The sequence below is a fragment of the Ceratotherium simum genome, chromosome 1 (assembly GCF_057802395.1).
Source record: "Ceratotherium simum simum isolate JZ-2026a chromosome 1, ASM5780239v1, whole genome shotgun sequence".
Taxonomy (NCBI): domain Eukaryota; kingdom Metazoa; phylum Chordata; class Mammalia; order Perissodactyla; family Rhinocerotidae; genus Ceratotherium; species Ceratotherium simum.
In genome coordinates this window covers 26,088,984-26,161,072 of record NC_141900.1, presented here as the reverse complement: position 1 = coordinate 26,161,072, position 72,089 = coordinate 26,088,984, and positions in this window count along the sequence as shown.

Below are 72,089 nucleotides of genomic sequence, written 5' to 3'. Positions count from 1 at the left end.
GTGATAGTTTTTAACATGAATGGGTGTCAATGTTTCAAACACCTTTTCTGTATAGGCATACCTTGAAGATATTGCAAGTTTGGTTCCAGACCACCGCCATAAAGCAAATATCACAATAAAGTGAGTCACACACATTTTTTGGATTCCCAGTGCATTTAAAGTTATATTTACACTATACTGTAATGGAAGTGTGCAATAGCATTATGTCTAAAAAAAATGTGCATACCTTAATTAAAAAATAATTTATTGCTAAAAAATGCTAACCATCATCTGATCCTGCAGCAAGTTGTCATCTTTTTGTTGGTGGAGTGTCTTGCCTCAATGTTGATGGCTGCTGACTGATCAGGGTGGTGGCTGCTGAAGGTTGGGATGATTGTGGCAATTTCTATTTGTTTTTTTTTCTTTCTGAGGAAGATTGGCCCTGAGCTAACATCTGTGCCAATATTCCTCTATTTTGTATGTGAGTCGCCACCACAGCATGGCTGATGAGTGGTGTAGGTCTGTGCCTGGGATCCGAACCCACAAATCCAGGCCACCAAAGTAGAGTGGGCCAAACTTAACTACTACACCATGGGGCCAGCCCCAGCAATTTCTTCAAATAAGACAACAATGAAGTTTGCAGCATCAGTTGACTTTTCCTTTCACAAACAATTTCTCTATAATATGTGATGTTGCTTGATAGTATTTTACCCATAGTAGAACTTCTTACAAAATTGGAGTCAATCCTCTCAAACACTGATGCTGCTTTTTTTTTTTTTCCTGAGGAGGATTCACCCTGAGCTACTATCTGTTGGCAATCTTCCTTTTTTTTGTTGTTGTGGAGGAAGATCAGCCCTGAGCTAACAGCCAATGCCAATCCTCCTTTTTGCTGAGGAAGACTGGCCCTGGGCTAACATCCGTGCCTATCTTCCTCTACTTTATTTGGGACACCACCACAGCATGGCTTGACAAGCTGTGCGTAGGGGCACACCAGGGATCCAAACCTGCAAACCCTTGGGCCGCTGAGGCAGAGCATGTTCATTTAACTACTACGCCACTGGGCCGGCCCCAATCCTCCTCTTTATTTGCTTGAGGAAGATTAGACCCGAGCTAACATCTGTGCCAATCTTCCTCTATTTCGTACATGGGACACCACCACAGCATGGCTGGTGAGTGAAGTAGGTCTGCCTCTGGGATCCAAACCTGCAAACCTGGGCCACTCAAGCGGAGCATGTGGAACTTTAACCACTCAGCCACGGGGCCAGGCCCCTAACACTGCTTTTTCAACTAAGTTTATACAATATTCTAAATCCTTTGTTGCCATTTCAATAATCTTCACAGCTTCTTCACCAGGAGTAGATTCCACCTCAAGAAATCAGTTTCTTTGCTCATCCATAAGAAGCAACTCCTTAGCCGTTTAAGTTTTTTCATGAGATTGCAGCAATTCTATTTCAGTTGCTGTTTCCACCACATCTATAGTTACTTCCTCCACATAAGTCTTGAACCCCTCAAAGTCATCCATGAGGATTGGAATTGACTTCTTCCAAACTCCTATTAATGTTGATATTTTGATCTCTTCCCATGAATCATGAACGTTCTCAATGGCATCTAGAATGGTGAATCCTTTCCAAAAGGTTTTCAGTTTACTTTGCCCAGATCCATCAGAGGAATCACTATCTATGGCAGCCTTACAAAATGTATTTCTTAAATAATAAGACTGAAAGTCAAAATTACTCCTTGATCCACGGGCTGCAGAATGGATGTTTTGTTAGCAGCCATGAAAACAGTATTAATCTTGATGTATCTCTCCATCAGAGCTCTTAGGTGATCAGGTGCATTGTCAATGATCAGCAATATTTTGAAAGGAATCTTTTTTTCTGAGCAGTAGGTCTCCACAGTGGGCACAATATATTCAGTAAACCACGTTGTAAACAGATGTGCTGTCATCCAGGCTTTGTTGTTCCATTTATAGAGCATAGGCAGAGTAGATTTAGCATAATTCTTAAGGGCACTAGGATTTTTGGAATGGTAGATGAGCATTGGCTTCAACTTAAAATCACCAGCTGCCTTAGCCCCTCACAAGAGAGTCAGCCTATCTTTTGAAGCTTTGAAGCCAGGCACTGACTTCTCTCTAGCTATGAAAGTCCTAGATGACATCTTCTAACATAAGCCTGTTTTGTCTACATTGAAAATCTCTTGTTTAGTGTAGCCACCTTCATTAATGATCTTAGCTTCTGGAGAACTTGCTGCAGCTTCTACATCAGCACTGGCTGCTTCACCTTGCATTTTTATGTTATGGAGATGGCTTCTTTCCTTAAACCTCATGAACCAACTTCTGCTAGCTTCAAACTTTTCCTCTGCACCTTCCTCACCTCTCTCAGCCTTCACAGAATTGAAGAGAATTAGGGCCTTGCTCTGGATTAGGCTTTGGCTTATGGGAAGGTGGCTGGTTTGATCTTCTATCCAGATCACTAAAACTTTCTCCGTATCAGCAATAAGGCTGTTTCACTTTATTATAATTTGTGTGTTCACAGGAGTAGCACTTTCAGTTTCCTTCAAGAACTTTTCATTTGCATTCACAACTTGGCTAATTGTTTGGTGCAAGAGGCCTAGATTTCCGCCTATCTCAATTTTTGGCATGCCTTTCTCACTAAGCTTAATCATTTCTAGCCTTTGATTTAAAGTGAGAGAGGTGCAACGGTTCCTTTTGCGTGAACATTTAGAGGCCATTGTAGGGTTATTAGTTGGCCTAATTTCAATGTTGTTCTATCTCAGGGAACAGGGAGGTCCAAGGAGAGGGAGACAGACAGGGGACAACAGGTTGATGGACCAGTCAGAACACATACAACATTTATCGATTAAGTATGCCATCTTATATGGGCACATTTCATGGCGCCCCAAAACAATTACAATAGTAAGACCAAAGATCACTGATCACAGATCACCATAATAGATATAATAACAAAAAAGTTTGAAATATTGAGAGAATATGTGAAACAGAGACATGAAGTGAGCAAATGCTGTTGGAAAACGGTGCTGATAGAGTTGATCAATACAGGGTTGCCACAAACTTTCAATTTGTTAAAAAAAAAAAAGCAACATCTGTGAAGTGCAGTAAAGCTAAGTGCAATAAAATGAGATATGACTTATAATTATTAAGATGATCATATCATCTTTTTTTTACATTTTAATGTATTTAATTTTATTTATTAAGTTTTGAATGTTAAACCAACCTGGATTCCTGAGATAAACCTCATTTGGTAATGGTGTACTTCCTTTTATTTTTTTTTAATTGCTGGAATCAATTTTGTAATATTTTAGGGATTTTTGTATTTTGGTGGAGAACATTTTCACAGTTTTCTTGCAATGACTTTTTCTGATTTTGGAATTTGGGGAATTAAAATTATCTGGACTCATAAAAAGAGTTGGAATGTGTTCACCCTTTCTCTAGCTCCTTAAAGCATTTGGTGAAATTGATATTTCTTCCTTAAGTGTGTGATAGACTTCAACAATTGTGTTGTCAAGGAATCTGTCCATTAGTTGTCAAACATATTATCTTAAAGTTGTTCAATAACTCCCTTATTATCCTTTTAATTTCTGTATTATTGGTGGTGATGTCCCCTTTTATTTCCTGATATTGTCAACTTTTAATTTCTCTCTCTGTGATCAGTAGAGCTAATGTTTATTAATTTTATTAATATTTATAATTAAATGACTTTTGATCTCATTTTTTTAATTGCTTTTCTCTTTTCTAATTAATTGATTTCTGCTCTTGTCTTTACTACTGACTTTCTTCTGCTTTCTTAGATCTAATTTGGAATAATTTTTTCTAGCATTTAGAGCTATTTATGCTCATTATGCATTAATTTAGATGCATCCTACACATTTGGATATGCTGTGTTTTCACTTTTATCCAGTTTAAAATATTTTTTAATTTTTCCTGCCTCATTTTCTTTGATCCTTGGATTATTTGAAATTCTGTTGCCTGATTTCCAAATATTTGGAGATATTCCAGATATCCTTTTTATTAATAATTTCCAAGTTAATTCTACTGTGTTCAGAGATTGTACTCTGGATGATCTGAAGCCATATAGTTTGTTTCTGAGATTTTTGTTATGGCCCAGCACACGGTCTATCTTAGTGAAGAGTCAATACACACTTGCAAAGAATGTATATTTTTCTGTTTTGGGGTACAGTGTTCCATAAATGTATATTAGTGTTTTTCAGGTCTTCTATACCCTTACTAATTTATGGTGATTGTGTATGTTTTAATTTTCCTCTTTAGTTCTGTCAGTTTTCTCTTCACGTATTTTGAAGCTATTATCACAGGAGATGTATATATAGGAGTGTTATTATTACTGGTAAACTTATTCTTTTATTACTATAAAATGTCTACTTCTGGAAGTGCTCCTTGAACAGAGTCTACTTGATATTCCTATAGCTATTCCAACTTTATTATTATTCATATCTGCATGACATTTATTTTTCCATCTTTTTCTTTTTAAAATGCATTTCTTTCAAATGTCATATAATTGTGTCTTGTTTATTTTTTATTCAGACTAATAACTGGAGGCTTTAATCAATTTATGTGTAATCATTGATATGCTTGGGTTTATTGATATACTTAAACCCAAGCACATCTATTTTTTGCTTTTTTTTTTTGCCTTATTTGGATTAACAGAGTATTTAGAATATTTTCTTGTCTTCAATTTCCTCTCCGTTATACAGCTATCTCTTTTTATTTTAGTAGTTGCTTTACTTTTTACATTAAGCTTGTTATTCATCTTTAAATAATATTCTATTACTTCATGCATAATCTAAAAACCTTACAACGGTGTGTTTCCATTTCTCTCACTCTTGTCCTTTGTGTCACAGGTTTTATACATATGTTATAATTCTACAATACATTGTATCAATTTTATAAAAAATTTAAAAGACTTAAGAAAACAAGAAGTAATTTTTTAAAAATTAAGAAATGAGAAAAGACAAAGTATTTACACTTATCCACTCTTCATTTGCTTCTGTAGATCTGAGTTTCTATCTGGTATAATTTTCCTTCACCCTCAAAAACTTTATCATTTTTTATACTGTATGTCATTGGACAATAAATTCATTTGTCTAAATATGTCTTTATTTGTCTTATAATTTGGAGGATATTTATTATTTCTTTTCATTGCTTTAATGATGTGGTTACATTTCTTCTGGTTTGTATTATTTCTCTTGAGAAATCAGGGGACACATCTTTGATTTGATAATGTGTGTATTTTTTTCTCTCTAGCTGCTTTAAGATTTTTACTTTCTCTTTGGCTTCCTCAATTTGATTACAATATGCATTGCTGTGGTTTTGTTTTTGTTTATTTTCCTTTAATTTGCTGAGTTTATTTAACTTTTGGGTTATTTTTCATCATATTTAGAAAACATTCAATCAATAGTTCTCCAAATATTTTTTCTTTCCCAGTCTATTCTAGTACATCAACTATACGTATATTCATTTACTTGGTGTTTTCCTACCAATCTCTCTTTTTTGTTTTTTTCTCCCCTCTCAGGTGTTTTTCTCTGTACTTCACTTTGATTGGTTTATATTCCGTTTTCTTCAAGCTCACTGATATTTTCTATTGAACTGTTTAATCTGCTGTTGAGCTCATCCCATGAATGCTTCATTTAGATGTGGTATATTTTAGTTCTGGAAATTTTATTTTTGTAAGTATATAGTTTCCATTCCTCTACTGATATTTTCCTGTTTGTTTACTTGTTAGTTCTTGCTTGGTTCAAATCCTTCAACATATTTATAAAACTTATATTTATAAGTATATATTTACCTACGTAAAAAATTAGCAATTTTTGATTATATATGATTAGATATAGTTATGTATGCTACTTTGTTAAGTATTTGGGTTTTGTTGTCTTTCTCAATAGAATGCTGAGTTTTTTTTCTGAGAAGCAGTTAATTTACTTGTGAATCAGCTTGATAACTTTGAGGTTTGTTTGTTAGTTTGGTTATTGCGGGTCTTCATAGCTTTTATTTTAGGACAAATTAGCCCTTCTTCTCATGCATGAATTTCCTGAGATCACTACTTAATGATCTGGGTTTTTAATGAGGTCTCTCTACTCTGGAAGGCCAGTCTCCAAGCTTTATGTGCCCTCAGGTAATTTGCTCACCTTACAGTTCCCCATAGTTGTTCTTTTGGTAAGTTTTTCCTGGTATTTGTTCTTTGCCTGGCCTTGTGAAGTCTCTCCCTGTACATATACAGTATATTATTCAGCAAAATATTCAGGGGGGACCTTTATGTAGAATTTTGGAGCTTCATCTATACACAGCTCTCTTCTCTTTGTCAACTTGCCAAACAAATTCTAGCCAGCTTGGTAGCAGTGATCTCCTTGTATCCCTGTCTCCCCAGCTCAGCAAGACACCTGTGCACTGTTTGGCTCCCCTTTCCTTTGCTGTAGTCTGAAAAGTGAGTCCACGCAGAAGGCCGGGAAACAATGCGGCTCTGCTCGTGTGCTTACCTTCTCTCAGGATCTGAAATTCTGCACAATCTGGTTTTTGGGTTTTTTTTCCCTCCCAGCCTTTATTTGATCTGGTATCCAACTTAATTTCATCGACCAATTATGTAGAAATATTAAAATGCCTCTCTAAACAATCCTGTTGCCAGCTTTTGAAACAATTTCAATTTTAGATTAACCAATTTGAACATTTTAAAATAATTTGCCCAATTATCCAAAAGGTGCGATATCAATAAGATGTTATTTTGTAATATTAATTTCTGTGGCAAAATATTAACAAAAACCCAGGGAACAGAAAAGGAAAAGTTTCAAAGTAATGATTTTATTTGAAGGGTTTTCTAAATTGGATGGTGAGCACGTAGCTTTTCGTTGTGTAATAATGGTTTATACTTTTCACATATTTGATAAGGATTGCTTTGATTCTACTCAATAGTTAGTAAAGCAAATTAAAAATGAGAAGATATAAAATTCATAATAAGCCAAATGAATTTACAATCAATTGCTTCAAGTAGGAATTTCAACACATACTAGAAATAGACTAGGAGAAGAGAACTTTTTTTTTTTTGGCCCTGGGCTAACATTCGTGCCCATCTTCCTCTACTTTATATAGGACGCTGCCACAACATGGCTTGACAAGTGGTGCGTCAGTGTGCGCCCGAGATCCAAACCTGTGAACCACGGGCCACCGAAGCGGAGCGCACGCACTTAACCACTATGCCGCCAGGCCTCCTCCCCTTTCTTTTTTCAAATAGATTTTCTAAGCTCTGTGGTCCTACTCTCACATATGGTGTAATAGAAAGAGTCTAAATTATGAGGCAGGAAAACTAGTATCTAACCTTAATACTTAATCCTAACTGTACGTATTTAGGTGAGTCTTAACAGTATTTCTCGGTGTTCCTGATTTGTAAATAAGAGAGATTGGATTACCCAAGACAACCACTTAGTTTGTCAAGACAATTGCCTTGTGAACTGAGGCAGTTGAGGACCAACTTTTTCTCCATCCTAGTTGATTGGGGATCCTTTATGAGTTGGTAAAATTGATGCCCCCTAAGTAGGATAAAATTTCAACATGGGCAGCTATTTTATAACTCATGGCATAAATGTTGGTCATAGTAATTATTAGCAGCTTCCTGGCTAATTACTAAAGTCCTATTTTCTCAGAGTCATGTTCTTTTGTAAACTGTATCCTGGAATTTCATAATGTTAATTATATCTCCTGTAAGTATCCTCCAGAAGAATCTGCTCACCAGAGTGTCCTCTATCTCAGGGCTTTCCTGATCCCTCAGTCATTTTACCCTTGGGCTTAACATTATAACATCTGTTCTCTCAAGCCTTCCTCACTTGGAATGTTTCCTGTTATACTTTACCTCAAAAATGTCTCACAAATTAAAAATATGTGCATTTTTTTCCTATTTGAATACAAGTCACAATATTGAGATGAACAGCATATATCTTGTGATCAAATATCAACAGACCAATGACACGCAGATTGGTATCTGATTTAACAATATCTTAAAATCACAAGTATGTATATGATAAAATAACAACAGAAAAAATGAACTTATTTGACACACTGCATGATAGAAGTAGAACACTAGTATGTTATTTTTTATTTAGCACTTTATATGTGATAACCTCTATACTCACTGTCTTGATATTTCACCTTCATACCCAAATGTTCAAAATAGGCACATTTAACATAGCCTATAGATACAGTCTTCACACATCTGAGTGTCCCACTAGCATATAGATGCACCTTTATCCAGTCATCCGTGCAATATGTGCTTCAGTCACTGAAGTAGGTCTTTTCTTTAAATAAAGAATATTTTAGGTTTTTGTTTTCAAAATCAGTTTACAGCCTGTTCTGTATGCCAGGGGGCACTGTGGTTCAATGTTAGTCTTTCTATTCATTCCATATCTTGTTAGAATTTAGTTGCTCATGGATTTTTGTAGTGCTTTACTTTTTTTTTTTTTTTCTTTAATGGTGAGAACATCCCTGGGTGAATTTACAGCAATAAAGCACAAATCTTGTTGATGGCCTGCTTATGACTCACCAGTTTAGTGCTGCTAGCCAATAAGAAGTACTTTGGTATTGAGAGTGTATTCCTGTTAAACAATATGAAAGAATTCTGTATAACCCACTGTAAATTACTTCTAGTGAGCTACTGAAACATATTTTACTCTGAAACTTAAACAGGCTCTCTGATTAATAGAAATGCTTGGGAGCATATTGAAGAGTTTAAAGTCAGATTACTTTTTAACATTCATATGCTAAAAGCGTTTTGTTCTATTGTCAAATAAATTAAATTGAGAGTCTTGAATTATATAGGCTCCTGATTATAGACTTAATAGAGTATGAACTCTTAGGTTTTCCCTATGTTGTGACATCAATATCCCACTGGTATAAAAGCAAGGGAAAGGTTAAATTAGTACATTGAAAACTACATTTTCAGACCTTTACCTTAATACTATTGCTATTCATCTGGTCTCACAAGTATACTTTATTCTAATGCAACATTTCAGGCCTCCCATATTTTTCTTCCACAAAAAAAGTACTATACTCCTGAGTTATATCATCATTGCTTGGGTGACTGGGTGTTCCTTGGTGTTGACTTGGCACTAGGAGGGTGCTTCTGGAATGCAAACTGTTTAGTTTCCAACTTCCGAGTCTTCACAGATGACAACAATGACCATTATGTTTAACTAATAGTACACATCTTAGTTCAGGAGCTAGTCTCAGCCAATAGAGATTAAATACTACCAGGATGAAAACTGCAGATTGATGTAATCGGTCTCCATACTACCCTCCTTTAGAGTGCCTGCCTGTTCTAGAGATGCTGCCAAACTGAAAATTTCATCTCCCATAATCTCTTACAGTCAGAATTCTGGAGACCTAGATTAAAATTAGATGTGTTCTCACAAGATTTGGAAGTGAGGGGAAAATTTCTATTGGGCTCTTTTGATAAATTTTGATGTTTAGCAGTTATCAGATTGGATAATGACCTGTGGAAATTACCTGGTACTCGGCCATGATTTTAGCAACATAGCCTTGCAATTAGATTAGGAATACACTTTTCCAAAATCATAACAATCTTTTTTTTTAAGATGAGAATTTATTTTATTTATTTTTTATTGTGGTAACCTTGGTTTATAACATTATATAAATTTCAGATGGACATCATTATATTTTGATTTCTGTGTAGATTACATCATGCTTGCCACCAAAAGACTAATTACAATCCATCACCATACACATGTGTCTAATCACTCCTTTTACCCTCCTCACTCCCTCCTTCCCCTCTGGTAACCACCAATCCAATCTCTGTCTCTATGTCTTTGTTTGTTGTTTTTTTTAATCTTTTATTTATGAGTGAGATCATACAGTATTTGACTTTCTCCCTCTGACTTATTTTGCTTAGCATAATACCCTCAAAGTCTGTCCATGTTGTCACAAATGGCTGGATTTCATTGTTTTCCATTGTGCGTATATACCACATCTTCTTTATCCATTCGTGCCTTGATGGGCACCTAGGTTGCTTCCAAGTCTTGGCTATTGTGAATAATGCTGCAATGAACTTAGGGGTGCATCTATCTTTATGCATTCATGGTTTCACATTCTCTGGATAAGTACCCAGCAGTGGAATACCTGGATCGTATGGTAGTTCTATCCGTAATTTTTTGAGGAATCTCCATACTGTTTTCCATAGTGGCTGCACCAGTCTGCACTCCCACCAGCAGTGTAGGAGAGATCCCTTTTCTCCACATCCTCTTCAACACTTATTATTTCCTGTCTTGTTAATTATAGCCATTCTGACGGGCGTGAGGTGATATCTCATTGTAGTTTTGATTTGCATTTCCCTGACAATTAGTGGTGTTAAACATCTTTTCATGTGCCTGTTGGCCATCTGTATATCTTCTTTGGAAAAATGTCTGTTCAGATCTTTTGCCCATTTTTCAATTGGGTTGTTAGTTGTTTTGTTGTTGAGATGTATGAGTTCTTTGTATATTTTGGAGATTAACCCTTTATCAGATATATGGTTTGCAAATATCTTCTGCCAATTGTTAGGTTGTCTTTTCATTTTGTTGATGGTTTCCTTTGCTGTGCAGAAGGTTTTTAGTTTGATGTAGTCCCATTTGTTTATTTTTTCTATTGTTTCCCATGCCCAGTCAGACATGGTACTTGAAAATACACCGCTAAGACTGATGTCAAAGAGCATCCTGCCTACGTTTTCTTCTAGAGGTTTCATAGTTTTAGGTCTTACATTCAAGTCTTTAATCCATTTTGAGTTAATTTTTGGGTATGGTGTAAGATAATGTTCTACTTTCATTTTTTTTCATGTGGCTGTCCAGTTTTCCCAACACCATTTATTGAAGAGACCTTCCTTTCTCCACTGTATATTCTTGGCTCCCTTGTCAAAAATTAGCTGCCCATAGATGTGTTGGTTTATTTTTGGGCTCTTGATTCTGTTCCATTGATCTGTGTGTCTGTTTTTGTGCTGGTATCATGCTGTTTTGGTTACTATAGCTTTGTAGTATGTTTTGAAATCAGGGAGGGTGATACCTCTAGCTTTGTTCTTTTTTCTCAGGATTCCTTTGGTTGTTTAAGGTCTTTTGTTGTTCCATATAAATTTTAGGATTCTTTGTTCCATTTCCGTGAAAAATGCTGCTGGAACTTTGATACGGATTGCATTGACTCTATAGATTGCTTTAGGAAATATGGACACTTTAACTATGTTAATTCTTCCAATCCAAGAGCACGGAAAATCTTTCCACTTCTTTGTGTCTTCTTCAATTTCTTTCAACAATGTTTTATAGTTTTCAGTGTACAGATCTTTCTTTCACCTCTTTGGTTAAGTTTATTCCTACGTATTTTATCCTTTTTGTTGCAACTGTAAATGGGATTCTATTCTTAATTTCTCTTTCTGCTACTTCGTTGTTAGTGTATAGAAATGCAACTGATTTTTGTATGTTGATTTTGTATCCTGCAATTTTACCATATTCATTTATTGTTTCTAAAAGTTTTTTTTGGTGGATTCTTTAGGGTTTCCTATATATAAAATCATGTCATCTGCAAATAGTGACAGTTTCACTTCTTCCTTTCCAATTTGGATCCTTTTTATTTTTTTCTTGCCTGATTTCTGTGGCTGGGACTACCTATACTATGTTAAATAAGAGTGGTGACAGTGGGCATCCTTGTCTGGTTCCTGTTCTTAGAGCGATAGCTTTCAGTTTTTCACCATTGAGGATGAACTGTGGGTTTCTCATATATGGCTTCTATTATGTTGAGGTACTTTCCTTCTATACCAATTTTATTCATAGTTTTTATCATAAATGGATGTTGTTTCTTGTCAAATGCTTTCTCCACATCTATTGAGATGATCATGTGATTTTTATTCTTCATTTTTTAATGTAGTGTATCACATTGATTGATTTGCAGGTGTTGAACCATTCCTGCATCCCTGGATCCCACTTGATCTTGGTGCATAATCTTTTTAACGTATTGTTGTATTCAATTTGCTAGTATTTTGTTGTGGATTTTTGCATCGATGTTCATCAGTGATATTGGCCTGTAACTTTTTTTGTGTTGTCCTTGTCTGTTTGTGGTATCAGGGTAATGTTGGCTTTGTAGAATGAGTTAGGAAGCTTCCTATCCTCTTCAATTTTTTTGGAAGAGTTTGAGAAGGGTTTACCAGGGAAGCCATCTGGTCCTGGACTTTTATTTTTTGGGAGGTTTTTGATTACTGTTTTGATCTGCTTACTGGTGATTGGTCTATTCAAATTCTCTATTTCTTCCTGATTCAATTTTGAAAGGTTGTATGATTCTAAGAATTTATCCATTTCTTATAGCTTATCCAATTTCCTGGTGTATAGCTTTTCATAGTATTCTCTTATAATCTTTTCTATTTCTGAGACATCCATTGTAATTTCTCCTCTTTCATTTATGATTTTATTTATTTGAATCCTTCTCTCTTTCTTTCTTCATGAGTCTAGCTAAAGGTTTGTCAATTTTGTTTATCTTTTCAAAGAACTAGCCCTTGGTTTCTTTGATTTTTTCTTTTGTTTCTTAATTCTCTATTTCATTTATTTCTTCTTTGATTTTTATTATTTCCTTCTACTGATTTTGTCCTTCGTTTTCCAGTTCCTTTAGGTGCATTGTTAGATTGTTTATTTGAGATTTTTCTCATTGTTGAGGTAGGCCTGTATTGCTATAAACTTCCCTCTTAGAACCACTTTTGCTGTATCCCATAAATTTTGGCATGCCATATTTTCATTTTCATTTGTCACCAGGTGTTTTTTTATTTCTCCTTTGATTTCTTCATTGAGCCAATTGTTGTTCAGTAGCATTTTGTTTAATCTCCACATATCTGTGGCTGTTCTGATTTGCTTCCCGTAGTTGATTTCTAGTTTCATACCATTGCGGTCAGAAAAGATGCTTGATATTATTTCAATCTTCTTAAATTTATTGAGGCTTGTTTTGTGGCCTAATATGTGATCTATCCTGGAGAATGTTCCATGAGCATTTGAAAAGAATGTGTATTCTACAGTTTTTGGAGGGAATTTTCTGTATATATCCATCTGGTCTAATGTATCTTTTAAGACCAATGTTTTTTATTGATTTTCTGTTTGGATGATCTATCCATTGGTGTAGGTGGAATGTTAAAGTCCCCTACTATTATTGTGTTGCAGTCTATTTCTCCTTTTATGTTTGTTAATAATTGTTTTATGTATTTAGGTGCTCTCATGTTTTGTGCATAGATATTTACAAGTGTTATATCCTCTTGTTGGATTGTTTCATCATTGTGTAATGCCCTTCTTTGTCTCTTATTACAGTTTTTTCTAAAGTCTATTTTGTCTTATAAGTATTGTTACTCCAGCTTTCTTTTCATTGCCATTTGCATGGAGTATCTTTTTCCATCCCTTCACTTTCAGTTTGTGAGTGTCTTTAGGTTTGAAGTGTGTCTCATGTATGCAGCATATATATGGGTCTTGTTTTTTTATCCAGTTGGTCACCCTATACCTTTTGATTGGAGCATTTAGTCCATTGACATTTAAAGTAGCTATTGATAAAAATGTACTTATTGCCATTTTGTTACTTTTTTTCTGGATGTTTTAGTAATTCTTCTCTGTTCCTTTCTTCTTCTCTTGCTCTCTTCCCTTGGGTTTGATGGCTTTCTTTAGTATTATGTTTGGGTTCCTTTCTCTCAATTTTTTGTGTATTTATTATAAGTTTCTGGTTTGTGATTACCATTAGGTTCATATATTATAACCTACATACATAGCAATCAATATTAAGTTGATGGTCTCTTTAGAGACCTCTTTAGATGGTCTCTTTAGAAGTTTGACCTCTTGCTAAAAGCTCTACTCTTTTATTTCCCTCCTCCCACATTTTATGTTTCAAAATAATAATATTCTTACCTTCTTTTTACTTCACATCAAAAAGTAACTTTAATGATTTCCTTGTGAGTGTGCAGGTAGTACTATTCTGTGGATCGTGTTCTTTCTAAGTATTAAGACACAAATTCATTAAGCCATGGTTTTCAATTTTAACTGAGGTTACGGAGTCTGTGTCATATAAGAAAGACCCTGAGTGAAGCTGGGTGAGAATGTCACAATCACGCTCATAGTATTTAACCTTCATCCTCCAAGGGTGATCTCTTCAGGATTATAAGGCATCGAGTTTGGGACAGTACCTGCTAAGGAGTCATCAGAGTCACCATGTAATATGCCAATATTCCGTCCTCCTCAATTTGTTTGCTACAGCTAGAATAATAAAGCTAAAGCTTTGAAAAGGGGAATTGCCTTACTAATATCTATTAGCTAATGGTATGGAGATTTGATGTACTGGGATGGTGGTTGGGGCAAGGCTGGGAGAGGGGAACTGCAGTGTCCCACTAGTCTCTATATCCTTTAAACTCCCTATAGATATATGTATGTATTATTTTTAGGATACTTTTAGCCCCTCCTCCGCTTTAAATTTATAGTGATAAACTATATTTTCAAGGGCCGATTCTTTTATTTCTTCTTTACTTCTACCAGCAAATATAACCTGATCAAAGCCATAATAGCACTAGGTTGATTTAGTAGATTATTTGCCCACTAAAAACCAGGATTTTTTGCTATTTATGGAAATTTAAATTAACATATTTGGAACATTTATGGAAACATAAAAAAGACACACAGGATTAAACTTCTGTAGAAAAGAGCCTCAGTGGCCAAAGACAAAATAATATCACTATAAGAAGGCACTTGCTTAGAGAAACCAGGTCTCAAGGGAAGGGAATTCCCCCAGGCACCTAGGCCTATGTATGGAGTTAAACCAAATTAGAATCAGAAGATTGGTTCGCGATGGGCAGTACATTTAATAAATGAATAATTCTGTGGGTGATACCACCCTTTGACTGAATAGACTTGAGAGCAGGTGTCTTTGAATCCTGTCTGTTGTCAGGTAAAATGCTGTTGAAAATACCTACATGCCTATGTTTAGCCAAGGCTGAACACACAGCCAAGGAAGCTTGCAGTGGGTGAAGTTCTTAAAGACAGATAATCCTATAAGATTCTGAAGTCAGTGGGAGAGGTTTCTGCTGGAGACATCTTCAGCTGTAATGCAACTCATTCTAGACCATGTTTCAGAGCAATATCATTGACATTTTTTGCTGAGGCAACTTCCCAATTTCCTGAAGTATTTAAGGAGGACCGGTTACCCAAACATCTTTAGCAGATTCTTTGGTTAGGGTTTTAAGATGAAGATAACAATACCCAGTCTAAATATTTTAAGCAGAAAGAGATTTTTTAGAGGATACTTTGTGGCTCCTTAGAGGAGTTAGAGGTGGGAGTGTGGCTAGATTCAGCCCAGAACAAAGGCAGCCAAGGGAAACACTGAACAGCAAGCCTGTTCTGGTGGAAACTGTATGACACTGACTCATGCCACTTGGCACCTATGACAACAGGAACCAGATGCTAGAATCTCTTCTTGAGCTGCCACAGAACAAAGTGCTTTCTCTTATGTCTTTACAGGATGCACCTCTCTCCCCCTGTAGCTAAAGTCGTGCCCTCTCTCCTGATTCTCTACTAGATATTCTGCCTAGAAGATTCTAAAACAGTGCTGCAAAGGAGTCTCTTAAATTTACTTTTTAGTTTTTCAGACCTTGCCCCACATTTGGAAAAGCAGGCAGAAGGAGACTGAATGGATATTGAATGATCCAATCCACAACATCTTCTAGAGAAATTTAGTCCCATGTCAGCTACTCTGCTTACAGAGAGTAGTCTAAGGAGGAAGAATGTAATCAAAATGGTCCAATATCTAAAATTGTAAATATTTTCCAGTGGGAATAAGAACATAGCAATATAAACTGATAAATCATCAAAGATCAAATACACTTATTCATGAATATTAAATCTTAATAATTGTTTCTGGAGTGGGGAGTTCTGTTGAATAGATCCAGCTATGTAGAAATGTAGGTACTTTTTAAATTGGCCTATTAAAAATTTCAGGTTAACCATATAAAAATAGCTGAAAACATGAATAAGCCAAATCTTAAAGAAAAACATGAGAAGTATGGATTATGTTGGTTTTCCTTAAAATTATAAACCATTGGAGAGATTATTTAGATCCATTACATTAATATTTCTTTCATGCTCACCTATTGGCATTGTACCGTTCTCCTAATTTTATAGTTTTTAATCTTTTCTCTTTTGGCCTTTTCACTCATAAGTTTTGAAAGCTTTATTAAGTAAAATAACTGAAAAATTAATATCTACAAAATAAAGTGAGGCATTTGATAAATGATGAAGGAATGCAGAAAAAAATACAAGGAATGCAACTCCACCCTAGATAATTACCTAATACTGTGTAGAAATCAGTTTTGATTCATATAAAGAAAATTTCGTGAAGATGAGTAATGTGTTTTTCTCTCTTGGTAGTGACTATTTTTTCCCTTGCTGGATAATTCCAATGTGAATCTACTAAAAAACAATTTATTAGGTGTTTATAATGTGCAATCCACTTTGATAAACGTTGAATTTTAGAAGAATTCACACATTAACAATTTCCTTAGGTGTTGTGTCATAATTAATTCTAGAATATATCTTTATATTTAATATATAGTAATCAAAAGACAACTGGGAGAATAAATAGCTTTAATAAACATTTACAGCCTGTTTTTAACAGATCATATTTTATTTTATTTTTATTTTGGTAAGGAAGATTAGCCCTGAGCTACCATCCGTTGCCAATCCTCCTCTTTTTGCTGACGAAGATTGGCCCTGGGCTAACATCCATGCCCATCTTTCTCTACTTTATATGTGGGATGCCTGCCATGGCATGGCTTGATGAGTGTGCATAAGTCTGTGCCCGGCATTGGAACCCATAAACCCTGGGCCACCGAAGTGGAGCACGTTAACTTAACCACTATGTCACCAGGCCGGCCCCATATCATATTTTACTAATGATGTATAAAAACTTTTTCATGGAAGTTATTATTTTAAGGAAAGTTTTCTCCAAAATGTAATGCCTTTTGTCAAAAGAAATGCATACATTAGTCCGTGCAAAATAAGAATGTCCATCTCTGAAATTAATTCCAAATCAAATCTAGCTTGTGATCATAAAAGACTATATAATCTACCATTTATAATCTAATTTGACCTTTTCTTACCTTTAAAAAATTTTATTTGTTACTATTAGGTAATCAGATGATCTTTTTTTCATTTCCAAATGAATAAAGTTGTCCAAGTCAAATCTTTGGTGTGATCAAAATCACAGGTAAACTGTTATCTAATCAAAATGTACCTAAAACTATCATAAAGTTTCTATGTATACTCCATTTTTAATGATCATAATTAATACTATTCTAGATCAGATCCATGGGTTCAACAGCCTTCAAGTTTTTATTTAACAGAGATATGTTTCTGGAAGGGCTAATTTTCAGGCTAAACCAGTGATGCTCAAACTGGATTCACCCACAGATCTTTGGGCACCCAGAAATTCTGGTTAAATTAATAAAGGAAGCAGTCTGGACATTGGTATTTTCTTTAAAGTTCTTTAAGTGATTCTACTGGCAGCCAGAACTGAAAGATGTTGTGTTGGACATTAATCTCAAATGTTATGAACAAAAAACCTAGAACTTCCTCTGTTTCTATTAATAAACCTATCACTTATCTACGAATGCACCTAAGTGGTTCTTGAAGCTTTAGATTTCCAATCTGCATTTATTTTCAGCATTTGTCCCAGCCAATTAACAAATTTAATATTACTATTTACATTACTTAAGATGATTTTATTTAATGCCATTGTTTTGCAGTCTAGTGGTTGTTGTATTTAATATAAACATATGCTTTCAGGGTTTTATAAAATTCTATGACATCGTGTATGGATCTAGTAAACTGGCACTCGACAAGTATTCTACTTTCCTTCCAGTACCTCTTGCATTTAGATGTTGGAAAACTATAGACTGCACTTCCCAGACTTCTTTTGAACTGGGGTTCCAGATGGAATTTAAATTCAGGCAATAAGATTGGCCTTGCATGATATTTGGAAGGTGAATGTGAGCAGAGACCAAGCTTTTGATGCCACTACCCTTTCTGCTGGCAAGTACAGATATGGAGGTATTTAGTTTTTGAAGCAAAGGAACAGTGGTTTCAGTATCCAGTCTTAAGTTTTGGGTATGTCAAGGGGCAAGGCCTGAGACATCCATTTTACCAATGTGGTTTATAATAAGCAATGTATAGTTGGGTAAATGCCAGCGGTGGCAGCCAAGGCTTCCTGATTATGGAACTTGCCTGACTAGCTTGGGTTTCTGATTCTGGCAGGGAGGGTATAATTCTGGATGTGGTAGCTTCCTGATAGTAGAAGTGGCACTGGCCACCTTGGTGGCCCAACTGAATGGTGTGTTGTTAGTAGTCACTTCTGGAAGGTAAACATAGAGTATATTTGTTCAGTCCTCCCAATGATTCTGTAATTTATTATTCAATTATCTCTAATAAACTTTCTGCTTAAACTAACTAGCATACATATTGTATGCTGAAATTAAGCTCTGAGTGATATCCACCTTCCCACACATGACCTATTTTTCATTCATACACACACACACGCACACACATACGTATGTGTGGCTGTATTTAAATCTGTTATGAAATGTCCTAAACAGGGAAGTAGCATTTTGATTTCCTTAATATAAAACTTCCTTCAGTTCTATCATATTTTTACTGAGGTACTGCAACCAAAAATTAATGCAGTATTCCTGTTTTGGTCATACCACATAACTTTATTAAATTGTAATATAATGCCTCTTGCTCCTGAGCATTAAGTTGGGAGAGGCAGGGCACAGAGGCAAAATTAGACCAAAGTCACCTCTCCAGATAATAGTTTATAGTGATTCATATAACCCAGCCTTGATCATAATCCATCTTTAAGATAAATTCTTCAAACAATCTTTTTATTGATTTGAGAGGTTTACCAGATTCAATTTATCAATTGGAAAGACCATCATGGTTACTTACTACGGCAATCTAAAGTATGTTGACATCAAGCTCAATTTTTATCTCCAGATTCAATAAGTCAGGCCAGGACTGTGACAGAACAGGTGAACAGAGAAGATCCAAGAGAAGCCGCTAGAGATACAGTACGACACTGATGACAACATTCAGGGGTGTTGGCTGGCTCTGGTTGACTGGCTCGGTAAGCGAGCTCCAGGTAATAAGCTGAGGACTAAACTGGCCATCAGGGCCAGGAAGGTGAAAGCAGGGATGCCACATTCTGCAAATAAAAATACAAAACATCCAGTTAAATTTGACCTTCAGATAAACAGCAAATAATCTTCCGTATAAGCAACATTTGGGACATATATATACTAAAAAAATTTCTATTGTTTACCTGAATCCAAATTTGACTGGGTATATTGTATGCTATCTGGCAATTCAGCCTCGCAGCTGAAACAATAACAAAGTCATAAGGACCAGGTTCGGATGCAATGTCCCCATCTCTAAAGAAAAGCAAGCAGGGCTGCAGTTTTACAGAAAATGCAGTACTCATCAGAATTTCAAGTCTGAGGCTAAGTTTCTTGAATCAAGCCTAAAAATAGTTTTGTGTTAACAAGCAAGACAGAGAGAATGTATGTACTCAAAGTTGGCTTTGACTTATCAGAGGAACAAAGGAACCCGGCATGTTGTCACACCACTGGGCTTCTGACTCCTTAAATACCCTTGGCTGGAAGTAATACTAATTTAAAGCCCATGACTGGAATAAAACACATGGAAATGAAAGCGCACTCAGTGGTGAAGCTCGGACATTAATAAAAGCAGGGAACCAGGCTGGTCATTACACTTAAAAGTTGCTGAAGCTTAACAATTTGCCTGGATTTTATCTGTTGCCCTTTACTGGCTCTGGTTTCTCCATATACATTGGGTACCAACTGTTCCCTTGACTGTTTCTTAGTTGTTATTTTTACTCATTGCCTTGCTGAGTCTCACTCTGAATTTTCACTTCTCCTAGTTACCATTACCAACAGCCTGGTGTGACATCTAAGATATATTTAAGAAATATAAGCCCATCATTTTATAAGTATAGAATGGACATTTCCTCGCTAATTGCACTATTTCTGCCATTTTCTAACCAAAACTCAGTCACTGTGTTACTATCACCCCTTCCTCTCATATACAAAGCTTTGAAAAGATCTGGGATAATATATCTTTCTGAACTACGTTTAAGAACATTTAACAGCTTTGAGGTTTCATTTTTCACTCTGTCTTATGCATCATTTATGAGATGCCCTATAAACCTATGACAAATAAGGCTATTGTTAAGCGCAGTCCTTAGGGTGTTCTCTACCTTGAAATTGCTCTGTGCATACCGTTGCCTTGATTTTGGCCATTGTCCTCCATTCCTTTCTGATTCAAAGTTTAAAACAGTTTTGGTATGGAAATTTGTTGAAACTTTTTGAAAGTCTAAATACATTTCTTCTTTCCACATAATTATTTTCCTTTTCAATAAAAATGAAGTCTGTTATTCAAATTAGGTTTGATTAAAAAAAAGTTCTATTTCCATTCAGTCTTTCTCATATTAATCTGAATGAATGAATATATATGGCAAGTGGATGTGACATTAAAAAGTCTAAGCTGTTTTTAGGTCTTAAATTAATCTCTCAATTACTTCCAATTATATATTTCCAGCTTATACTTCTCCCCTGAATTCTAGATTCATATATAAACTATGAGACTTCTTCTTTTGTATTATAATAAAAATTTCAAATTTAATACATTGAAATTGAGTTCTTGATATTTCCTTCACAGCTTGTCTTTTTGAGTTGCCCAAGGTTAAAGGATAAGAAACATATTTCCCCTTCCTCCAAATCCCAACTATAACTAAGCCCTTTTACTGGTTCCTTTTCCAAAGAATTTGTCATATCTGCCTACATGGTTCTGTCTCCACTACTATGAACCCACGTAGTGTTAGTGCCTGGCATTAAGCTCTTGATTGTCAAGGCATTCATTTCAAAAGACATCCATCTTGAATAAACATATTGCCTATTGTGTGACACAGCGACTAGCAAAAACACTAGATAAGGAATTAGGTCTCCCCATTTATGAAGTTCCCTCTTTCAGAAAGCCCTGGGTAACCTAGATAACTGACTGCTTGAGTGAGCCCACTTCTCCCTTCTGGCACCCTAATTCCTGCTCTTATGTTTTAAATTAGCCAACAAAGAGTGAACCCTTGAAACTGTAAGGGAGGAAGACGTATCCTTTACCCATTCTGGGTCCTTCTTAAATTGACATGAGACAGAGCAACAGGAGAAAATCAAAGCTTTAAAACATGTAAACATGGGAGAGACTCAGCAAAACTGAGCAACTCACCAAAATGGTGGAGGGTCTCATCTTAAATACCATCTTCAACTAAAGACAAAGGAGGATGTTGGGGGTGGAGGGAGTCAATTATGGGAGATTACCAGAAAAGCACAGTAAACAAGAGTAAGGTTATTATGCAGATTTAAGTCCTTGCCTTCTGCATTGGTAAGAGTTTCCAGAGATAAGATCATCTCCCCTTCTTCCTGGTACAGAGGGGGAGATAACTTTACAGATGGAGATTTCCCTTACAAATGTAAATGTCTCTTATAAAGGGTAAGTTCTACTTCGACTAGGTTTTCAGAGCTTTTCCCATGTCTGCAGTTTTTAAAGGTAACTAGCCCAAAATAATCCTTATGCTAAAGAGACACATTTTGGGGTGGCCAATTCTGATCCCCCACAAAACCCTGGACACCGCTCCCTCAGATCTTAATAAAGGCAGAGCCCTAGGTCCACAGTGTCTCTCTCTCTCTCTACCCGCTACCTCGCTGTGTGGTCCTCAGGCATGCTGCATACCCTCCAGGACTTGTGACTAACAAATCTAGTTCCTCAAAGTTCCCTGATGGTTTTTGCTGAAGTGCATCCTGCAATCACAACAAGAGCTATAGGGGCCATCCAGCCACAACATTGGTCCCATGGGGGAAATGTCTGTGGGGTCTTGCTAGAAGTAATATGGGCCAGGAGAGTGCCTCAGGCATTCCTAAGAGCATCACTATCAATAGGCCGGGACCCACACCCAGGAGACACCCCAGCGTGGGTCATACTACACCTCCCCAGTTCACTTGTATTCATCATTCACAGGAAGGTTTTAAAATGCAATAAGTTCATGACAACCCTCTTCCTCTCCCCACAAAGCCTTCAGTGACTTGCATTGCACTTAAACTCCTTACCAAACCTGTGCATGAGCTTCCTCTGATCCACCTCTCCATTGTCAGCACACACCATTTTACCTCTATTTGCTCGCACTGCTTCAGCCACACTGCTTCTCTCTAGTCTTTAGAAATGTGGATCCTTTTACCATCTTTCAGCCTTGAAACTTACTGTCCCTTAAGCATAGGATACTATTCTCCCAAGAGCATGACTTGATTCCTTATCTTCCAGGTCTCAACACAAATGTCACCTACTTAAAAAGTTGCTTCTGGTTACATTCTATCTCATCACCCTGTTTATTTCCTTCATCGCCCGTATTGCACCTTGTAATTATCTTGTTTGTTTATCTATTTGGTTGGTTATTATCTCTATTCCCAAAGAGAACATATGCTCTATGTGGACAGGAAATCATATCTGCCGCATTTACTATAGCGTCCTCAGCCTCTAGAATCCTGCCTAGAAGATAATTGAGAATCAATAAATATTTATTCAGGATGGGAGTGAATAAATTCTAAAAAATAAAGTACTTATAGTGTTGAGTACTTAAGTGGTTTATACATTTTCTTGAAAATACTGTCAAATAAAATATTACAACAGTAATAAATTAACAATGAATAGATTACCAACTATTTAATTTAAATACATTATCTCTGTTGTGTCTTTTACTGTGACTATTGTGCAAAAATAATTGTAAAATAAAAAGGAAAAAGTAATTTCAAATAAATTCACTGTGACTTTTAAAATATTAAAGTTGATACTGTGTCTTAAAAAGCACATTTTACTTTCCCAAAAGCTATTAAATCAGAGGCCTTTGGATCTAACTGATAAGGTAACATCACTTTTATCCCCACGCAGGTGAGGCATGGAGAATATTCAGTTCACACTTGGCTTTTTGAGTTATACTAAATAAATGTTCAGCCTGGTTCCTTCTATATGAAGAACAAACTAGGTTTACATACTTGAGTGGGTATATTCATCAAATAGAATATAAAGAGCTTGTTTTTACTCAAAAAGAACTTTTAAAAAATCTCATCTCTGATCACAACTTTCCTTTCATAAATTCCTATCTTGGCATTTGTCTTCCTATCCAAGTGAAATTTTCAGTTCATGATTTCTTAACTACTCTAATATGACAAGTTTACAATACTTTACTTGCAATTCCAAAATCCAAAAAGTTCTGAAAACCTAATTTTTTATGTTTCTCATCGGTAGCAAAAACTGAAGTAGCCTCTCGTTTGTTAAAAGAAAGAAAAAGAAAGAGAGAGAAGAGAAAGGAAGGAAGAGTGGATCTGATTTGGACTGATATGTGGCTATTTACAACCTTTTACTTATACAGCTTAGTGTAAATATTAATATATTTCACTGTTTTAATGTTTGGATCACACGGTGATGCCTACAGCCCCATAAGGGGGTTTCCATAATGTACAGCATATATAACTTTCTAGAATATAAAAAAAAAAAAAATTGAATTTTGAACCACATCTGGCCTCAAGGGTGAAGAACAAGGGTCTTTGGACCAGTAGTTGACATGGATTATAGAAAATCAGAATTAAGTAAATGAGGGACTGGGTAGTAGTACTTAACAGATGAATTAATAGCTGGAGTAGCCTGCCTGCCTGCCTTCTTCTCTCTCTTCTCTACCTAAATATTTACTAAGTAGTAGATCAGTGCTAGCTACTTGACATATAACTATAAACAAGATGGTCACATTTCATGCCTTAGTGGGTCTTACAGTCTAGTAATTAATAAGGCAATTTCAGTGTGTAAGTATTATATCAAAGGACATTCAGAATATTATAAGAACATATAAGAGAGATACACAACCTAGATGTAAGAGTCTGAGGAGTTTAATTACTCTGCATAATAGAGTGAAGAATTGGGAGTTCCTAGGAAGTATCAGAGGGAAAAGAAAGAGAAATGGAGCCATAATAAAGTAATACTTACAAACTATTTACCTATGAAACAAGCACTGTTCACAGCAACACTATGAGATAGTTGCTATTAATATTCCTATTTTAAGGGGACTTCATGGCATGAAAAAACAGGCAAGATACAATTCCTATAATAGTTCACATGCAAATCTGTTCTGGCAGTAGCTCTTTCCTCTTGCCTGTGCTCTTTTGCAAGGTTAAAGGGTCCTCTCCCACATTAAATTTGACCCACCTAAACTGGATTAGGGGTTGAGTTTCTGAAATGCTAACGAAAGATTGTGACTATGATTTCTGTCAAGTTGATGTTATCTTATCTGTTTCAAAAGACAGCCAAAACCATCTGTCTCCAATTGTAATTCTGTATAGAATTATTGGAGCTGATTTAATGGTATGAAAGTTATAACAAATGTACCACCAATTTGAAGGCAATATCACTTCTTTGTTTGTTTCCAGGGATGGTGATTAGTCAAACATAGCATTCATCATATTTTTTAGAAATTGATTCTGAATGCATAACATTATAATTTATTTATTTATGATAAATATAAGTAAAATAAATGTTTGAGATTCTTTGGGGATTTAAAAAAATATATAAAAGGGCTTTGTAAAAAACATTAAAACAAAATTTTTATTAAACATGATTCTAAGCATAAATTTAAACTCAGTTTAAATAACATTTAAACTTATAATGAATACTTTTCATAATTAATTTTTTGCTTAAGAGAACTACATTCAGAATCATATTTGAACTATGATGCCTCTAGTGTGTATCATAAAAAATACCATTGTGTTTTGGTTTTATCCTATATAAAATTCATAACACAAAAATGATACTTCTTACAGCCGTAATAGATGACTGTACTGAGAACTAAATTAAAGACACAGCATACCCAATCTCAGTATTTGATAGTTCTCTTATAGACCTGAGACATAGTTTATCAGATTTTATAGATCCAAGAGTATTAAAAAAGTTATTTACATATGTTTCCACAAAAACTATTTTATAATTAATTTTCAAATACTAACAATCATGCCAACTTTCTAAGTTATTTTAGATTTCAACAGGAGAGAATGTTTATATGTAAAAAATGAAATGGAATCCTTCTTTGGAATAAAAAGTTTCTCTTCTTTTAGTGTTTATTATGAAAAACTTGGCTGCTTTCTCCTTAAATCCTCTTGTATTATATCACAGTTAGGTGTGGTTCTGAGAAATCATTTACTCTGTAGCCAATTTTTTTTTATTTTTATCATAAAATCCCACATGAACCAATATTCTTGTGATGAGAGAAAAGCCATGTGGTTATAATGTATGTTGTCAATATTCTGTTTAGTGAAGCAAGAGAATGCTGATAAAATTTAACCTAGCATTTAAAAAAACCTAAGAAAGGTGTTTCGATGAATGCGTTTTTAATGACTGACAGCAAAATTATAAGGATCAATATTATATGTAGGTAACTATTAAGCTTCACTTTTCCTGGTGGTTTGCCAATGAACTTTAAGACAAATTTAGGAGACATTTCTAAGAAATATGTCTTTTTCACTAGTTGTATTTTCTTAAATGTTTAAATAAAATTATGAGAAATGCATGAAAAAATTAGAAGCATAGTGCATCCATTCCATTTTTTTTTAAACAGTTTTATTTATTTATTTTTTTGTGAGAAGATCAGCCCTGAGCTAACATTCATTATAATCCTCCTCTTTTTGCTGAGGAAGACTGGCTCTGAGCTAACATCTATCACCAATCCTCCTCCTTTTTTTTTCCCCCAAAGCCCCAGTAGATAGTTGTATGTCATAGCTGCACATCCTTCTAGTTGCTGTTTGTGGGATGCAGCCTCAGCATGGCCGGAGAAGCGGTGCATTGGTGTGCGCCCGGGATCCGAACCCTGGCCGCCAGTAGCGGAGTGCGTGCACTTAACCACTAAGCCACAGGGCTGGCACCGCATCCATTCCATTTTGAACTGAACTCTATCCACAGTGAGAGTTGATCAATGGTTTTGTGTAACACTTGGATACCGTCTGTACTTTTTTTGCATTGATAAATCTAAACTGCAATTTAGTAGTCCACTTGCAAATCTCCTCTATTAAACAGCATACTCTTTGATGATGGACAATATACATTTTTCATTATCTCCACATTGTTCCTAGCATACAGAAAACATTCCATAAATGTTTGTTGACCAAAAATTTTTTTTTTTGAGGAAGATTGGCCCTGCAATAACATCTGTTGTCAATCTTCCTCTTTTTCTTTGTTTCTCCCCAAAGCCCCAGTACATAGCTGTGTATCATAGTTGTAGAGTTGTAGCTCTTCTATGTGGGACGCCGCCTTAGCATGGTTTGATGAGCAGTGTGTAGGTCCACACCCAGGATCTGAACTGGCGAACCCCAGGCCGCTAAAGCAGAATGTGGGAACTTAACCACTGTGCCACCAGGCCAGCCCCCTGTTGACCTAAATTTAAATCTTTGTTTAATCACGGAAAATTGGTTGTGCTGATAGCAAAATATAAGTTTTCCCTTTACTTCTTGCAGTAGTAGTTGTTTTCCGTATGGAAATTCACATCAACGGTCTAGAGTGAGTGTCTATAAGTAGGCATAATTATTGGAGTCTTGAAAAATCAATAAAAGATACAAAGTAGAGGCAAATCAATAGCACAGCAAGGAAAATGTGTTAACTGAAAAAAATTTTAAAAAAGAGTGGAAAAGTGTCCTGGCTGGTGATGGATAATATTGAGAAAGATCTGGGAGGTAAATTCATATGAAACATAGTTTTTAATTGAGAGTTAATCCTAATTTCTTTCCTGAGCTCTAGATTTCTAAATTTCTATAGGATATCTCAACCTAAATATTTGATACATTCTTCATCCTCAACCCCAATATTTTTAAAAACTGAATTCACCTTCTGCTTCTCATTTTTGATCCTCTTCCTATATTTCTTGTTTGAGAAATACTACCACTGCCTAGGATCTCCTTTTCCACCAGAACTCCGGGGAGTCGCCTTACACCAATTCAGCTCACTCGACCTCATTAATACCTCTTTAATCTAGCTCTTCTTTCTGCACATTTCTTGAATTTGCCTTAATTCATGTCCTTATCATTCCTTGCTTAGATTACTATAAAATCCTTCTAAACTGTCCTCTTGCTCCAGGTATGATAACTGCCTAATCCATACACATGATCAGCGAAAGAGTAATCTTTCTGAAGTTCAAATGTAACTGTCTGCTTAAAACTTCCCTACCACAACCAGTAAAATCTCAATTTCTATAAAAATATGCTCTATCACATTCAGTAAAATCTCAAATTCTGTGGACACAGCCTTTTGTGACGTGACCTCTGCAGCATCTCCACCCTTATGCTATCTTCAAACATGTATTCTATACTGCAGTTATAACTAAAGGCACATTTTTGCCTTGGAATATTCTGTTCATTTTCTGGGAATACAGCAACCCCGCATTCTTTTCTCCACCCATCCTTTATCTAGACTCAGCAAAAACATCTTTGAAACATCTCCCCAGCTTCCAAAGGCACATTTTTCCCCCTCACATTATGAGGGGGAAACTTTACAAATGCCTATTATTCCATTTATCATTTATTTAAGCATTTGTTTAATTTTTTTGGTCTTCTCACTAGAGTGAGCCTTCCAAGGACAATGAATTAGAAGTAATCCTTACATCCACAGTATATAGCAAAGTATCTGGCAATCCACAGGTTGATGTCAGTAACTTCAAAATTCATGTTGATGACACATTTTCTTTTCTTAACCTATAAATCCTCACTCTTCTTTTTATTTCCTCTACATATTCACCACCACCAAAACCTCTGACATTTTAACTTTTAGCATTGAAAATCTGAAAACACAAATGCTCATATCTATTACCTATAGAATGCAACACTCATTTAGCCTCTAATCAAACATATTACTATATAATTTTTTTTACTTTTTGTGTATATTTTCTTTTTCCAACTAAATGTTTCAAATATGTTCTATACTTTTGCCCTTTGTTGGATCTACATAATTAGAGTGACCATGGGAGGCAGTTTGCCCGGGAAAAAAATCCCAGTTTACTCCTGATGCCCAGAAGTATTTATTATTATCTCTCCCTTCCACTCTCAAAATCATTCAAGTCTAGATAATAAATAATTTGGTAACACAATAGTTAATACCTATTTCACTTATTTATTTATGTTTACTAGTTTCAAATATGAATTTTTGAAAAAAAGTGAAGAATTTACTAAATCTGTTGGCCCCAGCGTGATACAAACTGCAAGTAGCAAGAAGAAAAAAGGTTCAGAGAAGAAATGGGTACTAAATGGGCTGAACCAGGAATATTAACTGTGGATAAGTTATTATTCTCTAAGTGGGAGTAAGTGACTTTGGTGAAACAATTCAGAATGGTAGAGGTGACACGAGAAAAGCCTGTAATCTTGAAGAATCTCAAATTTTGATAATTTATCTAATTTCAAGGACCAAATACATGTTTATAATAATATTCAAACTTTATTTTTCTTTATTAAAATTACCTGCATTTAAATGAGAGATTGTAATACACTAATAGTCCATAAATAATGGTTTTTCATAAAGCAAATTAAACTCAGACTCAGAAGTGATCTTTATATTATATCTGGGCTGTGAGGACATTCACTTACCACTTCTGGGTGTTACATTCTTTTCCACGTTATATAAGTTTTGACATCAAAACTTTGGAATAAAGAATACAAGTCATATAAACTTAACATTGAGCAAAAGCAAATGATCAAATTATGTAATAATATTTTTTATGAACAGTGTAAAGGATATAGCACACGGTTACTGCCTTCACTCTTTGGTTTCCATATTGCTAAGAAAATATTTTGAGACTTTTAAACTGAGTAACTCTATAGATCAGAGCTTTATACAAAGTCAGAACCAGCTGATTCATCAGAAAAATCTGTTAACCACGGATGAATATTTATTTTTAAATAAACTATTTTCCGTGGATCTAAGCCATAAAATGATGCAGAATTGTGGCTCAGAAGGTAACTCCCTTCTAGTATAGTCTGGTATCCCGGATTCAGTAGAAATATTTTCTCTTCTTAGTGGTTTTTTGAAATTTTTCAGTTTTATTCTAATTTAAGGGATTAACAAATGTATGGAAGCATAAATTTTATATATATAATTTTGTCTTGACATAGACATTTTATTTTCTGAGAGAAATATCTGCATTTTCCCCTGTCATTAAACACACACACACTATTTTTAATCATTTCATGGATTATCGATTTTACAATCCTACTACATTCCTCTTCAAGGTATGCTCAATATAAAAGTTAGAGAATATCAAGGTAATATTTCAGGATGAACAATAAACATCTTTAAATCATTGTAAGCTATGCATCAAGGTAATGATTAGTAATTTGTAAAGAATCTAAAGTATTCTACTTAATCATCTTGGCACCAAATGTGTGCGTGTGTGCGTGTGTGTGTTAGATCCAGTAATTAACTAACCCCTGTAAGTCAGAGGAGAGCGTGCAAGGCATACCCTTTCCTCACAGTCGAGACTCTCACATCAAAGCCCACAGGACACTCTGAAGCCTCCTATGGGGTTATTCTAGACTCAAGAGGACATTCACTTCTGATGGTTTTTGGTACCTATAATTGCCTTCCTGAGAGGTAGAGGATTATTCTTAAGATTAGATATTGTTAGTAGACATAAAGTTTTCCAAAAATCTAGGTGGAGATTTAAACTGAAAAGTGTTCAGTTCTTCTCTGTATAGGAGAAAAGTTACACCTTAGTATTCTAGAATGATAAATATTGTTCTCTAATTTCTTAATATAAATTAATAATTTGAAGTTTGAGTTTTTTTATTCACATGTCACTTCTAAATCTCAAGAACACAAGCCAATCCCAAAGAGATAAGTTAACTCTATGGACAAAATGAAGATGTTAGAGCTATAAGGCTGGTCCAATCATTGACTCCAATGAATTAACTAGGGTTGTGCAACTCTTTGAGATCTCATTGAGAGTAGCAGGATTTGTCACCTGATATTCTCCTCACGTCCCTTAATCACTACTACAGTCTCTCTTTGAGGCAAGAAAAGTTTGAATCTCAGGCTTAAAAAAAATCTCTATAGAGAAGTAGGTTTCAGACATATTCTTTAAAATTTAACACATACATAAAAAGTATTCCAGCTTTTTTTAAAAGTAAAACTGGTTTGCATTCCTCATTTTATAAAAATATAACATAAAATTTATCACAAGAATAATTTAACCTGTATCAATCCCATAGAACATGTTTACTAGGGTTCAATTATCTAATCAGCTTCCTGAATACAGGCTGTGAGTACTGGCACTCAGTGACTGAGTGAACCAAACATTCTTGTCAATTCTCTTTGAATCATCTTAACGCCAATCATATGACTCAGTGTTCTCAGTCATGCATTCAATCTGAAGGAGAGCCAAACATAGAGGCCTCTCTTAGATTAGACCAAGTTGTTCTGTCCAGATTTAATTACAGTGGGAATATTCTACAGATGGATTTCAAATAATCCTAGGGTATCTAAAGAATTTGAAGATCTTGGAATACCCTTCTGCAGACAGCTTCTATTCTTCAACAATCTCATCATTTATTTATTTCCCTTTTCTCACTGAAATTTTCTCAGTGTGGGACTTTACTCACAAAACTAGCTTGATTGTCTTTTTACATTGTCTAATTAACAGTTATCACATCAAGCATGAATTTCACTTGTCCTATAAATGAAAAAGAAATACACTTATCCTTCAAATGGGAAAATCTTGTAAAAGCTAACAGATATTATGTCATAGTTTATTCAAATTAATTTAATTTCTTTTAACTTGCGCTGATATGACCCTAGCCTCAAATTGCTTGCCGTGTCTAGATTTCATTCTAATAAGCATCCTAACCAAAAATGTCATTATGATAGCAAAATTATTTCTCAAGAGAGTAGCTGTCATTTATTCATTGACATTTAATTATATGCCATTACTGTACCAACCTTTTATGTACATTGTTTTATTTAACAGCTACAACAATCCTGTCAGTTCTATTAGCAAAGAAAAATTGAGTTTCCAAGAAGTTAAAAATCTTGGTCAAGACCATACAACTATTGTGTGGTTGAGCCAAGATTAGGTTACAGGCCAGTCTAGCTTGAATGGGTAAGATCTTTGTACAGTGACACATATCCCTCTTCCTGAGAAATAAAATTAAAGATTGGTTATTGAATATGGAAAATTTGACTTATTTGATAAACATAAGACTCTACCTTAAATCAAGCATCGTTTACTACAATTAATTTGATTTCAAATGTAGTTTGTTTCTACATGATATACAAATCACAATCCTTTAGAAGTATATGTGTGTGTGTGTATTTATGGTAGACATGAAAACATGAACTGATGTGACTTTTTCTTCTATGATACCCTACGAATTTATAAGTCTGCTAGGTATCTTGTAGACAAACCCATACCCTTTCTCCTCCATAGCTATAGAATGGCCATGATAACTAAGGTATAAATAGAGGTTAATATTTGTGCCAACTTTTTATCTGTCTTCAGAATCCTTGGGGATTTGATATTTAATTGTATGAGATTAGGGAGGGAAGCACACAGCTCATAAAAAGCAAAGACATAACATGCCAGTAACACATTTCACTGCATTTGCAATGAAAACGGCCAAATCTTAAAACATGCACCCATTTAGGTGTGGTTTTTATGAAAATGCATCTCTAAGGCACTATTAGGCAGAGGTGATGTCAAAAGTCTCTTCTCGTAATTATCTCATTCTTTATGGTTTCAGTTTGTTGTTAGAAAATATTTTTCCGAAGAAAAAGAAATATGAGTTTGCTGTGCTAGGAAAAGACTGAGATCAGCTTAGAATGCATGAGTCAGACTGTAAATCTGACTAAGATGCACTTAATTGTGTCTTGATCTTTATAGCCAAATGGAATACTCTGTCCACTCGAGCTTTGGCCTGTCTCCAGAATTAAAAGAAAAATTAAGAACTCTCAGATACATTTGTCAACATTTTATAAAGGCACTACTGCTTAACTAAATAGACTATCTTTCCTGAGGTTTTCTTTCATTGTTTTTTAGTTAGAGAACACACAAACACACACACACACATTCCTCCCCACACACACACCACATACACACACAAAAGAAAAAATAGCTCACAAGGTGTATCTTTCTAGAACTCTTTTACCACCAAATAAGGTTGGACAGGATTGAGGATTGGAATATAATTATTTTAATTAAATTTAGTGTTTTTTTGCAGATGGGTAACATTTTAAATAAATTTACTTAAACAGAAAATGCACACAATCTACAGAACTGTGGATTAATCCTCCTTTAAAAGACTAAGAGCAATTTTGAAAGTGGACAACAGTGAAGTTATCAAGGGACCTGATATTTTGCAAAGTTAAGTCTGTCAACTATAGATCCTTTAATGTAACATAAGAATAACATATTCCAAATCACACACACAAGCAGCTCATATGTACATTTGGCAGTCATCTAAAGAATGTATTCATATTTCTATTCTAGGAATTAAACTACATGACTATAAATATAAAATTGGCATCTGTGTAAATTATTTCTAAACAGCAGTCTGGAAGAAAATATCACAGCTGTTGCTGTGTGATATTTGTCTATATGTATTTGTGTGAAAGTGTGTGTGGAGTGTGTAAGATAGAGGGTTTTAATATTTCTTATAAATTACCTAGAAATAATGTAAATGTTCATAAAGAACACTGGACCAGGAATTGGAAACAGTTCCAGGTTCCAACCCTGCAGTTTCACGTACTTGGGCAGCCATTTCATCTCTCTGAGACTCCATTCTCCAGTGGAAATATGTTACATTTGAGATTCTTTTGTCTTCTAAAATCCCAACTATGTAAATTTTACACTCCGTGGCTCTTTTTTTTTCCTTGCCTTTTTTTTTTTTTTTTTGGTGAGGAGATCAGCCCTGTGCTAACATCCGCCAATCCTCCTCTTTTTTTGCTGAGGAAGACGGCCCTGGGCTAACATCCGTGCCCATCTTCCTCCACTTTATATGGGACGCCGCCACAGCATGGCTTGCCAAGCAGTGCGTCGGTGCGCGCCCGGGATCCGAACCAGCGAACCCCGGGCCGCCGCAGCGGAGCGCGCGCACTTAACCGCTTGCGCCACCGGGCCGGCCCCTCCTTGTCATTTTTGAAGGCACTGTTGAATAGGGGGAAAAATGCAACAAGAACTTCTAGTAGGTATTAAAAAACAAAACAAAACAAAAAATCAAGAATAAACAAACAAATCAAATGACATTCACATCCTGCAGGATGGTTACAAAGTAATTTCAAATACATGTTCAACTAAAGTTAGATTATCACTTAAAAATGCCACCACTGTTCTAAAATAAAATTATTTATAAACTCCCTCAGTGACTCTCCTTAAGATCTATTTTGATTGAGTGGGAATCAATCATGAAAAATTAAGAGCAGAAGTTTTGGCCATTAGTGATAATAAATGAACAAAAAATTAACTATAGAAATACAGAATTCAGATATTTCATAGAGCAATGTGAGTTCAAATCAGTGTGCTTGTCAGAAAAGTGTGTATACTTTTCACTCTTGTTTGGTGATGTAATACTTTTTCTATATAACACCTTCTGCTGAGAATTTTCCATCAGGCTTGTTAATACTGCTCTGTTAACTGGTTCTGTGAGACGGAGTAGAAGGAGCACTGACCTGTGAATCAAGAAAGACTTGGTTGTAGTTTCAGTCAGCTCACCTAAATATAGTTACCCTCTGTCGCCTTGAATTTTCTTATCTGGATAAATAAACAAACTGGAGTAGTTAATCTCTAAGGTCTCTATCTATTAAAATTATGTAACTATGTTACCAAGAAGAATATGATATTTGAATTTATAAATATTATACACATATGATACATGTATACTCACCTATATGTTAAGACATAAATATCACACAAGTTTTTAAGTACTAAGTAGATTTTTCCCAAATTATAAAACTGCTTCACATTTGAAAAAGATCTTAAATTCTGTAATATTTGGAAGAGATAAACAATAAAAACAAGTTAGAAATACCCCTGAACATAGTCCTCTGATATCAAGAAATACCTTTCTAATGAACAAAAAGAATCCACTTTAGAATTAATTATTGCAAGAATTAATCATCATACTATTACAAATATTCCCATTTGTACCCAGACTATTGTCAAAAATTCAAGGAGTTATCAGATACCACATATCTGTTCACTGCTGAAAAACCCAATTCATTTAATTGATAGTTTAATTATAAAATTTATTCTGCAACAAAACCAAAAACTGGATACAAAGCCATGCTATTTTTAAACCAGGAAATCATACTGAGATCAATAAGTAAAATATTCAAATATAAAGAAAATATTAACAGAGGTATTTTGAAATTCTTAATTTTTTGCTAAAAGAAAACAAATACATGTATAAAATTTCAAACTTTGTAATAGCATGCATTATGGAAACATTTAAATATATGTGTATCATTCAACCAAAAGTATTTTTTAATAAACTTCTTGGTGCCAGCCCAGTGGCATAGCGGTTAAGTTCACACGTTCTGCTTCGGCGGTCCAGGGTCCACCGGTTCAGATCTTGGGTGTGGACCTACTCACCACTCATCAAGCCATGCTAAGGTGGCATCCCACACAGAAGAACTAGAAGGACCTACAACTATGTTGTATAGGTATACAGCATACAACTATGCATAGGTGTACAACTATGTACTGGGGCTTTAGGGAGAAAAAAGAAAAAGAGGAAGATTGGCAACAGATGTTAGCTCAGGGCCAATCTTCCTCAAAAAAGTAAAAAATAAATAAATAAACTTCTTATATTAGAACTGTTTTAGACTTACAGAATAATCGTGAAAATACCACAGAGAGTTCCCATACATCTCACACCCAATTTCCTCTATTATTATTATCTTAGACTAGTATGGTACATTTGTCACAATTAATGAACCAACATTGACTCATCGTTATTAACTAAAGTCCATACTCTGTTCAGATTTCCTCATTTTTTCCCTGCTGTCCTTTTTTTGTTTCAGAATCCTATCCAGGATTCTACCTTACATCTAACAGTCATGTCTCCTTAGGCTCCTCTTGACTGTGACATTTACTCAGACTTTCCTTGTTTTTGATGACCTTGAGAGTTTTGAAGATTACTGGTCAGATATTTTGAAGAATGTCTCTCAACTTGGATTTCTCTGATGTTTTCTCATGATTACATAGGAGTCATGTGTTTTGGGGAGGAAGACCACAGAGGCCAAGAACCATTTCATCACATTATAACACTGATGGGTACACAGTATCAGTATGACTTACCACTTATCACTTGTTGATCTTGATTACCTAGCTTGATGTAGTGTTTGCTGGTTTCCCCATGTGAAGTTACCTTTTTGTCTCACTTTCCATACTGTACTCTTTGGAAGAAAGTCTCTATATGCAGCCCAGACTTAAAAAGTAGGGAATTATGCTCCCCCTCCTTAAAAGGGGAGAATCTACGTAAGTTATTTGGAATTCTTTTGCCTGGGAGATTTATCTGTTCTCCCTTATTAATTATATGATTAATTAATTAATTAATTAATTTACATCAGTATGGATTTATGAATATTTATTTTATACTTTGGGTTATAATCCAATACTACTTTACTTATTTTGTTGCTCAAATTTTTCCAGCTTTGGGGAAAATTTGAGCTCTTTTGGGTGCTCCTTGTATCCCTTTGATATACTTCATCATTGTGGGTTCTTAAATTTTTATGGTCACTTCCTTAGTTCCTGGCACTACAAGATGCTCCAGGCTCATCTTTTATATTTCCTGCCCCAGTCCCAGATTCAGTCATTTCTCCGAGGACCCCTGGTTCCTTTCATTGAAGAATGGTTTTAGAAACCAAGATCTAGTGCTAGGTGTCAATAGAGATTTAATATGCAATTTTAAATATTTTTTCAAATATATTTAATCACAAAATTAAAAATAACAGTTTAGTTTCTATTCATAATCTGCATTTGTATAAATAATTATTTAATAATTTTGGATCTCTATAACTTTCACGTGCTCCCAATTTATCTAAAGCAAACTCCACAGGAGGGTGAAGAATATCAAAGACAGCTACCTGTTCAAGGGAGCTTCTTCAGTTACTCAAGGGCACACAGGGCACTTGAACATTCCCCAAGAGTGGTTATTTTAGACCACATTTCAGGGACATGTGCCTTCACATCACCAATCTTGGGAGGCTGCCTGTGGCCTCTGTGAACGCCGCAGCCTATCAACCTGAGTCAGAAAAAGGAAAACACTGACAATTCTGCAGAATCAAGTCTAATTATTACATCTATTCAAAATCTATGCTTCATTCTCTTATATAGTTCTTTTATAAAACTATTCAAATAAGCCAGAAAGTAGCACAATGGACTTGTTTAAAGTAAATCTGAGCCAAATTTAAACAAATATTCTCACAATATAATTAATGGAATGCAGAAACTTAAAAGAACTGTTTTGTGAAGTGTTTTACCAGAAATATTACGGAATTAAGAGTTTTGCCATACACATTTGAATTCAACAAGTTAGTTTCTTGGCAAGTATTTCTTAATGGATTTCACAATAATTATGTGGAACTAGAAAGAGTGCTGGCTTGGAAACTGGGAGCCCAGGGTTTTGGTCTGGACCTCGGGGCATTTTCAAGCCTGGTGACCTTCAACCAGTCCCTGAACCTCTGGGACTTTAGTTTCCTCTATAAAGTGACAGAGTTGAGCTACATGATCTCAAAGTCCTCTTTCAACTCTTAAATGCTATGATACCATTTTCCATAAAATTTGGTAGATGTTAAATATGTCATTTTATTAACAACATGGAAAGTCACAAAATCACTGTATATGTAGTATTTTTTCCTCTCTTGGTATAAGACTCTGACTATGTTTTTGATGTCTGACCATCAACCTACTGACTAAAGCATTTAGGCCTCCACCCTTTCCTTCACCACCACACATCTGGTACATTCTTCATATAAGGAAATCCAGCATGTCTCTGAGCTCTTGGCACTGGTGGCAAGTTTGAATTCTGCAGCCCTTGCCCTGCATGGAACCATCCTTCACCCCCACGCCCTAGTCACCATAAAGGCCCAGCCCATTCTCTGCTCTTTGCATGTTCCTTTGCAGGCTGCCCTGCACCTACCTTTCTCTCTCCAGAATTTCCTTGTGTGAGTAATAAACCTTTCAAATTCTCTTGCTGTATGAAGAGACATCAGTCTCCACATGCGATCTATTAATTGGGAGGAGGCCCATTCTACCTCTGGGGAGAGATCACAGAACATTTGTTAATGAATATTATTTTATTTATGATACAAGAACAAATATATTAATCCACATTGTGTTCTCACATAATGGCCTTGTCTCAGCCACTTGAAATGAAACATAATTAAGTGCCTTTTCTACTTCAGAAAAAGAAGTAATTACTTTGTTGTTGCCCTCAAATCATAGTGTAACTTTGCTTTTGAGAATATTATTCTACTGTTCCCTCTGTTCCATTCATGTTTGTCCATGATCTTAGAGACCAATGAACAGGGTTTAATAAATAAATTTGTTGATGTTTTTATTCAAGGTAAGGGCACCAAAGCAAGCAAGAAGTTATGTCACGTTACACTGATATGATTTTTCTGATCCTAGAATGTTATTTCTTAGGGGCAGAAGAAGCATCACCATATAGTTAATTTTCATTTCCTTAAAACCAATAGAGAGTCATGCTAAATTTTTAGTAACTTTGGGAATTATCAGGACTTTGATAAATAAGATATAGTTTGTGTAATTAAAGTCTTTACACAACAATTTGTACCTCATGGTTCATGTGAAACTCTGATACCCAACTCTCCAGTCAGAACGAGAAAGTAAAAACAGTAGATGCTTTAAGGAACTTTTGATGAAATGCCACAAAGAAGCAGCAGAGTGAGATAACTTCAAGGCAGTGTAAAAAAAATCTATATACAGTACCCCGGACTGGAAAGCAAGGGTACACTGAAAATCAATAATGACTGATGATAACATGACATCATATGAGAGTATTCCTTCTAGCTCTTCATCTGTAAAAATATGGTGGAACCAAAGATTCATGTGAGCCTTAAAATGCTAAAATTTTATATATTTTATTCATTTTGTCATTTTATATAAGCATTGTTATAAAAATTATTTAATTTATACTAGTAATTATAAATTGAGTATTTTAATGTATATGACTAGATCATGTTAATAGTTTTTTTTTTTTAATTCACTGCTATGATTACTTCATTATTCAGCCAAAGCACAACTGCTTTCTGGTGATAGCTTCCCAAATTGCAAATCTGAGGCCTAACAAGGGTAATCCATTTGAGTCTCATGAGTAATGGACTTAAATTAGTTTTTATTTTTCAGTCAAGTCTTCTTGTTTATACACATATAATCAGAGTTCAGAGTCTATTTTCTAATTTTTCTCTTTATCTCCTATTCTGTTTTCATTTATTCCTTTAGACTCTTATTTCATATAATTGTAGAACCTTACAGTTAGTCATTGCTTATAAACTCCAGCCTATCCTTGCTGCTATATTACCTGACTTCTATTTCCTGAAAAGGAAAAACTCAGAATTTACTGTCTTTAAGCACTTCATAATGTTTACTCTCACATTTACTTTTTACTTGTAATTTGATCTTTCCGAGGAATGGAAGAAGAAAAACTTGAGCAAAAGATATTTTATGTGCATTTGGGTTGCATCTACTGTGACCAATACTATGCAGAAGAAAAATGAGATTAATTAAATCTGTTGTTCTCTCCCTTGTGCTCAATTAAATCATTTCTTTCCTGTTTTTGATTTTTATGGCTTTTTTATTTTATTTTTTATTTTTATTTATTTATTTTTTTAATTTTTTGTTTATTGCAGTAACATTGGTTTATAACATTGTATAAATTTCAGGTGTACATCATTATACTTCTATTTCTGCATAGATTACATCATGTTATCCACCCAAATACTAATTACAACCCATCACCACACACATGTGCCGAATTCTCCCTTTCGCCGTCCTCCCTCCCCCCTTTCCCTCTGGTAACCACCAATCTAATCTCTGTCCCTATGTGTTTGTTTATTGTTGTTATTATCCACTACTTAATGAAGGAAATCATACGGTATTTGAACTTCCCCCTCTGACTTATTTCACTTTGCCTAATACCCTCAATGTCGATCCATGTTGTCACAAATGGCTGGATTTCATCGTTTCTTATGGCTGAGTAGTATTGCATTGTGTATATATACCACATCTTCTTTATCCATTCGTCCCTTGATGGACACTTAGGTTGCTTCCAAGTCTTGGCTATTGTGAATAACGCTGCAATGAACACAGGGGTGCATGTATCTTTATACATTGGTGTTTTCAAGTTCTTTGGATAAATACCCAGCAGTGGAATAGCTGGATCATATGGTAGTTCTATCCTTGATTTTTTGAGGAATCTCCATACTGTTTTTCATAATGGCTGCACCAGTTTGCACTCCCACCAGCAGTGTATGAGAGTTCCCTTCTCTCCACATCCTCCCCAACACATGTTGTTTCCTGTCTTGTTAATTATAGCCATTCTGTCTGACAGGCGTGAGGTGATATCTCATTGTAGTTTTGATTTGCATTTCCGTGATAGTTAGTGATTTTGAACATCTTTTCATGTGTCTGTTGGCCACCTGTATATCTTCTTTGGAGAAATGTCTGTTCAGGTCTTTTGCCCATTTTTTAATTGGGTTGTTAGTTTTTTTGTTGTTGAGATGCATGAGTTCTTTATATATTTTGGAGATTAAGCCCTTATCAGATGTATGGTTTGCAAATATCTTCTCCCAATTGTTAGGCTGACTTTTCGTTTTGTTGATGGTTTCCTTTGCTGTGCAGAAGCTTTTTAGTTTGATGCAGTCCCATTTGTTTATTTTCTCTATTGTTTTTCTTGCCTGGTCAGACATGGTGCTTGAAAATATGTTGCTAAGACCAATGTCCAAGAGCAGACTGCCTATGTTTTCTTCTAGAAGTTTCACAGTTTCAGGTCTTACATTCAAGTCTTTAATCCATTTTGAGTTAATTTTTGTGTATGGTATAAGGTAAGGGTCTACTTTAATTTTTTTGCATGTGGCTATCCAGTTTTCCCAACACCATTTGTTGAAGAGACTATCTTTTCTCCATTGTATGTTCTTGGCTCCTTTGTCAAAGATTAGCTGTCCATAGATGTGTGGGTTTATTTCTGGGCTTTCGATTCTATTCCATTGATCTGTGTGTCTGTTTTTTGTGCCAGTACCATGCTGTTTTGGTTACTATAGCTTTGTAGTATATTTTGAAATCAGGGAGTGTGATACCTCCAGCTTTGTATTTTTTTCTCAGGATTCCTTTAGCTATTCGGGGTCTTTTGTTGTTCCATATAAATTTTAGGATTCTTTGTTCTATTTCTGTGAAAAATGTTGTTGGAACTTTGATAGGGATTGCATTGAATCTATAGATGGCTTTAGGAAATATGGACATCTTAACTATGTTAATTCTTCCAATCCAAGAGCACGGAATATCCTTCCATTTCTTTGTGTCTTCTTCAATTTCTTTCAGAAATGTTTTATAGTTTTCGGTGTACAGCTCTTTCACCACTTTGGTTAAGTTTATTCCTAGGTATTTTATTCTTTTTGTTGCAATTGTAAATGGGATTGTATTCTTAACTTCTCTTTCTGCGACTTCGTTGTTAGCGTAAAGAAATGCAACTGATTTTTGTACGTTGATTTTGTATCCTGCAACTTTACCATATTCGTTTATTACTTCTAAAAGTTTTCTGGTGGATTCTTTAGGGTTTTCTATATATAAAATCATGTCATCTGCAAATAGTGACAGTTTCACTTCTTCCTTTCCAATTTGGATCCTTTTTATTTCTTTCTCTTGCCTGATTGCTCTGGCTAGGACTTCCAGTACTATGTTAAATAGGAGTGGTGACAGTGGGCATCCTTGTCTGGTTCCTGTTCTTAGAGGGATAGCTTTCAGATTTTCACTATTGAGGATGATATTAGCTGTGGGTTTGTCATATATGGTCTTTATTATGTTGAGGTACTTTCCTTCTATACCCATTTTATTCAGAGTTTTTATCATAAATGAATGCTGTATCTTGTCAAATGCTTTCTCTGCATCTATTGAAAAGATCATGTGCTTTTTATTCTTCATTTTATTAATGTGGTGTACCATGTTGATTGATTTGCGAATGTTAAACCATCCCTGCATCCCTGGAATAAATCCCACTTGATCTTGGTGTATAATCTTTTTAACGTATTGTTGTATGCGATTTGCTAGTATTTTGTTGAGGATTTTTGCATCGATGTTTATCAGTGATATTGGCCTGTAATTTTCTTTTTTTGTGTTGTCCTTGTCTGGTTTTGGCATCAGGGTAATGTCGGCGTCGTAGAATGAGTTAGGGAGCTTCCCCCGCTCCTCAATTTTTTGGAAGAGTTTGAGAATGATAGGTATTAAGACTTCTTTGAATGTTTGGTAGAATTCACCAGGGAAGCCATCTGGTCCTGGACTTTTATTTTTGGGGAGGTTTTTGATTACTGTTTCGATCTCCTTACTGGTGATTGGTCTATTCAAATTCTCTTCTTCTTCTTGATCCAGTTTTGCAATGTTGTATCATTCTAAGAATTTATCCATTTCTTCCAGATTGTTGAATTGGTTGGCATATAGCTTTTCATAGTATTCTCTTATAATCTTTTGTATTTCTGAGGTGTCTGTTGTAACCTCTCCTCTTTCATTTCTGATTTTACTTATTTGTGCCTTCTCTCTATTTTTCTTGGTGAGTCTAGCTAAAGGTTTGCCAATTTTGTTGATCTTTTCAAAGAACCAGCTCTTGGTTTTATTAATTTTTTCTATTTTTTTGGTATCTATTTAATTTATTTCTGCTTTGATTTTTATGATTTCCCTTCTTCTACTGATTTTGGGCTTTGTTTTTTCTTCTTTTTCCAGTTCCTTAGGTATATTGTTAGATTGTTTATTTGAGATTTTTCTTGTTTGTTGAGATAGGCCTGTATTGCTATAAACTTCCCTCTTAGAACCGCTTTTGCTGTATCCCATAAATTCTGGCATGTCATATTTTCATTTTCATTTGTCTCCAGGTATTTTTTGATTTCTCCTTTGATTTCTTTGTTGACCCAGTCGTTATTCAGTAGCATTTCGTTTAATCTCCACGTATTTGTGGCTTTTCAGATTTTCTTCCTATAGTTGATTTCTAGTTTCATACTGTTGTGGTCAGAAAAGATGCTTGGTATTATTTCAATCTTCTTAAATTTATGGAGACTTGTTTTGTGGCCTAATATGTGATCAATCCTGGAGAATTTTCCATGTACATTTGAAAAGAATGTGTATTCTTCGGTTTTTGGATGGAATGCTCTGTATATATCTACTAGGTCCATCTGTTCTAGTGTGTCATTTAAGGCCAATGTTTCCTTATTGATCTTCTGTTTGGATGATCTATCCGTTGGTGTAAGTGGAGTGTTAAAGTCCCCTACTATTATTGTGTTACTGTCTATTTCTCTTTTTATGTCTGTTAATAATTGCTTTATATATTTAGGTGCACCTACATTGGGTGCGTAGATATTTACAAGTGTTATATCCTCTTGTTGGATTGTTCCCTTGATCATTATGTAATGCCCTTCTTTGTCTCTTTTTACAGTTTTTGTTTTAAAGTCTATTTTGTCTGATATGAGTACTGCTACCCCAGCTTTCTTTTCATTGCCATTTGCATGGAGTATCTTTTTCCATCCCTTCACTTTCAGTTTGTGAGTGTCTTTAGGTCTGAAGTGTGTCTCTTGTATGCAGCATATATATGGGTCTTGTTTTTTTATCCAATCAGCCACCCTATGCCTTTTAATTGGAGGATTTAGTCCATTGATGTTTAAAGTAGCTATTGATAAATATGTACTTACTGCCATTTTTTAACATTTTTTTTCAGTGTTTTAGTAGTGATTCTCTGTTCCTTTCTTCTTCTATACCGAATTGATGGTCACTTTAGTTTGACCTCTGTCTGAAAGCTGTACTCTTTAACTTCCCTCCTCCCTCATTTTATGTTTTTCATATCATATCTAACCTCTTTTTTGTGCATTTGTATCCATTACCCTCTTATCATGGAAATAGATAATTTTTCGTATTTGTGGTCTTCTGTTTTCCCCTTAAATCAGCCCCTTTAACATTTCTTGTAGCACTGCTTTCTAGGTGACAAACTCCTTTAATTTTTGCTTGTCTGGGAAATTTTTGATCTCTCCTTCCATTTTGAATGATAACCTTGCTGGGTAGAGTATTCTTGGCTATAAGTTTTTTCCTTTTAGCACTTTAAATATATCATGCCATTCTCTTCTAGCCTATAAGGTTTCTGCTGAGAAGTCAGCTGATAGCCTTATGGGGTTTTCTTTGTATGTAACTTGACATTCTCTTGCATCTTTTAGGATTCTCTCTTTATCTTTATTTCTGGACATTTTGATTATGATGTGTCTTGGTGTGGGCCTCTTTGGGTTTATCTTGTTTGGGGCTCTCTCTGCTTCCTGTACCTGGATGTCTGCTTCCTTCCTTAGGTTAGGGAAGTTTTCATCTATTATTTCTTGAAATAGATTCTCTGCCCCTTTGTCTCACTCTTCTCCTTCTGGGACACCTATAACACGTTTGTTAGTGCGCTTGATGTTGTCCCAGTGGTCCCTTAGACTGTCCTCACTCTTTTTAATTCTTTTCTCTTGTACCTGTTCAGCTTGGGTAATTTCTTCCAGTCTTTCATCCAGCTCACAGATCCGTTCTTCTGTATCCTCTACTCTGCTTTTGAGTCCCTCTAGTGAATTTTTCATTTCCAGTATTGTATTCTTCATTTCTGATTGGTTCTTTTTTATATCTTCCATTTCTTTGTTGACATTCTCACTGAGTTCATCTATTCTTCTCCCCAGATCAGTGAGCATCCTTAACACTCTTTGTTTGAACTGTCGGGTAGGTTGCTCATTTCTGTTTCACTTAGTTCCTTTTCTGGGGTTTTGTCCTGTTCCCTTACTTGGAATGTATTCCTTTGCCTCCTCATTTTGCCTCTTTCCCTGTGCTTGTGTCTATGTATTAGGTAGGTCAGCTACGTCTCCTGCACTTGGATAGGTGACCTTATGTAAGTGATGGCTTAGGAGGCCTGCAGAGCCCTTAGGTTTGGCACTCTGACCGTGGGGTGTCTTACATTGTACCCTAATTCCCCATGGCTTGGTTCCAAAATTATCCAAAATGTTTAAAAGCACATTTTAGTACTAGCTATACATTTTTTTATGGGAATACATAAATGATCTTTTCCCTATAGGTTTATAAGCTAAAAGAGACACAAGCAACAGAAGCAAGGGAATGAGACACAACTGGATGTACCTATTTGGAGGTGGAGTAGGTACGGTGTAAAGAGCAGATTATATTGCATTAGTATCTTTTGACATAAGTTTTAAAATACTGTTTTCAATAAATGCTCTAGCATTATTTAGTAAATTTTTAAAGGATTTTTTTTAATTTAGAAAAAAGTAGAGACAGAGCTTATTTGCAATATGAAGCTATTGAAAAAGGAAGGGAAAAAATCAAAAGGAATACAACATTACATTAAAAAGAGAAACATAAGTCTTTCCCTGTCAATAGAAATAGGTAAATGTGCTGTGCCTCCCCCTCTTGGACGTGTCTCAGGCCAAATAGTCTTGCATCAATAAACGGTAATTAAAGATTGTGCTAAAATGGTTTATTTTGTTTTAGTGTTGCATAAGAATCATGTTAGTTAGGCCTGAGCAAATATTAAACAAAGCTCCTGGAGCTTGGACCAGCCATTGGAGTCATCTGGTTGGAATTCAGAGAAAATAAAAAACAAACTAGTAAAAAAACCTCTGTGTTTAAAATCTAGGGTTCTTTCCTGTGATATTAAATGTTCTTAAAATAATTTTAATTATTTTTGGATATATCCTTATCTTTAGCTTCCTAAAGAAAAATATATTCCACTAGACTTACATGAAATTTATGTTTCATAAGTGCAATGAAGGTCAATAAACTCAATGTCTCTAGATTTAGTAGAACTCATAGAGTCTGAGTATATGACGATAACTAGAAAACAATATAATTTCTGCAAAATATCCAGTGTTGTAAAGTACTATAAAACGAAGACATTTTCAGTAAAAGTTGATCATAGATTTTTTTCCAATTAGGAAGGATTCCATTATATTATCTTGTCTCAAGGATGAGCCCTAGAAATTTTAGTCAGGATCTTAGTGTAGCAAATTTAAACTGGAGCAGAAGACACATTTTTCAAATCAAAGTCAGTATTGTTCATAAATACACACTAATTTATGTTTATTAGAGGAATTTTGAATAAATGATTAACAAATTATACATTATAGCATGTCATCAGTAAATTGGGCATGCATCACGAATTTATTTCTGCAAAGTGGTAGTCCACTCGTTCGATTTATTGATACTATCCTGTAGTTCTTTCTTTACTATGAGGACAATCATTTCCTCTCAACCTAACACCCCTTCTTGGAGAACTTGACCCATGCATAGTCTGGAATCAGTAAGACTGTATACCATACAAATTTGGCATCAACTCCTTCCATCAGCAACTCCATTTCGTCTGTATACTGATGGTTAGTTTATGGTAAACTGACTATCACTAAGCCACCTAAACAGATTTTCTGGCCTAAGTATTTGAATATGAGACAAAAAACTTAAGTTAGTTTGCTAAGAGGAAAATAAACAGAGAACAGGCATGAAGAAAATTTTGAGATCAGAGAGAACATGAAGCCTAGGAGAGAAAGTGAGTGAGAAAAAAAACTGCTCCATGATATTCCCAACTCCATTAGAGTCAGCTGTGCTTTCAATAATTCTGTTTTATTGCATTCTTTGTATACTTTTAAAATGAAATCACTTTTCTAGATCTTCACTAAATGAGTTTTTATTCCCTGTACCAAAACTAAGGCTAAAATACCAAGATAAGCTTCATAGTAAAAGCATACTGTTTGGCTATTGTGAGGCCTATTTGTATACTGACTGCCTGTAGTTTGCTGTGAGTTATGCAATCAATAGAAAATAGAAACCGACCTTTCTTTTGGCTGTTTGAAAATGTTTAAAACTTTTTATCTGTTTGATTAGAAAAATGTAAGGAATTGTAAATCTGATTTAATGAGGAATTTTTATCAAGAACTTTTTGGGAAATAAAATTAAAGAGCAAAAATTGGAATATAGATCAATCCATAAAATAATTTATATATATTTTTAAATATAAATTTATATACCTTTATATTTATATAAATATTTATAATACCTTTATATATGTTTATATATAAGTTTTTCTAATAACATCTAATAACAGTATATATTAACAATTCACTATAATTTGAGTGGTTCTATCCAGATGCTCACGCTCTCAGTGCCACCCACCTTCCATAGACCTCAATTCTGCCATCAGAGGGTGACTGAAGCAGGAACTCTCAGAGCTCCTCATTCTCCTGGAAAGCTCCCACCAATACCCAGAGCTTTATAAAAATAATTATTTCCTCTCCGTTCATCTGTTCTGTAAATGTTCTTGATGATTTCAATATATTTGGAAATGATGCTTCCAATCTTGTTGTATCATTGTCTGATCTCCTCCCCACCAATGATGTCATACCAACCCTTCTCAGGTATTTACTTGCATGATCATAAAATAGATTTTGCTAAAGATTATCTTGTATCTTCCAGAACCTACAGATTTTTCAGTTTCTCCCCCCTGTTTTGTCCTTAAGCCTTCCAGACATGGCTCAGGTTCCACAGTCCATTTTTCTAACAACATCCTCATATGCCTGCTCAACTCATTTGACAAACTCTTCCTTCATACCATCACATTGACTTTAAAGTCATGATTCCCTAACATCAATTTTGCTCTTATTGCTATGAGCAATCCAACTAAATTTCTTTAGTCAATTCACTCTCTGACTCTGTGATTTAATTTCACAGCTTCTCATTCCCTCTCAAACAGATGTTCATCCTTCCCCACTTCTTGCTCTCAGCCCATGAATTGGCTTCACAAGCAATCAGAAGAGAATTGCTACACACTTCCCATCACCTTCCTATTACTTCAATGATTCTTAAAAAGCATCTAAAGGCAAGCTCTCCAGTTAGATGCCACTCCTTTTCTGACTCCCTAAAGATATCAGTCTTGCAGGTGTCTCTTCTCTCCTGAAATGTCAGTTTTTCTTTATACTGGATCATTCCCATAAGCCAACAAAGATGATGTAATATTTTCCATCTTAAATTTAAAAACAAAAAGTGGCCCCCAAAATGTTGCACATGAAATAGCCTGAGGTCACTTTAATACTATATTTCCAAAGAGAAGGTTGAACTGAATTCTTCAAATAATAAAAAATAAGTTCCAGGAAAATAAAGATTAGCAGTTTGTGAAAATTATTCATAACCCATCTCATCCCATGAACACGTTTAACATTTCATTCATATACAAGTAAAATTTTTATAGAAACTAGCAGAGAATGATTTAAAAATCAGCATTTTGTAGAAATATAAGGATACATGAAATTTAAGTACAGATATGATGTGAAAAATTTACTGGTCATAAAAGGAAAGCATCACATTGTATACCAATGCCTCTCTTTTTACCTATGCTGAACTAAGATTAATGTAGTTTATTTTATTTTTATTTAGAACTTTATTTATGTACACTTAGAGTGATCATGATGTTGGTCCAGTCCACCTACAATCTTGGTAAAGCAGTTTTTATTCCTTTAGAGCTGATCACTAGTGTAAGTAGTATATTTTTATATGTCTCTATTAGTCTTGACAGATTAAATTCTTTGATAATTGATTATAAAAATAAAGAGATAAAATGGATATGGAACACAATTCAGATTCTAGAATCTGAATCCAGAATTAATACTTTGAATTGCTTTCTTGCTTTGGTCTTTCTCTTACTTATTTACCATATTATTTTTCTGTGTCAAATGTAATTAAGAGGGATGATATATATGCTTGGAAATTACATAGCTGGGATCTTGTTAGGAAACTAATCAGAGAATTTGATTTGTCCAAATTCCCTCCAAGGATATTTGAGCTTTAAATAAAGAATGTAGAATTCTACTCCATTCACATTTTCAAAGGTATTTAACAGCTAAATCAAAAATTTAATATAATTTTATATTTTAATGAAATTTTCAATATTCGGTGCTGAGTACATATAAAGAACACAAATAAGGGTTTGTAAAAAGCCTCTAAATGGACTTCTGGTTTCTGGTTCCACACGTAAGGAGCTTGGAAGTCACCATTCTGTCCTAACAACAAGTAAAAAGCTGAACAGACTATAAAATCAACAACTTTTCTTGGATTCCTAAAAGAGTTGAGGACACAGGACAAACCACTGCCCCAAAGTTGGAGAGACAGACAGGCAAATACATTGCATCATGGCTCACCTGAGCAGATTCATAAGTGAAAATTGCTTTGACAAACAGTGCAGGGGTAGGAAAACCTCAATTGCAATTGACAAGCTGCTGGAGGCTCAGTGTGCACAAGTCCAAGTTAAACATTCCAAGGGGGCCCAGTCATAGGGGAGCCCTCACACTTTTGTGGGATTTACCTCCATGAGCTTGACCAGATTCTCACTGTAAATAAGAAAAATCCCCTTCTGCTTCCAGCAGGAGGAGGGAAAAAGGAACCATTTTGAACTATACCAGAGCGCTCTGTTCTTCTTAAAAAGGCCTGCCCTCAGGATGAACAAGTTAGCCAGAGCCTAACCAGCTGTAGTATTATAAAAGCCTGACTGACCTGGAAAATACCCAACTCTAGTCAGCTCTAGCCTTCCACGTGGGAAAAGGTAAATACCCACTGTAGCCAATTCCAGCCGTCCTGTCTCAAATAAGATTCGAGAAAAAAACTGAGGAACCCTGTGAAAGTCACAGTCCAGAGGCACTGGCTCACTAAAAGACTGAGCCCTAATCACAGGACTGTAGATTGCTTCCCCTCCCCCTACACTTAACCACCACATTATTAAAGGCTATTTACAGCAGTTCTTTTTACCCAGTACAGCATGTCTGGCTATCAAGAAAAAATCACAAAGTGTAGTAAAAGGCAAAAAGCAAAATTTGAAGAGACAGAGCAAGCATCATAACCAGACATGTCAGAGATGTTGGCATTATCAGACTGGGCATTTAAAACAATTATGATTAATATGCTAAAGGCTCTGATGGATAAAGTAGATAGCATGCAAGAACAGATGGGCAATGTAAGCAGAGAGATGGAAATCCTAAGAAAGAACCAAACAGAAATGCTAGAGATCAAAAACACTGTAACATAAATGAAGCATGCCTTTGATGGGCTTATTAGTACACAGGAAATGACTGAGAAAAGAATCTCTGAGCTTGAAGATATATTAACCTAAATCTCCAAAACAGAAAAGCAAAGAGATCAAAAACAGAGAAAAACAGAACAGAATATCCAAGGACTGTGGGGCAACCACAAAAAGTGCAACATGTATAATGGGAATACCAGAATGAGAAAAGGAGAAAGAAACATAAGAAATATTTGAAAGAATAAGGACTGAGACTTTCCTCCAAATTAATATCAGACACCAAACCACAGACCCAGGAATCTCAGAGAACACCAAGCAAGACAAATGCCAAAAAAATAAATAAACAAAAGAAAAACCCCACCTAGACATATCATTTTCAAACCACAGAAAATCAATGAGAAAGAAAAAATCCTGAAAGAAGCCAGAGGAAAAAAAGCAGCTTACCTATGGAGGAAAAAAGATAAGAATTACATCCAACTTCTCCTGAGAAACCATGCAAGCAAGAAGACAGTGGAGTGAGTGTTGAGAGAAAAAAAAAACCCCAACCTAGAATTCTGGACCTGGAGACATTATACTTCAAATGCGAAGGAGAAACAAAGACTTTCTCAGACAAACAAAACTTGAAGGAATTGTTGCCAATAGACTTGCCTTGCAAGAAATGTTAGAAGTTCTTTAGAACATGACCAGCACCATAGAAGCACACCTCATGCACCCTCCAGTCACCTCCCCTTCCCTCAGTGTAACCACAATGGGTCTTGACTTCCAACTGAGTAGATTGATTTTGCCTGGTTTTGAACTTTGTATGCATGGAATTACACAGTGTGTTCAGTGTGTGATAATCCGTTGAGCAATACACTTCAGATTTATGTACTTTTTAGTTTAGTTAATAATATTGTACCAAAGTTAACTTCTTGGTTTGGTATTTATCCAAAGGAGTTCAAAATGTATGTCCACACAAACATCTGTACATGGATGTTTATGGCAGCTTTGTTCATCATTGCCAAAATTTGGAAGTAACCAAGATGCCCTTCAGTAGGTGAATGGATAAAAAAAATGTGGGTACATCAGGACAATGGAATACTATCAGCATTAAAAAGAAATGAGTTTTCAAGCCATGAAAAGGTGTGGAGGGAACTTAAGTACATATTACTAAGTGAAAGAAGCCAATCTGGAAAGGCTACATACTGTACAATTCCAACTATATGGCATTCTGGAAAAGCCAAAACTAGGGAGACAGTAAAGTGATCAATAGTTGCCAGGGTTTAGGGAGAAGGGATGAGTAGAAAGATACAGAGGATTTTAGGGCAGTGTATAATATTACAACGATGGATCCATGTCATTATGTATTTGTCCAAACCCATAGAATGTACAACACCAAGAACCCAATGTAAATATGGGCTTTGGATGATTAAGATATGTCAATATAGGTTCATCAATTGTAACAAATTTACCACTCTGGTGGTGAGTGATGTTGATAATGGGGAAGGCTGTGCATGTGCAGAAGTAGTGGATGCATGGGAAACATCTGTACTTCTTCTCAAGCTTGCTGTGAACCCAAAACTGCTCTAAAAAAATAAAGTATTTTATATATATATAATATATATAAAAATATATAATATAATATAATATAATATATAATGATGTAACAAAAAATATTTTTTATTGAGGTAACATTGGTTTATAACATTATAGAAATTTCAGGTGTACATCATTATATTTTGATTTCTGTGTGGATTACATTATGCTCACCACCCAAAGACTAATTATCATCCATTACCGTACACATATGCCCTGTCACCCCTTTTGCCCTTTTCCCACCCCCTTCCCCTCTGGTAGCCACCAATCGAATTTCTGTATCTATGTGTTAGTTTGTTGTTGTTCTTGTTGTTATCTTTCACTTATGAGTGAGATCATACGGTATTTGACTTTCTCCATCTGACTTATTTTACTTAGCATAATATCCTTAAGGTCCATCCATATTGTCACAAATGGCAAGATTTCATAAAACTTCTAGAAGAAAACATAGGCAGTATACTCTTTGGTATTGGTCTTAGCAGCATCTTTTTGAATACCATGTCTCACCAGGCAAGGGAAACAAAAGCAAAAAGAAACAAATGGGACTACATCAAACTAAAAAGCTTCTGCACAGCAAAGGAAACCATCAACAAAAAGAAACACAACTTAACAATTGGGAAAAGATATTTTTAAACCATATATTTGATAAGGGGTTAATATCCAAAACATATTAAAAACTCATACATCTCAACAACAAAGAAACAAACAACTCAATTAAAAAATGGGCAAAAGATCTGAACAGACATTTTTCCAAAGAAGATATACAGATGGCCAACAGGCACATGAAAAGATCTTCAATATCACTAATTATTAGGGAAACGCAAACCAAAACTACAATGAGATATCACCTCATGCCCATCAGAATGGCTATAATTAACAAGACAAGAAATAAGTGTTGGAGAGCATGTGGAGAAAAGGGAACCCTCATACACTGCTAGTGGGAATTTAAACTGGTGCAGCCACTATGGAAAACAGTATGGAGATTCATCAAAAAATTAAGAATAGAATTACCACATGATCCAGCTACTCCACAGCTGGGTATTTATCCAAGACACAAAAAAGTATGAATGCGTTATGATATATGCACCCCAATGTTCACTGCAGCATTATTCACAATAGCCAAGACTTAGAAACAACCTAAATGCCCATTAAGGGATGAATGGATAAAGAAGATGTGGTATATATACACAATGGAATACTACTCAGCTATAAATAACGTCTTTTTCTGAAAAAAAGAATGTAGGCAATTCTCCTCATTCATTTACAGGAAATATCAGTTGTAACTTTGGCTTCAATATTCTGTTAGTGACTAGAAGGTGTCAAAACATGCAACACGGTGCCACTTTCTTTGATGTATAGATTATTAGTAAAAGTAAAAAGAAATCTGTTTTTGAAATATCAATTTAGATGTTCGTATAATCATTGTAACACAATATATACATTATTTAGAATAAAAGGTTGTCACTTTGAACAATGTAAATTCTTTTCCTCATGAGAAATTTAAAAAAATCATTTTCCTTGACATCTTGTCATTGTAAAGTATCCACAATAGAATCTACCACAGTGCACAGCTTAGCATATCAGGAAGCAAAAAGTTTCCAAGTAAAACTAAATATTAAAATTCAAAAACCTTGAATATACAAAGCCTAACATGAACAGCTAGAAGAGATAGTTGATGTTTATAAGCATTTAAACAAATAATTAGTTATTAAACTCCTAAATTAAAACTTTAAATCTCTTTCTGAAGGATTACCTCAGATTGACTCTTTATATATTTAACATAGCATTTTTTTAAAGCTTGAACCCTATCCTAGAAAGACAAAAGGATTTACCAGTCAGAGAACAATGAAAACATTCAAAAAGTGGAGCAGTGGGAAATTACAATGTTTTAAGTTATTTCAGCTCTTTTGCACCGTCACACTTTGTATTGGCTTTGTAATCATATACACAAAAAACTACTACTTAAAGATGAAATTTACCTTTTTAAAAATCAAACCCATGCAGGGGTTTTATATAAACAAAATATATCCATTATGTAAATAATCATGTTTATGTTTATAATAATCTAATAAATTATTATTATTATTTTTGTGTGTGTGAGGAAGATTAGCCCTGAGCTAACATTCATGCTAATCCTCCTCTTTTTTTTTGCTGAGGAAGACCGGCTCTGAGCTAACATCTATTGACAATCCTCCTCTTTTTTTTTTCCCCCCAAAGCCCCAGCAGATAGTTGTATGTCATAGTTGCACATCCTTCTAGTTGCTGTATGTGGGACGTGGCCTCAGCATGGCCGGAGAAGCAGTGGGTCCGTGGGCGCCCGGCATCCAAACCCGGGCCACCAGTAGCGGAGCGTGCGCACTTAACAGCTAAGCCACGGGGCGGCCCCTAATCTAATAAATTATTATATGACATTATTATAAAACAAAGTTTACACTTAAAAATATCTGAACATATTTAAAGCACTGTTATGATTTTCTAATGGAAGGGCTCCTTAGAATCAGAGTATTAAAGACATAAACTTGACTGTCTATGTTAACTAAATAAGTTAAGTATCCACTGATAGTAAGAAATCTGTCCCTACTTGGGCTAGTGATTTAACTCCTTCTAATAGATTAGATATAACATAACCTATGTAATTTCTTTTCAAGCATTTTTATTATGAATTGGCTGGTGGCTTGAAAAGATAATTGAAAAGGTATATTTTGATAAAATTTCAGCATCTGTTTCATCTGGATTTCCTTTGAAGACATGAGAATTTTTAACCTGAGAACAACATATTTATAAAAATTATTTATAGTTCTCATTTAAGTTTATCTTACATAGGCATAGTTTTAAATAAAACATTTTCCAAATTATCTCTTTAAATATGCATTTAATATTAAATAGTTGAAAATATCTTGGAATATTAAAAATTATAGTACCACTTTACCACACAGATTTCATTCACTTCATTTTACAATTCATAAGTATTATTAATGATAATACAACTACTTAACTTTTCAACCTACAATTTAAATCTTTCCTGTATCTGCATTAAGGGTACTACTAAACCAATACTTGCACTTAACTAGTCTCTCTACTTCTAAGTCCATCCTATCCAATTCTTCCCATAGTCCAAGTCCTTTCAAGAATCCAATCCATTAAAGAATACCGTGATGTATTTTTCTGATCAACTACTGGCTCCCTAACGTCTATAAACTTAAGTTTAATCTTAGTTGGTTATTCCATGTTCCAAAACCTGTCTAATTGAATCAAATTGCAGAAGGAAAACAGATTTGCTGTTACCTAAAAACATTGGTTTCACATCTTTAATTTCCGCTCTTCCCACTTCCCCGTTTTGTGTTCCTCTATTATCTTAACCATATCCATTCTTGAAAAAACTCAGTCCCTTGCTTTTACATGAAGCACCTCCTCTTTACCACAATATGCAGTTTTCTCTTCTGAATTCTCAGGAAAAATATGAAGATCTTCGAATATGCATTATTATTTTGTTAATTGTTTTTAAATTTTCCCGTCTATGCCAATCCAATTTAAAAAGCATTGAGATCAGATAACATGTCTTATATCTCTTCACATCTGCATTATCAAGCACACATTAGGATTTCATTAAGGTTAAATAATTGTTTATTAGTAATTAATTATCCAATTCATCTGTAGTTTGATCAATCTATAATACACAGTATTCCAGTGTGATTTGATGTCTAACATCGTTAATGGTATATTCCTCTAAAGAGTTTAATTCGCTGAAGAGAAAAGTATTTTATAATAAAATACAACTCCACCATTGGGGCCCTTTAGCTTGTGATGCTATAAAACTCTTAGTTACTACAAGATAGAGACAATTATTTGTACCAATCATTCATTACAACTGGGAACAATAAACAGATTTTAATTATAAGAATGATGAATGACTTCAACAATTGTCAAAGTTAGAAAAGTTTTACTAAAAGTGAACTAGATCTAAATGCATCCCATATGTCTGATTCTAACACCAAATGGAAAGAATTCTAAAAAAAAAAAAAAGTTTTACAGATGGCTTCATGCTACAGTACTGTTACTTCTTGAGAGTCTACTGAGATAATGAAAAATATTTTGGCATGGATTATAGGATGAGCCCATTATATTATACAAAACCTATATCAGAGAAGATACTGAATTTCTTGTTGGTTATAAGTAGCCATAACAAATAGATCTGTCTAGAGAAATACCCTTAAAAATTAAAATTATCAATTCAATCATTAATCTACAGGTAACTCAATTACGAATCTAAAAAAAATGGCATCATTCACATGCAAAGCAGGCTAAAGAAGCACTGGGACAAAATTCACTTTTAATTTGCCAAGCAGTCATTTCTAATACTGAAGGGCTTGATATATGAACTCTCTTTCCTCTGCCAGTTTTGCTTCTATGTCTTTGACATGGGTTTTATTTCGTAATTTTTGATCTTGCCAAAACCACAAAAAATTCAGGTAGTCCTAAACATAACATCTAGTAATTTGAGATTTGTGTTTTGGGGGGATATTTTTTGGCTTGAAAGAGCTTTATTTTTTAAAGGAAAGTATGGTGAACGCAAATCATTTTTTAAACTATTCCATTTGCTTTTGGGAGAGACTATAACTTTGGGATGAGACTTAGGTTCTTTTTTTTATTGAAGTATAATTGATATACAATTATGATACAATTGACATACCTTATTATTTTCAAGCATACATCATAGTGATTTGATATTTATATACATTATGAAATGATCACCACCATAAGTCTACTTACATCTGTCACCATACAAAGTTATTACAGTATTATTGACTATATTCCCTATGCTGTATATTACATCCAATGACTTATTTATTTTATAACTGTAAGTTTTTTCCTCTTCATCTCCTTCTATTTCACCCACCCCTGCAACCCCTCCCTCCTCTGGAAACCACCAGTTTGTTTCCTATATCTATGAGTCTGTTTCCATTTTTGTTTTGTTTATTCATTTTTTTGTATGTTTTTTAGATTCCACATATAAGTGAAACTATGCAGTAGTTGTCCTTCTCTGTCTGACTTATTTCACTTAGCATAATACCCTCTAGGTGCATCTGTGTTTTCGCAAATGACAAGATTTCATTCCTTTTTTATGGCTGAATAATATTTCATTGTGTGTGTGTGTGTGTACACCACATTTTCTTTATCCAATTCATCCATCGATGGACACTTAGGTGTTTACATATCTTGCCTATTGTAAATAATGCTGCATCGAACATAGGGATGCGTATACCTCTTCGAATTAATGTTCTCATTTTCTTCAAACAAATACCCAGAAGTGGAATTGCTGGATTGTATGGTAGTTTTATCTTTAATTTTTTGAGGAACCTCCATACTCTTTTCCCTAGTGGCTTCACAAATTTACATGCCCATCAACCATGTATGAGGGTCCCTTTTCTCCACATCCTCACCAACACTTGTTATTTTTTGTCCTCTTGATAATAGCCATACTGACAGATGTGAGGGGGTATCTTATTGTGGTTTTGATTTGCACCTCCCTGATGATTACTGATGTGGAGCATCTTTTCATGTGCCCTTGGCCATCCGCATGTCTTTGGAAAAATGTCTATTCAAGTCCTCTGTCTCTTTTTTAATTGGGTTGTGTTTTTTTGATATTAAGTTGTATAAGTTCTTTATATATTTTGTATGTTAACCCCTTATCAGAGATAATAATATCTTCTCGCATTCAGTAGGTTGCCTTTTTGTTTTGTTGATGGTTTCCTTTGCTGTGCAAAAACTTTTTGGTTTGATGTAAATTCATTTGTTTATTTTTGCTTTTGTTGCATTGCCTGAGGAGAATGAGCCAAAAAATACGCTCTAAGGCCATAACTAGAAATAAGAAAATATATGAAAGAAAAAATCTCACTAGTAAAGGCAAATATTTAGTAAAGGCAATGGATCAGCCACTTAGAAAGCTAGTAAGAAGGTTAAAAGGCAAAAGTAGTAAAATCAACTGCAACTACCAATAAGTAGTTAAGGAACACACAAAATAAAAAGATGTAAAATATGACATCAAAAACATAAAACGTGAGGGGGGCAAAAATGTAGTGCTTTTAGAATGCATTCAAACCTAAGTGACTATCACCTTAAAATAGACTGCTATATATATAGGTCGATATATATGAACCTCATGGTAACCACAAACCAAAAATAGATACACAAAAAATAAACAGCAAGTAACCCAAATGTAAGACTAAAGAAAACCATCAAACAACAAGGGAAGAGACCAAGAGAGGAAGAAAGGAACAAAGAACTACAAAAACAACCAGAAAACAACTAACAAAATGGCAATAACATACTTATCAATAATTACTTAAAATGTAAATGGACTACATGCTCCAATCAAAAGATATAGGGTGGCTGAATGGATAAAAAACAAGACCCATCTATATGCTGCCTACAAGAGACTCACTTCGTATCTAAAGACACACATAGACTGAAAGCGAAGGGAGGAAAAAATATTCCATGCAAACGGAAACAAAAAGAAAGCTGGGGTAGCAATATCATATCAGACAAAGTAGACTTTAAAACAAAGACTGTAACACAAGACAAAGAGATTCCTTAAGTAGTTATGTAGCAGTACGTTTGGGGCTATACTGTCTTACAGCCAGGTTTTTCTTTACATTTTATTTTCTAAATAAGTCTTGAAAATAAGAGCCTTTTCCAGAATACAGGAAATCACTCTTTAGTAAATGAGTCAAGACTGTGCACTTTTCACAGAAGAACCAGACAATATAGTGACGCTTATTGACAATTTAATCAATTAAAGTTCTAGATATTTCTTAGGATACTGGTTCTGTTAATTGATTTGACAAACAGAAATTATGTCGGACAAACAGAAATTATGGACAGAAATTATGTTGAAATTAAGCTTAGATTTTCATTCTAAAGAGAACAAATAGATGTAGCCAATTTCACCATATATGTTATGATGTCTAATCATCAAAACATAACTGCCAATTTAAGATTACTAAGACTACTTTAAAGTCAAAGAAAGTGAACCTAAGGAATTTTGAATGATTGTGCCATGACCACATCACTGGTAATATATCTACTTCCAGAAATAAGGTAGCCTTCTTTTGAAGAATGTGTTCAGCTTAAATGCTTCAACCCTTAAGTGGAAATCAACCTTAAGTTGCATGCACCCAGCCAATCAGCAGACCTTGTATTTGGGGGTTTTATTAAACTGAGCTTGATACTATGTTATCAGCCTACATCCTAAGATTTTTTGATAACCAATCAAGAAAATCCTTTTTCTATTCAGTAGAGGCAAACATTGTTAAAGATATATATTATCCAACTAGATGATATACCCTGTTATCTTCACTTCTCCTTTTAGGTTTTTACATGTAGAACTCTATCCTTATCCTTTAGTTCTCATGTTAGACTTAACTTTCTTTAATTATGGTCTTAATGACTTTCTAAAACAGGAGAGCCATGTATTCCCTTTGCATACCACTTCAGTAGTATCCCCACTGAAAGAGAAATACATATTAGAATCAGGTGAGGATTTTTCCCCACCTGCACCTCCATTAAATTTCTGAGAAATATTCCACTAGGAAATCTTTCATTCCCTAAACCCATATCCCCTGCCCACCTTGATTGATAGAATCATAGTTCCAGTGGAAATTAATTGATGCAAACATGTTATGTCCCCAAGATGGGCTGGAACAGATAATAGACTGCTAACCTCTGCTCAAGCTTTCTCAGCTCAACCTAGGTGTTGCTGTGAAGGTATGTTGTAGATTTGATTAGTATTAACAATCAGTTGACTTTAAGTAAAGGAGATCATCCTGGATAATCTGGGAGTGCCTGGTCCAATCAGCTGAAAGAACTGAAGAGCAGAACTGAGATTTCCCTGAAGAAGAAGAAATTCTGTCTGTGAACAGCAGCATCAGCTCCTGCCAGAGTTCCAGCCTGCCCTTCCTGACAGCCTGCTCTATGGATTTTGAATTTGCTTAGCCAGCCCCACAATCACATTAGTCAATTCCTTAAAATAAATCTCTCGGGGCCGATCTGTGGCTTAGCGGTTAAGTGCACGCGCTCCACTGCTGGCGGCCTGGGTCCGGATCCAAGGAGCACACTGATGCACGGCTTGTCAGGCCATGCTGTGGCCGCATTGCATATACAGTGGAGGAAGATGGGCACGGATGTTAGCCCAGGGCCAGTCTTCCTCAGCAAAAAAAGAGAAGGATTGGCATGTATGTTAGCTCAGGGCTGATCTTCCTCACAAAAAAAAAAAAAAGAAAAAGAAATCTCTCTCACCTTCTCTCTCAATGATGGATAGATGATAGATACACCGATAGAGAGAGAGAGAGATTCTATTGGCTCTGTTCTATGCTGGCTGATACAGCAGTACTGACTGAGCATCTCTGTATGATTATGAATCATCTGGCACTTTGCTTCTTTAGATAGGCTGCAAGCTCTGAAATCACCACAATCAGCATCTGGCTGATTATTAGAGACACTGTGACTCACCATGGAAATGACATTTTTTGCTGATATAATAATATCTCTATTTAAAAAAAGAGATTGCCTCCCAACTTCATAACTAGAGATTAAAATAGTAAAAGAGTTAGAGATAATGAATATTGAACCACAAACACAAATTATTAAATACTAGGGTAGTAAAATAATATCATAAATATTGAAACATAGCCCACAACTTTTTGAAAGCAGAAAGAAAGGAGAAGTTTGGGTTAATATTAGGAAAGTTCTAAGAAAGAGCAAGACAGTGGACATTCTCAAGGAAAGGATCATGCAGCAGATTTGTAATCAGAAAAAGAAATAGCGTAACTGGAGAATCTGATATACATGTTCTTCTATTCTTGAAAAACCAACAAGCACAGCCGGATTTAAACAACAACAACAAAAAAATTTAATCACTTGGAAGAGAGGCTTGGTACTTCTTGGGTACCACATCTTATTTAAAAAAAAAAAAAAAAAAGTTATATTCAAGGCAGCCATTTAGGCTTATTGTGTATACAACTGACTATACCACCAACCCTAGGCCATTTTCCCCTTCCCAAAACCAACCAATCCCTTCTCCTCTCTCTATATATTGTCTCATGAGCCATCCTAATCAATTATCCAACAAGTTTCAAGTATCGTGGTTTTCATTCCACAACTATGACAAAAGCGAATCGATTTTGCTTTATAAAAATACTTTGCGTGAGTAAGTTTCAGTCAGAGTACAGTTACTTAATTAATAGACAAGTGTAAATATTGTATCTGATCCTTATATTTTGAAAGGGAAGCAGAGGTGACATGTCTAGATTTAAAAAGAGGAAGCTGGGGATACGGATACCCATACGACTCACTACATGGAATACAATCAATTCAATGTACTTCAGCTGGTTCAGGCCCAATGAAAGCTTCATCTGAGAGGACTTGTCTTCTCTAGAACTATAAACGTGACTAGCTTCGCTTTCACAATTTCCTTATATTTGGGCGAGTGGTCTTAATTATCTTAATCATCACTGTGAAAGACAGGGGTGTTACTTGTTTTATTCACTTCCCTCGGCATCTAATATATCTATCAGCTACCTTCTCAAGTATAGTTTAAGACTGTCAAGAATTAGCTAGCAGCAAAATTGGAACATAAGAAGGACATCTGATTAGAAATAGAAAGAGCCACAAGGATGCAAGTGATTCAGAAGAGAAAAGATGGCTCTATGAAGGAATGGTGTTGATTAGTCTTGAGCCTGGCCATACTTTCCTGCTGCAGGTTCTAATATGCATACAACAAGATGCTGCTTCCTTATTCGGCAAGTATGGCCTTTAAATCGCTTATCCTGAAAACTTTTTTATTACTTTACACATGAGGCACCCAGGATCAGAGACAGTAGAGAAAAAGATTGTTTTGAAAAAGTAGACTTACTTGATATGCCAGTTTGAACCACGTTAGACCAATATAAAAACTTAACACAGAAATATGTCTCTTATTGAGTTTTTAATGAAGGTGTAATTAGGTTTGCAGAAGACTTCCAGTAAGATGGAGTATAAGTATAATGATATTCAATTTATGCAAATTATCTCTTCCTTTGATCATAAATTCTAGGCCACAATTGGCGGGGGAGGGGATTACATTTCAGTGATTTCAGCCTTCTAATCTAGCAAATCACGAGATCAATAATGATAATAAGAAAATGGCTTATCCATTGCAGAATGAAAAGCAATAAAAGGACCTTCATCAGTTTGTGTTTGAATGATAGAATAATTCTCTTTGCTTTAATTTGGGAGCATACAGATCTCTGATGTTACGAAACTAGGAGTTTCCAAACAATTGAAACTATAGTCAAAATTAGCCTAGAAAGAATTTTCCACAAAAGTTTATCAAGTTTATAACTAAAATCAGACTTCATCCATTATTATTGGTGCTATTTTTATTACACGGTTACTTATTTTTATTTGTAGATTAATAAACCTATTCTTAGAAGACTCTAATCACATACAAAACATTGAAAGTAATCATATTCCAAATATTTGCATTTTAGTCTATCCAAATATATATATTTTTAATTATTTTTATTCAGGCATGATGTCCAGATGTTAATCACCATTGCATTTGATATTTAATTAAACATTTTTTATTCTTGTAGTAAATGCCTTCTTTCTCTTCACATCATTTACGGTTTTTCACATTTTATCCATCATTCTGGAAAAAGAGGCACAAAAACAAAATTGCCAAATAATATTTATTACAGATTACAAAGAATTTTATTAATTTGGATTGGAAAATCCAAACAGAACAAATAAAAAACATAACAGATATTATTCTTGTTTGAAAACTCAAAATGAAATTTTTATTGAGTGTCCTCTATGTCAGGCAATATACTTTTCCACATTTAATATTTAGAACAATCTGATGAATTTTCTTTATTTCCATATTAGAGATAAAGTAGTTTAGACTCAGAAAGTAAATGTCTTGCCTAATATTACAAATCCACTAACTGGCAATCTAGGATTGACAACACATTATTAAGCTGTTGGTTTAAAACATAAAACACAATATTCCTGGTATTTTCTCACTGCATATAGACTTTCTCCTCAAACACTTACCAGAATTTAAAAATATAATTGTATGCTTCAAGATGTCAGCTAGTTTTCCTTTTGTGGAATTATGCATGGCTTAGCCTATTCCTTTCAGCTTTCAAGAATTGGCCATGTTTTCTTGCGTTTCCTATTGGATTGACCTTATGCTACTTACAAATAGGTTTTAGAAATATCTATGCACACAAAATGTAGATGTATAACTGGTTGTATTTTCCAGTGACCAATGTTAGAGCAATACATAATGACAGCCTTGAAAATGTGCAACCCTCATGGAAAGTCTTAATTTAGCCAATAAAATGTTGAAAGTATATAATATATCTTAAACTTCCTATTCCATTGAAATATTATTTAGCCTATAAAGAGCTCATTTTTTATCTGGCCTGTGCCACCTGACATTCATTCATGTGTTAAAGTGTTCATTCAACCAACAAGCATTTATTGTGTCTGATACTGAGCAAGTTGCTAGGGCTTCAAAATTGAATAAGAAGTGACATCAGCAAAAATGGCAGAGAAAGGACCTCTAAACTCCATCCCTCCATGAAAGCAATTTAAAAACGGACAAAACCTGTCAGAATTAACAGAGCTCTGAAAACTCATCAAAAGCTTGCAGCAACCCAGGAGATGTTCATTCAAGAAAAACAGCTGATTCTCAGCGAGAACAGTAAACTTGGTGGCATTTTAACTTACCCTACTCCCATCTCCCACTCCCCTGCTCAGCAGTAGCCAAAAAATAACAGTCACATTCCTAGTACTAGAGGAACCAGAACCCCATTCAACAATGGACTGTATTCACACAGAATTTAAATTAATTATTTGTTCTGATCTGGCTGGAAGAACAGCTCAGAAGACTTACCTTTTTTGCCTAATTCGGAACTATTCCAGTGCTAAAGCTGCTTCCAGGGGCAGGGGAAGGCCATTTTTCAAAAATTTTCACAGGCTAATTTCTTAGATGCTGCTGCCAGAGGAAATGGATGACAGTTGATAAAGAATAGAAGAACCAAAATGCTTAGGAGGAAAGGCTGGGGAATGATATGTCTCTAAAGGCTTTGAAAAGCTCCAACATGTTCCTGGGACCTTAGAAGGCCACATGCATATTCAGAGCTGTTTGCCTGCTCAGGAAAGACCTGTAGGCTCTAAGCTCCCATCTCCTGCTAACTTTGAGGCTCTAGAGAAGCCAACAAATTAGATAACCTAGATAAAATGGACAAATTCCTATAAACACACAAACTACCAAAACTGACTCAAAAAGAACTAGAAAATCTGAATAGACCCATAACAAGTAAATAAACTGAGACAGTAATCAAAAAACTTCTAATAAAGAAAAGTTCAGGACTAGATAGCTTCACTGCTTAAATCTGCCAAACACTTAAGAAGTAACACCAATCCTTCTCAGACTTCTCTGAAAAACGAAAAGGAACACTTCCTAACTCATTTTATGAGTCCAGTATTACCCTCTTACCAAAGCCAGTCAAAAACATCATAAGAAAACTACAAACCAATATCTCTTATGAACGTGGATGCAAAATCCTCAATAAAATACTAACAAACTGAATTCAACAGCATATCAAAAGGATTAGATGCCCTGCCCAAGTGGGATTTTTCCTAGGAATGCATGGGTGGTTCAATATATGAAAAATCAATTGGTATAATACATCATATTAGTGGAACAAAGGCAAAATACCCACACGATTATCTCAACAGATACAGAAAAAAATTTGACAAAAATCAAACACCTTTTCACAATAAAAACACTCAACAAATTATGAATAGAAGGGAACTTGCTCAACACAATAAGTGACATTTATGAAAAGCCCACAGCTAACATCATACTCAATAGTGAGAGACTAAAAGCTTTTCCCTAAAGATTCAGAACAAAACAAGTATGTCCACTTTCACCACTTTTATTAAAACATTGTTTTGGACTTTCTCACCAGGAAAATTAGGCAAGACATAGAAATAAGTGGCATCCAGATAGGAAAGAAAGAAGTGAAAGTATCTGTATTCACAAATCACATGATCTTATATGTAGAAAACTCTAAAGAATCCAAACACACATACTCACGCGCACACACACACACACAAAACAGAGCTAATACATGAGTTCAGCAAAATTACAGGGTATGCAATTAATAGAGAAAAGTTTCAGTTCTATACACTAGCAATGAACAATCCAAAAAGCGAAATTTAAAAAAGAATTTCATTTACAATAGCATCGGTAAGAAGAAAATACTTAGGAATAAATTCAACCAAAGAATGCAAGACTTGTACACTGAAAATTATAAAACACTGTTAATTAAAATTAAGCAAGACTGAAATAACTGGAAAGATATCCCACGTTCATTGATTGGAAGAGTTAATGTTAAAATGGCAATACTCCGCATATTGATTTACAGATTCAACAAAATCTCTATCAAAATTCCTACTACATTTTTTCTTACAGAAATGTAGAAGCTAATCATAAAACCCATATGGAATTTCAAGGGAGACAGAAGAGCCAAAAAAAATCTTGAAAAAGAGGTATAAAATTGAACTCACATTTCCTAATTTCAAAACTTATTACAAAGCTACAGTCATCAAGACACTGTGATACCAGCATCAGAACAGATATATAAACCAATGGAATAAAATTGGAAATCCACAAATAAACCCATAAATTTGTGGTCAGTTGATTTTCCCACAAGGGTGCCAAGACCATTCAACGGAGAAAGAATAATCTTTTCAACAAATGATTCTGGATATCACAAGCAAAGATGAATCTGGACCCCAACCTCACATCACATACAAAAATTAACTCAAAATGGTTAAAAGATCTAAATATAAGAGCAAAAACTATAAAACTCTTAGAAGGAAATGTAGGTGAAAATATGTGTGACCTTGGATTAAACACTATTTTTTAAAGATGTGACACCCAAAGTACAAGTAATCAAAGAGAAATAGATAAATTTAACTTCATCTAATTGAAATATTTTGTGTATCAAAGGACACTATCAAGAAAGTGAAAAGACAATCCAAAGAGTGGGAGAAAATAGCCCCAAATCACATATCTAGCAAGGGTCTAGTATCCAGAATATATCAAGAACTCTTACAACTGAACAATAACAACAAAAAAAAAGCAATTAAAATAAATGAGCAAAGGATTTGAATAGACATTTCTCCAAAGAAGGTATACAAATGGTCAATAAACACATGAAAAGATGCTCAACATCATTGATCATTAGGGAAACAAAAATCAAAACCACAATGAGATACCACTTTACATCCACTAGAATGGGTATAATCATTAAAAAAAAAAGAGAGAAAAAAGAAAAATAACAAACTTTGGCAAGAAGGTGGAGAAACTGGAACTCTCATCCATTGCTGAAGGGAATGTAAAATGGTGCAGCCACTACAGAAAACAGTATGGCAATTCTTCAACTGTTAAACATGGAATTACCTTATGAACTAGCAATCCTAATCCTAGCTATATACTTGAGAAAATTTAAAACATAAAATCATGCAAAAACTTGTACATGAATGTTCATAGCAGTGTTATTCAAAATAGCCAAAAAATAAAAACAACCCAAATATCTATCAGTTGGTGAATAGATTTTAAAAAATGGTACATCCATAATATGGAATAGTATTTAGCCATATAAAGGAATGAAGTACTGTTTTATGCTATAACATGGATGAACCTTGAAATCATTATGCTAAGATAAAGAAGCAAGACACAAAAGACTGCATATTGTATGATTCCATTTATATGAATGACCAGAATAGGTAAATCTATAGACATAGAAAATAGACTAGCAGTTGCCAGGGGATAAGGGAGAGAGGGGAATTGGGATTAACTGCTAATAGGTATGGGGTGATGGAAATGTTCTGGAATTAGATAGTGGTGATTGTTACACAACATATTGAATATACTAAAACACTGAAATGGTTTCCACAATGGTGAAATTAGTGTTTTACGGAATATATCAATTCTAAAGTGCTAAAAAGTGAATAAGACTGAAATGGTAAAAGTACACACAAAAAATTACAATTACAGTAGAGTGTGATAAATGTTATAATTCCATGAGAACCTAGTGGAGACACATCTAAATCAGATTAGGAGGCCAGGGAAGACTGCCAAGTGGAGATGATTATTGAGCTGAGTGATTATAGATGAAGCGGAGAAGGAGAATTAGCTAGAAGAAGAAGGAGCAAGGGACAAGGGTATTTATAAACGCTGTTTAGTTTTATGTTAATCCTTTAAAATTGTAGTAAGTACAGGTTGAATCATTGCATAATTAATTGTTAACAAAAATAAAGTTAGTAAAGGTAGCATATAATTACAACTTTCAGTCACTCTAAAGAAAAAAAGGAAAATACTAATGAGAACTTACTATTATATATCAAGTTTTATCAAGAAATTTATAATTATAAACAATATCAGTTTTAGTAATGTTTTCATTACATTTTTTTCTGTAGCTCTTTTGTATTCTTCCTACCCGCCCATTTTTTACTCCTTCACTAAATCTATTAATCCGTCTTGGTTCTTATTTAACAACAGGGGTTTTTCATCTCATCTGTGGAGGGCGGAAGGTCTTTGGGAACTCCTCCTGGCTAAATTACAAGAATTTCTCACATACCAAGGCATGTTTCCTTATGCTCAGTATTTTCCAAAATATTACTTACCAGGTTGACTTATATCCTCATCTCTCTTCATCTTTATTCTGAAATTTTTAACTCTGTGCATGTTATCTCTTTGAAAAACCATAGACTATGTCCCATGTTATTTATTCCTATGTTAAATATTTATCAGTCACCTTTCTCTTTACATATGTCTCTCACAGGTGGCACTTAGTTCTAATCATTTGTATTGCAGATTATTCGCATTTCTTCTTATAGTCCCAATGGTCAACTAAATATTGGACTTTTCCATTCCATTCCCCTCCCCCATGCTCTAGGATGCATTTTTTATTAAAAAGTAGAGAAGAGATAATCAATGCTAATTTTGCATCATCATATTACATTTTCCTTTATGAATTCACATGTTCTTACTAATAATGAGTAAAAATATTTATTTAGAACATGAGATTGATAATTTTAAAATGGTAAGGTGTGGATTTTTTATATAATTTTCACAGGAGGACAAGTGTGTATATACATTTTGGTGGACAATTTGGAAGTACCTCTCAAAATTTAACATTCATATTCATTTTGACCTAGTAATCCTATTTCTGAAAATTTATTTTACAAAAGTACACACCTAAATATTTATGTTCAAGGTTTTTAACTTCAAATTTTTTGTAATGGTCAAAGATTAAAATTTTTTTAAAAAAATTAAAAAGCCAGCCCTGGTGGTCTAGAGGTTAAGACTCAGCACTCTCACTACCATGGCCCTGGTTCATGTCTCACTTAGGAAACCACATCACCCGTCTGTCAGTTGTCACACTGTGGCAGCTGCTGTTGCTGTGATGCTGAAAGCTATGCCACCAGTATTTCAAATACCAGTAGGGTGACCCATGGTGGACAGGTTTCAGTGGAGCTTCCAGACTAAGATAGACTAGGAAGAAGGATGTGGCCACCCCCTTCCGAAAAAATTAGCCATGAAAACCCTAAGAATATCGACAGAGAATTGTCTGATCACCAGAAGATGACAGGATGGCATGAAAAAACGAGGCAGGGTTCCACTCTGCTGTACACGGTGTTGCTAGGAGTTGGAATCGACTCTGGCACCAACAACATTAAAAAAATTTAATGGACCTATGACTTAAGTATCCATCAAAAAGCAAATCATTAAATAAATAGTGGTTCACCTACATTTTAAAATAAAACACTAGAAGTCCAATAAAGGAGACTTATATGTGATGAAGTGAAAATTTCAAAAAGATATATTTTAAAATGAAATGGGTATAAAATAACATGTATAATAAAATCCTCTTTTAAATCCTTGATAGGATTTAATAAAATCCTATAAAGAGCACTTGAGTTTATGAAACTAAAAGGTATTTAGATAATAGGATTTATACTAAATTGTTGACAATAAGCTTCTTTGGAGAAGACTGAAATTGTGCTCAAGGAGAAGTGAATAGGACTTTGGTGTATTTTTATACCTCTATATTACTTGAATAGTTTTGTAATATTCATAAAATAATTAGAGTATTTCTGAAATTAGATTAATAATAAAATATGTTGAAAGAATAAATGTGTTTATAGGCAACATTAAATTCTGCTAGAGAAATACATCATAGGCAAATTAGTGTAGGCATTCAGTGTTTTCAGCTAAAAATGCAGTTGGTAATCATCACTCTATCTATCTAAATTCAGAACAAATGGCTGATTCAGGTACTTTTCAAAGCCAAGTCAATTCGTGTGACATCATGTAGTCATGCTGACAGACTATGTTTTCAAATCGGAGTTTTGTTATAGTGCCAAGGAAGTTTTTTTCACATTCCCAATTAATGATCCATATAATTCAGATCCAGTGAAGACTGCATTTCTGAATGTACAATGAGCCCAACTGTCTCAGGTTCCACAGGTTACAAAAATGAACTCTCTAAAGCCATAGTAGAAACAAAGATCCAGTAGAGCATCAAAGAAGGAGTCAAATTCCCACACATCTCCCTGTAGGTACAGAGGTTTTTATCTCCGTCGGCACCAGCTACCAGGGATGCCCTCTGATGCTTAGCTCTCACCTGAAATTTTGAAGAGATGGGTAAGAAGAAATAGAAAGTGTAGGAAAATGGGGAAAAGGGAAGAAGAAATCGTATCTCAGGAAAGGTATCAGGAACCAGAATTAAAGAAGGGCACAAGAAGTCTGTCCCAGTCGTAGGTATGTGTGAGGTAGAAGGGAGAAATCGTCCAAGTTCAGATGGAGGGCGTGGTAATTTCAAGCAAAGCAAGGGTACAACAAAAGCATTTCCCTCAAGAAGATGGAAGGGAGGCCTGCATGCCAGGTTCCCAAAATTCAGTTTTTGGCAGAAACCAGCTGAGAAAGCAGAACTCAGACTGGCTTTTTCAGAGGGCAGGATCTGCCTAAGATTCAAAAGCCGAGGTAGACTGGGGTGGGGATAGACATGTGTATCTCACTACGGCCAATTTCAAGCTACCAATAATTTAACTACCGTTTGGTAAATTTCCTGAAAATTTAACAGCCAGCTCTTGCAAGCCAGTATTTGTGGATCCAGCAGACCATTTGGGGTAGATATTAGAAAAATCCTACATACTAAAGTGACCCAGGCAGAGAAGGTACCGTTGAAGTCAGAATGCAAGGAGGAATATGCAATAGGCCGCTGCCTGTTAACACAGCTGTGTAGACAAAAAAACAATGCCATATCCTACTAGAAAGGGAGCGTGATATGCAAATATTTTCTCTGTTAATTTCTTTAACATTCCATGGGAGAAATCAGACAAGCTTGTGGGCAGGGAGTGCTAAGTGCAAATAGCTGCGATGGGGCCCGGATTGCAGCAAGGAGTAACAACTCTAGCCTTTAACATGCATCAGAAAAGCATGTAGGAAAGTGTCTAGATGATACCAAAATAATATGAATATTTGCATGCTTTGAATGTACCATATAAAATTGGTAGCATATCTAAAATTTGAACCAGTCCTTCATGTTCTCACTATAGTACGTTTTACCTTCTATACTTAAGTATATAATATAAATATTTAAAATATATATAATCCCCAATTCAGCACTCAGATAACACTGCAGTGATTCAGTCTAACTACTCTAGCACCTGATCAAGCCAAGAATGTTTATTTTGTTGTGTTGGATAGGGCTTTTACTGAAGATCTAGCAACCAGCTCCCAGTTTCTCCCAATCTAACCCCCAACCTGAGTAATTCACTCAGTATGAGACATCTTCCTTTCAATTTAACTAAAGGCTAGGATTATCCTTCTTCCCTGGTTCAGGGACATTTCTCAGTTTTGTAATACTGCTGAAATACTATTCATTCTCCATCTCTTCCTCCTGGTTTCCAGATTTTTTATGTCATTAGATTTCCTACTTTAATGTTCTGGCCAACATTCATTTGGGATATCCTATTCTGAGAGTTTCATATAGTAAGCTTGTATCTTCCTTGTCAATATTCTCTCTGGATTTTGTGTAAAACAACTATTATCAAAGAGAAATAGATATGAGGATGAAAGGGAGTCAGGTGTGTATAATTAAAACAATAGCAACATCATGATGTAGCTTCCTAAGTTGGGAAGAAAAGTAGAGTAACTGGGAGTTCAGTAAAACAATTAACTTTATCTTTACAATAGGCTAAATGCCACAAAGAAGGAAAACATTTAGCAACATTGGTGTAAATTATTACAGAAAAATATTCTCAGATAGAAATGTGTTAATTGAATTAAAGTTTTGCCTAACTCGTGACATGTGTGGGAAACAAAGCAATTTGAAAGTTGTGGATAGAAATGAATTATATGAATTTTAAATAAAAGTGCAAATATCTAGATTTTGAGAATATAATTTAATTATGGTACTTTTATAGAGTCATTTTAATTTTCAATAATTTCAATTATTTTGTGTGCATGTATCAATATTAAAATATTGATTCCTATCCAAATACACAAAATACTATATATATTTCCAAGTTAATTTCAAAATACGAAAGATGAAATACAACTGCAGAATTATGGAAATGTGTGGAAGTTTATGGTTAGAGGTTTCAATTTCCTTAAAAAATATGTAGATATAAGTATTCTCCAAAGTACTATTTTGACTGATGAGCAAAAATAAAAATTTTTTAATACTAAGGAAATTGCCTAGATCAAAAGAATAGTATTTATATCTAATGAAAAAATATTTATCAAGGCTGGAAATTTCATATTAGTGATTAACCAATAACTTTGCAATGTACAGATACAATAGCGTTCTTTATGTTGTTATATTATAGATTAACTATCATCCACAGTTACCTTCTGAAGCTTTGAATTATGACATATTAGAGAGAAAAAGGACAACTGAATGATTTTCATCTGCAAGTTTTAAAAATGTGTCCAAAAATTCTTTGATATCCATCCTTTCAGAGGTGGAACTTAATTCTCCTAACCTTGAGTGTGGGCTGGACTTAGTGGCTTAATTCTATAGAATATGGCAGACGTCATGGAGTACCTCACTGCTATGGTTCGATTATAAGAAGACTGCAGCTTCCATCTTGAGGGTGCGCTCTCTTTCAAGTCATTCTTTCTGGGGGTAGCCAGCCACCACCATGTGAAGACATTTAGGCAAAGATGTGGGGAGAAATAGAGACCTCCACCCAACATCCAAGAGGACCTGAGGCTGGCCGACAACCATGTGAGTGAACTTGGAAGCAATCTTTCCAGTCCCCGTTGTGCCTATAGAGTGACTGCAGCCTCATCAGACCCCTTGACTACAGCCTCACGAGAAACCCTGAGCTAGAAACACCCAGCTAAGCCGCTCCCAGATTCCTAACCCACAGAAACTGTAAAATGTTTACTTTTTAAGCTACCGAGTTTGGGGGGATGAAGAACTGCACTTTTTATGTCAACAGAGATGAAAGCATAGCATTGTTATTTATCAAAGTTGATGGATCACATTTGATAGGTTAGAATAGACAACAACACTTTTTTTAGTAATTTGAATTAATCCTCTGATACCAGAAGCTTTATCAAACAGACAAAAAAGCTGAGACAGGGGTTAAATATGTATGCAGTGGTATGTTATTTTCTTTACTTGAGGCGTAATACAAAATATTTATGAGGCTGTAAATTAGTGATTTAAAACAAAGAAAATAAATGAGCCCTATTACCAAATTCTTATTTTGAACTAGACCCATGATGACAAATTGCAGAACAGACAATTGAAGGGCAAGGATAACAGATTGGATTAGAGGACAGAAGGTGATTATTTATATGAGAGATGTAGACAAAGCACTTGAAATGTATTATGTGCTCAGAAAGAAATCAAGGTAGTTGACCATCCTGGACATTATTTTTTCTAAGTTTAAAATATATTCAAAAACTTCCATCTG